Raw genomic sequence first — 72,089 nt, forward strand, 5'->3', positions numbered from 1 at the left:
ATTTGTATTTGTTAACAAGAATACATAAATTTTATATTGATAAGAAGAGTATTTTGTGAGCATAATTTTGTATTTCACACTGATATTGACAAGAAGAGTATTTTGTGAGTACAATTCTGTATATCGATGAATAACTTCTAAAGGTTAAGTTTTTAAGCTTTGGAAACTGAAGATGAATTTAGAAAGATATAAACTATGATAATAAAAGTTTAAATAAAAACAAGAAGAAGACAGATAGATACAAAATGTATATGGAATATTACGTTTGGATAGAATGTCGTTTTCCTTTGCTTGAATATAAATTTGTTGTGGCCTTCGTTTGGGCTATGTTTATCCACAGTTCAAAGAGATGAGAAATTTTGTTGGAGTCTATACTCTATTGTGATGACCACAAATGGTAATTAAGGAGGGGAAATGGCTTCCACGTTTTCTCTTTCCCTCCATTTCTCTTGTACTATCTATTTAATTTTCTATTTATTGAATATAAATATATGAGGTGGGAACCACATCAACAAAAAAATTCACTTAACTCATTTTTTCTTATTTAAATCAATCCAATATTAGTGAATGGACCCCACAAATACACTTGTCAAAAATAGAGAAGGCCTCACACAACTATTGTTGGGTGAGTCTTACCCAAAATAAAATTTCTTTGTCACAATATACTGTATATGGTCCTGAACCTGTGGGCAATACCAACACCGGCGCTGTAGTCAAATCTGTCTTGAGCTTCTGAAAGCTCGCCTCACACTCGTCCGACCACTTGAACAGGGCAACCTTCTGGGTCAACCTGGTCATCGGGGTTGCTATAGATGAGAACCTCTCCACAAATCGACGGTAATAACCCCCCAAGCCCAAGAAACTCCGGATCTCTGTAGCTGATATGGGTCTAGGCCAGTCCTTGACTGCCTCAATATTCTTAGGATCCACCTGAATACCCTCTACTGATACAACATGACCCAAGAATGCCACTGAACTCAACCAAAACTCACATTTCGAAAACTTAGCATATAACTGGCTATCTTTTAGAGTCTGAAGAACGACTCAAAGATGTTGCTCGTGCTTCTCTCGACTGCAGGAGTAGATCAAGATATCATCAATGAAAATAATCACAAAGGTATCCAGATATGGTTTGAACACCCGGTTCATCAAATCCATGAATGCTGCTGGGACATTTGTCAACCCAAATGATATCACTAGAAACTCATAATGCTCGTACCAAATGCGAGAAGCTATCTTAGGGACATCGGATGCCCTAATCCTCAATTGACGGTAGCTTGATCTCAAATCAATATTCGAAAACACTTGGCACCCTGAAGCTGATCAAATAAATAATCAATCCTCGGCAATGGATACTTGTTCTTGATGGTGACTTTGTTCAACTGCCGATAATCTATGCACATCCTCATCGATCCATCCTTTTTCTTAACAAACAACACTGGTGCACCCTAGGGCGAGACACTAGGTCTAATAAAGCCCTTATCAAGCAAGTCTTGGAACTATTCCTTCAATTCTTTAAACTCTGGCGGGGCCATATGATACGGCGGAATAGAAATGGGCCGAGTGCCTGAAGCCAAATGTCACACCTCCTTTTTCCGCCCCCGCGAGGGGCGCAGAGGGAGTTTTTCCAATTAAAGGACAATCAAAACGGGATTTGTTTATTTATTTCAGAGTCGCCACTTGGGAGATTTAGGGTGTCCCAAGTCACCATTTTAATCCCGAATCGAGGAAAAGAATGACTCTGATTTACAGTCCGCGAACCAGAAATCCGGATAAGGAATTCTGTTAACCCGGGAGAAGGTGTTAGGCATTCCCGAGTTCCGTGGTTCTAGCACGGTCGCTCAACTGTTATATTCAGCTTGATTATCTGATATAATACATATTATAGACTTATGTGCAAATTTTATCCTTTAGACGCTTTTATTATTTTTATTTATTGTTATTATTTTACAGAGAATTGCAACATTGTGAAAACGTATTTCAAACCACGTCACAATCAATGCACCCGTAGTTATTGGAACATTTCAACTCTGTTGAGATTTGGATTTGGGTCACATAAATGTGCACCCGAGTTTTAAGAAAATTGAATTATTAAAAGGCGCGCCTAAAGCGACTAGCGTATCATTTACTTTGGGTAGGGCCGTGAAATTTTTCTAAACGGTCCATCCCGAAGTCTAAGCAATTTTAAAGCAAATATTTACCGAGGGCCCCGCAATTTTGTATTTTTATTCGGCGAGGCTCATCTCATTCTTATTTTTAAAAGGAATTTGCAACGTCATGGACATGCATCTCGAACCACGTCACAATCAATGTACCCGTGATTAGAGACACATTTCGACTCCGTTGAGATTTGGATTTGGGTCACATAAATGTGCACCCGAGTTTAAGAATGTAATTTAATTAAATCGCGTCTAAAGAGTCTAACGCATTATTATCTTTGGGGGAAGGTAGTGAAATTCACTAAACAGTCCATCCCAAATTCTAAGTATTTATTATGACCAATTATTGAGGGCCCCGCAATTTGCATTTTTATTTGGCGAGGCTCGTCTCATTATTTTTTTTAAAAAAGGATAATCTTAGAACGACTACATTTTTTATTTTTCGTTTTTCTCTAAAATAAATGAAGAAAAGATCCTACTTTATTTACATACTTCGAGTTATTATAGTTAAGTTTCGAAAGTGAGTCGTTTAAAGAGTTTACATGGGCAGCGCATAGAATATTCTACATACAGACAGTAAAAGAAAGAAAAGACTACATTAAACTACAACTTCAAATCTTTCACATTTTTGCATTCATGCTTCGAGTGGCTTACAAGATGAACCGGTGTATCAGTTTGTGTACCTGGTATTTGGAAAGCAAGGAAAGAAGATGAAGATCAGTAGAAGAAGCAGTAGTGTAAATACACAGCAACAACAGCAACCCTAGCAGCAATTCGACCCAGGTTCAAGGACCAGAAAACTTTGAAGAAAACCGAACAACTCAATAGAACAAAACCAAAAGTATGTAAACAAACTAAACAACAACAGCCCACGCATGTATTAAACCCGAAACTTCTCACTTTGTTTTTGTTTTCTTTTTAAACTCTACCACACTCTCTTCGGATTTTCAGAATGTATTCCTCTCTCCCAAAATTCTCCCAAAAACCCTCTTTCTAAAAATTCTCCTCCTAAAATCTCTTAAAATTCATCCCAAAATCTCTCCCAAAATTCCCCTCCTTCTAAAAATTCTTCTCCCCCTCCTCTAATTCAATCCCCTCACCCCCCTTATATACAAAGCAAGACCCCCTTTTACCTCTTTCCCCTTTAACTTTTATTATTACCCACACTTTTACTTTAGTAAAAGTAGTCAACGTGGCCCCCCCGTGTTCCCTCTTTTGAAAAGTAGTCAAAGTGGGCCCCCGTGTTCCCTCTTTTTGAAAAGAAGACATTATTACCCACCTTTTCCTTTTTGCTTTTATCATTATGTCTTGTCCCCACCATAATTAAATAATCTGCAATTTGTTAATTCCCGTATTACCCCTAAAACTACTGTTACTGCCCTGATTCAAAATCTGTTATAATTTCAAAAATCTATCCAAATAACAATTATCGCACATTTAAATTGCAATTAACTATAAAAATCACACAATTTAGACGTTAAATGCTAAAAATGCAACGTACATTATTTTTATGATTTTGTAAAACAAACTTAAATAAATACTAAATGCAAATGCGACATATTTTTGTAATTTTTTTATTAATTTAACCAATAAACACGCACAAACAGAAATACAAATAATTATCAAAAATGCCACAAAAATTTTAAAATTGCACACAAAGGAAAATTGTTTTATTTTGGATTTTTTGGAAGTAATTCTCTCATAGGGCAAAAATCACGTGCTTACACCAAATCAATGCAAAAGTCAATATCCATGTCGGGTGGTATCCCCGGAAGGTCTGCAAAAAATACCTCTGGAAACTCACGAGCAACTAGTACAGAATCCATAGAAGGAACCTCAACACTAAAATCATGAACATAAGCTAAATAAGCCAAACACTCCTTCTTGACCATTTGTCGAGCCTTCATATAAGAGATAACCTGCTGGTAGAATGACCAGGAGTCCCTCTCCACTCCACTTGAGGAAACCCCGGCAAAGCTTAGGTCATGGTCTTGGCATGACAGTCCAATATAACATAATAAGGTGACAACCAATCCATCCCCAAAATAACATCGAAGTCAACAATATCTAGAAGTAGGAAGTCTACACTAGTCTCAAGACCCCCAATAACAACCATGCACGAACGATAGACATGATATACAACAATAGAATCACCCACTAGCATGGACACATATACGGGAGCACTCGAAGAATCATGAGGTACAACCAAATATGAAGCAAAATAAGAAGACACATATGAGTGTGTAGACCTTGGATCAAACAAAACTGAAGCATCTCTACTACAAACCAGAACAACACATGTGATAACTGCATCAGAGGACTCAACCTCAGGTCTGGCTGGGAAAGCATAACATCAAAGTTGGGCCCCAACACTCTGAAATACATCCCTGGGATGGCCTTATACTGGTTGGCCTCCACCTCTAGCGGCCTGACCTCCACCTCTAACACCTCAACCTCCACCTTTAGCTACCTGACCCCTACCTCTAGCTGCCTGAGCGGGCGTTGGAACACCCGGTGCCAAAACTATGACACGAGAACCTTGATACTGAGAACTGCTCGAGGCTCGAGGGCAAAATCTAGCAATGTGCCTCGGATCGTCACAAGTATAACATGACTTCGGCTGCTGAGACAGCAGACCCTAAAACTGACCCTTACGGCCGGAGTAACCACCTTAAAACTCTGGAGCGGAGGTGCACTGATAGGAGCTGATGGTGCACTGTAGGTTAGCTGATTAGAATACTGCATATAACTGCCACCTAGAGCACCGTGAGAAGTCTGAAGTGCTAAATGAAACGGCTTGGGAGAATGGCCTCTACCAAAGGAATCCCTACCTCCAGACGTGACACCACTAAACCTGCCAAAATGACGAGGCCTCTTGTCAGACCCCTGACCACTCTCCTGAGGTAAAACCATCTCAACTCGCCTGGCCACATTGGCTGCATCCTGAAAAGAAATCTCGCTCATGAACTCCTTAGCCATATGCAATATGATAGGCAGAGCGAGTCCCTCAATAAACCTCCTCACCCTCTCTCTCGGTGGGGAGTATAAGAAGAGCATGATGAGCCAAATCAATAAACCTAGTCTCATACTGGGTGACCGTCATAGAACCCTGCTGAAGATGCTCAAACCGCCTACGGTACTCCTCTCTCTGAGTGACGGGAAGGAACTTCTCGAGAAATAACTAAGAGAACTGGTCCCAAGTAAAATTAGGTGACCCAGATGGTCTGGCCAAAACAATAATCTCTCCACCATTTCTTGGCGGAACCTGACAGACGAAAAGTAGCAAAGTCGACCCCATTGGTCTCCAATATCCCCATGTTCCGTAGAACCTCGTGAAAACTGTCCAAATAATCTTGGGGATCCTCTGAAGATGTACCACCATAGGTAGTAGTGAAAAGCTTGGTGAACCTGTCCAATCTCCACAAAGCATCAGAAGACATAGCTGATCCATCATCGATCTGAGCTACCACACCCGGTTGAACTACCCAACTGGCTGGATTTCTGGAGTCTGAAACTGGGGAGCCACCTATTCCGGAGTGTGAGTAGCGGGAGTCTGTTCTCCTCCCCTAGCCCGACATATGGCTGGTGCTATAGGAAGTATACCGGCCTAAGTAACAGTCTCCTTAAGGCCCACCATACAGACCAAAGCATCCTGAAGTACTGGAGTAGCGATGAACCCCTCCGGAGCCTCATCGTCAAACTCTATCTGATTCTCCGCCGCTAGTGCTGCTGCTACGGACTGAGACCTACCCCTGCCTCGGCCTCTAGCACGGCCTCTGCCCCTCGTAGGAGCTGCCGCTGAGGGGCTCGAGCTGCTGATAGCTGATGAAGCAGTATGTGTTCTCACCTTCTATGAAAGAACAGAGTAGGAGTTCAATTAGCATTGAGAAATAAAATTGCACGATAGAGAAAAATAGATGTGAAGTTATTCCTAAACTTTGTAGCCTCTAGGGGATAAGCACAAATGTCTCTGTACCGATCCCTCAGACTCTACCTAGCTTGTTCATGAATTTTGAGACCTAGGCAACCTAGCTCATACCAACTTGTCACGACCCGGATTTTTCACCGTCGGGATTGTGATGGCGCCTATTCTTGAAAGCTAGGCATGCCAACAGATACATTTCTAACGCATTAATTATTAACCCAAATAATAATAAATAATAGCTAAAGCTAAGCACGTATAAAGTGCAGAAGTTTCATAACAGTTTAAAACTCTAAAACAAGGCTATCCCAATGATCTGATGTCACATTCACAAACGTCTAGGAATTTCTACAAATACTGGTTTAAAGGAAAAATACATTTGTTTCTCGAAATAAAAGAAAACAGAAACTAAGATAGAGGGAAGGGGACTCCAGGGTCTGCGAACGCCGGCAGATCTACCTTGGATCTCCTGTGGACTGAAGGCAGCAACCTCGAACTCTGATAAGTATGGTCCAGTAGCGGGATCTACATAGAAAGTGCAGAGTGCAGTATCAGTACAACCGACCCCATGTACTGGTAAGTGCTGAGCTTAACCTCGGCGAAAACATCACGAGGCAAGGACACAACAAACAATATAAACATGTGCAGTTAAACAATACACTAACAGAATAATAAGTATTAAAAATTGAACAGAAATGAATGGGAAGGGGCAACATGCTATGGGGGTTCCAACACAAAGAATCACAACAGTAAAGGAATCTTAAACAGCTAAAACACTTGAACTGATAACAACAAATAAATACAGCAAACAGAAAATGCACGGCATCACCTTACGTGTTTTTATTCTCAATCCTCATCATGCAATCAATAATAAAAATGTGCACGACATCACCCTTCGTGCTTTATCATTCTTCCTCACCATATGAATAATAGAAATGTGCACGGTATCACTCTTCGTGCTTTATGACTCTTCCTCACCATAAGCAACAACAAAAACAATAACAACCCGGCAAGGGCATCACAATCAAATAACTTCATTTCATCATTTAATTTCACAATAGAAATCTCAACTTGAATCAATACTCAACCAATATCCAAAACCAAGAAAACATAGTAAGACTTGTTTAACATTAGTAATAACTAGTTTCAGCAAGAGCAATACGTATAAAGGAACACAACGGTCACAAGTATAACACTCACTCGCATGCCATGATCCTACAACAACGTATAGATACTCGCCACCACACATATACGACGTACTTAACAACTAAACAAGTAGCAAATGTGAACACCTAATTTTTGCACTATTTAACACCTCCTAAAGTTATTAGTGTTTTGTTATTTTAATTATTTTTCTCAATTTTTGTGATTTTAATTGCATATTTCCTATCATAAAATACTAAACAAAATAGTTCTTTCTTCATTTGTGCATTTTAAGAATTAACTAGCTGTTCAGTTGGTGAATTAATCTAGTTAATTGATCATTAGAATAAGTTATTTAATCAATTTATCTGTGTAAAATTAGTTTTAAAAGTAGTATTAAGGAAGAAATTTGGCCAAATTTGAAAGAAAAAGTGTCCAAGAGTGCAAGATAAAGGGCTGCCATTGAAAGGTTCTGAAACTACGTAGTTTTCCCTCAAAACTACGTCGTTTCACTAAATAAAACAAGATCAAATCATACCCATCCATTCCATCTTGATCCAATGGATCTCATTCACTCTTGGCTTAGGTATTTAAAGCCTCAAAAATCTGAAAATTGTCCTCATTTTCACCAATAATTCTTTTCTCCTTCCTCTCTCTTCTCTCTCTCATCACTCTCTCTACGCCGCCCAGCTCCACCCACCGCCGGCAGCGGAACACCTCCAAACACCTCCAAATTCACACCATGTAATCTCCACAACTTCCTCCTTCCATATCTCCAAATCAAATCCTTCAAAAATCCTTCAAACTACTTGAATCTTAGATCTAGGAAACTTTCCCGTCACTTTTTTGCCCAAATTCTTGAAGCTCCAACCACTACCACCCCACAATACTTACATCAATGGATAGAGCTCCTCAAGACCTAGCTATTGATCCCAATTTCACCATGAAAATTCGGCGATCAAAATCCGGCCAAATTCCGGCCACCTCCCCGAACACCCTCTTTTGGCATACCACCATTTTTTCGGCCACTTGAATTATAAAATGGTAAAAATCCTATTATTTTTCGTGGTTGATTTTTTATTTTATTTTTATTTTTTCAGATCTTATTTTTATCTATTATTAATTATTTTAGCATTAGTTTTTTAAGTTTGAAATGTCAAATTTTCTGTTTTTGCACTTGTTGAAGTAGTAAAATAGTTTTGTGTTGATAAAAGTAAGCTAGTGAAAAATACTTAAGAGTATATGGTACTTGTTTGATTGTTTATTTACTACTTCAAGACTCTTAGAGTACAACACTCAAAAGTCAAATTGTTTGGTAAGAAATGTAGACCTTTGGACAGTGTTTGAATAAAAGTCTGTCTTTGAATAGTGGAGAGCAGATTTTGTTTGAAATACTTGACAAGATTGAACCAGAAAGTCTGGCATTTTGAATTTAAGAGCAGATTTTGTAGAAAAATCTGTCAAAAAGATTGATTTTTAATTTTTTTGAAATAGCTGATTGTTTTGATATAAAAGGAGGACATCCTATCTTACTGAGAGAACTCTAGACACACAAAAAAAAAGAAAAAAATCAGTAGCTATAATATCCCTTAGCAACTTTTATGAGTTGATTCTTAAGTGAAAAACTTGTTTAAGGAAAATAGAGTAGTCTTGAAAGATTTTTCTGGAGTTACATAATTATACTGTTTTGCTGGGGTATTTCTAGCTTATTTTCTTGGGCTTGAATCTGCCGGTTGTCGCTGTCTTTTGCTGTTGTTACTGCCCGTTTAATTGTTTTGCTGTTGATTTTGGAAAGAGTTGACTCTGCTGTATTTGTTCTTCTTTATGCTGTCCAGGTAATTTTCGGACCATGTAAACTCATAAAATCGAGTTAGAATGAAAGATAATGACGCTGGGAAATATTAGTAGCTTCATCCTTCTATTGTAATTTATTTTTATATGCTCTTGAATGTTTCATAATGTTATAACGATATGTTAGTTAAATAAATTGTGTTAAGCATCTTTAATTATTTTTATTTTTGCAAAGCATTAGATATAATTCCATTTGGCATTTGGTTGTCTGAAAGGAGCATATATATTAAAATTTGAACCCTTGTATCCATGTTTGTCCCTTTGTTGTCACCAAGCTAAGTTATTATTATTATTATTATTATTATTATTATTATTATTATTATTATTATTATTATTATTATTATTATTATTATTATATTTTAGAGTCCCAATAATCTTTTTTTATCTCTTAAAAAATACTTATTTAGTAAGGTAGTTAAGTTGTAGATTAGAAAGACAATCTGTAAACTTATTTTTGTAAATAGTTGGCTACGAATTGCAAATAGCAAGATAGGGCCAAATCTGTAACATAGCTTTAAAAGGCCATATCTGCAGATTTAAAGTCCAAAAGCATATGGGCTTTTGGATTTTGTCTTGGACATGAGTCCATTTGACTCCATCAACCCAATAGTGGGTTGCCTCATTCAATGTCAAGACAAGCCCACATCTTACTAGTTTTAAGTAATGTCAATTAATAATTTTCTCTCATTAGTCTCATCTTTTAAATTCGTACTCATAACAATAATTTTCTCTCATTAGTTAAGTTGTAGATTATTATTCAAATCTTTTCTTTAATTTTTTTAAATAAATAAAAGTGGAGATAAGAAAAGCATAAAAATCAAATTAATCACAGTTTATCCAAGTTTAATTCAAGTCAAGTGTAGTCAATAAAGCGACCGTGCTAGAACCACGGGACTCAGGGAATGCCTTACACCTTCTCCCCGGTCAACAGAATTCCTTATCCGGACTTTGTTTTTGCAGACCAATAATAATAGAGTCAAACCTTTCTTTGAATAGGGATTCAATAAAAGGTGACTTGGAACACCGGCTAAAATCAATTCCAAGTGGAGACTCTATAAATAAAATAATCCCTATTTAAAATTTGTCACTTTAATTGGAAAAGCTCTTTAACCCACAATACATAACATTTTGCACACATTATCTCTTGGAGGGTGAAAAGGGGTGTGACAGCTCTGGCGACTCTGCTGGGGAGGTACTCAAGAATTCGAGCTTGTACATTGACTTTATTTGGCTTTATTAATTTTTTGTATATAACTGTGATCTATTTGGGCATAATGTGCTACTTGCTTGCTCTTTACCTCTTTGATATTGTTGAATTGTTCTATAAATTGTCTTCTTGCGCACCCCCTTTGAGTCTTCTAAATACAACCTCGGGAATCGCGGATACGCGCCCCATTCTTTGTTGAGATAAAGCCGGTGGGCCTGGGCTCCCGGTGAAGGATTATTAGTCACCCATATTTAAGAACGGGGAGGTTCCAGTAGTTAAGCCGGAGAAGTATTGCTCCCGGTACGCTACCCCTTCCCAACTCGAGTTGTTCGCTCGTTTTATGGTCAGTCTAGATACGCCTCATCCCCTAGGACTTTTAAAATATAGAAGAACAAGCCACATGACTGGTTATCCCTAGTAGGATCGTTTTGTTGCATCATATGCACTTGACTTAGAAGCTCGGCACAGGGACCGAGTCCGTATAAGACAGGTATCCTTTTTGAGACCATCATGTTCACTTATGTGCTACTTGTTGCATCATTTGGAAGGCTTGCTTGCATTTGTCGACCGGCTTTAGAAAATTAATGTAGCAGAATTATTAAAAAAAAAGGTACCCAATTTTACCGAACTACGCGGGTCTGATTCACATCGGATGTGAGATACCTAGGCAAACCTCATCGGTTCCGACCCCCAATTTTCAAAAAATAAAAAATCAAATATATTTCCCTTTACTTCATTCTTTAGAAAATAATTTCTTAGAGAACCCAATTTTAAAAAAATCAAACAAAAAATTCCAAAATATTTTCTTCTTTTCCTTTTATAAGTATTCCTTCCACACAAAAAAATCAAAATCAGATTTTTTTCTTCAAAAATCACAAAAACATAAATAAATGAAAAAGAAAAAAAATCGAAAATTCCAAAAATAAATAAATTGTTGAATTCCAAAATATTTTTTTTCTGCTTCAGAAGTTTTTTCTTCAAAAATTGGAAAAAAAATATTTAAAATTCAAAAATATTTTATTTCTTCTTTAGAAGTGTTTATTTCAAAAAATTCCAAAAAAAAAAGAAACTTTAAAAATAAAAAAATCTTTATTTTAATTCTTTCTTTCAACAATTCCAAAAACAAAATGAAAAAAATCGAATTTCAAAAAAAAATCGCTCTTCTTTAGAAGTCTCACTTTCAACAATTCAATAAAAAAATTGAAATCTAAAAAGAAATTCTTTCTTCTTTTGAATCCTTTCTTTCTACCAAAAAAAAATCCAAAATTATTTTCCTTGTTAGGAGCTTTCGTGGAGTTATTTGTATATGAGTAAAAAACGAAAGTTAGTTTGTGTACTTTATTCCTAATTTTTTTCTGAACTACGTAATGATCTTATTCATGCGGCGTCATGATACGTAGACAATCCCCATCGGATTCGATCAAAACCATAGAATTAACTGAGGAAAAAATAAACTAAAAAAAAAGAGTGACAAAAAATAAAAGAGTTACCAAAAAAAAGAAGGAGAATGCCAAAAAAATAAAAAGCGACAGAGACGCAAAAAATCAAGAGTGATTAAATAGAGATAGAAATAAAAGAGGTACATACTTAAAGGGTTAGTTAAGACCGGGATAAAACATGTAACCGTTCAAATACATGGTAGAAATATTTAATTATTAGGTGCATTGCATCCCCAACGTGTGATTTCCTATGTATTAAATGTCTCAAAACCAACCAGGTTGTGGTGTGAGCAAATTAGTCAGGTTCTGTTCAGGTGGTTGGTTTGGTTGGTATGCAGTGATGAACGCGCAACCTTGCACGCGACCACAACATTATACACAAAACTGAGCTCCACCTCCCAGAAATGCACATCCTTACCCAGCTCCATATAATCCCCAACCAAATGATCTTCGATACAATTCTCTCCCAAGAGATCCTTTCAGAAAGAATTAGTTCACCCCTATTGGTGAATCGTATTCAAGCTTGTTCCAAAAGCTAATCAGGCTAGATCTATTGCAGCCAGTGGCCCCGAAATGGCCGAACCCCTAGTCCCCCTCGCACCGAGCTGACGCTAGGTATGAATACCACTCTGGAGCAGTGGGACACATTACAAAGGACAGTTGGACCCTCAAAAGGGCAGTTGAAGATTTGATTGAAGCTGAAAGAATCATTTTTCGGGATGAAGAAGCTCCTGATGTGATGAACAATTTGTTGCCTGCCCACAACATCAGGCCAATGGTCGGAATGATTTGTGAAACTGAGGAATTTGATCTGACACTGAAGGCCATTGTAGCCATTGCCGAGACAGAAGAAAAACTAAAAAATGGCCGCCAAGCATGAAAGTTCCCTATCAGACGGGAGTCTTAGTAGCCAGTTTTGCTATCCTTTCTGCATCCGAATTATCTCAAGGTGTAATACGGGTGTTTTACTTTATTGTTTTATTTTCTGATGTAAACTCTTCTATAAAAAAACCAAAAAAATCAAAAACTGAAAAAAATCAAAAAATCAAATGAAATTAATATTTCATTGTCTAGGATTGTCTCTTTTCTTAATCTTGTCATTTTCTTATTCTCTTTTTAGTTCTGTTAAATGCAGATTTCAATAACATGACATGCTTGCGGACTTCATGCCCAGATCCTGAAAGTTGTCAGGCCTCAAAATAATGAATCAAGGATTAGATCGAAATGAAGATAAAGTTTAAGGAAATAAAACAAAGAGTTGGAACAACTGAAGGAAAATTGGTTCCCGGATTGAAAAGGTTTGTACATTGCAACAAGAGTACTGCCAAAAGAGTGTGTTGCACTTGGGACACATCGAAAGAAATGTCCCTGAAATAACTGTCAATGCAAATGCAGTCAAAAGGTATTATGTTGGATCCTCCATATAGTACTAATATTCTCCAATTGGGATGACGAAAGCTTTCATTCTCGCTAACCAAACACTATCAACCCTTTGCAAACCCTTTGAGTCGGCTCTCTTTCTTTGATCACCATCTGTGGAACCTGAAAGTGTTATTGAAAAATGAAATGAAAAAGAAAGAAAAAAAAATGTACAAAAAAAAGAGGAAGAAAAGGCAAAGAAAAAGAAAAACAAAAGAGGAAAAGGAAAGAGAAAGAGCAAACAAAACAAAACAGAAAAACGAAAGGAAAAAAAAGTTCTCTGAACTACGTTCGACTTGATTCCGAAAGGATACGTAGGAAACCTCTCTCTGCGGTTCAGTCACACCAAAATAAAAATCCAAATTCCCCCAAAAGTGAAACTGGGGCAGATGTTGTAACGGTCCGGCGATAATCCCGCCTGAATGGTTCCAAAGTTGTAATTCGATCCAAATCATTTTTACCCAAACCCTTTCAAGTCCTTCCGATCAATCGGTGAGAATGTTCAAGGATCAGAGAATACAACTACTTGGATCCGATGCAATAAAAATGAGAGAAATAAAATGAGAGAGTCTTATTGGTGAAAACCCACACGGGCACCATGAGGCGATGGTAAGAAGAGAAATGAAAAATAAGAGAGTCTTGTTAGTGAAAACTCGTAAAGAGCACTATAAGGCGAGAAGAAAAATGAGAGAGATCAGCTCGTGAAAACCCGCAAAGGGCGCCCCTGATCGAAAAGAGGATCCTCATAGCCATCGACACCGACAGAGTTCTGGCAAGGTTTCTCGATTTTGAGGAAACAATTGTGATGAATTTCTGAGAGTCGGACGGTTTACACAGATCAGGCATCCAGTCCAAAAGGCATGTCATGTTCATTGAAGTCCGCATGTACTCCAGATAAGTCCTTCTGTCCTTTCCCTGAAATGGACACTTCTTGTTTTAAACTCATTCTCCATTCCATTGTTTGTTTTCTTTGAATCCCTTTCGGTCTAACATTGATCCGAAACTAAGACAAAGAAAGGATGGCAAGACTGATTTATAGGGTTCTCATTTGGCGCGAGCTAATGTGCAGAAAGGCACCCAGCCTCGTACGGGCATCAAGTCGACCCCAACTAGCCATGGCGGTCGATGCTTTAAAATCAAAACTCTTAGAAAGAGAAAATCAAATGGAGCGCCTATAAAGGCAAATGAAGTTGAAAAGGTTGAGTCCCACGTGGCTAACCGTCTCGGCAAAGAGTTGAAAAAAGCCAAGGCATCCCAAATGCTCTGAATTTGAAGTTGGTAGAAAGAATCCAGAAAAGAAAGGCCAACGAAGGCGAAATAAAATTGGAAAAGGTTAAGTCCCACGCGACTAGCCGTTGCAGCAAAGTTTGAGGAGCCGAAAGTTCCCCAATGCTCCGAAGAAAAGAAAAGAAAAAAATGATGAAAAAAAGAATATAAAAAAAAAAGAAAAAAAAAAGAGAAATCAGAAGGAAAAGTCCTACGAAGGCAAGATAAAGTCGAAAAGGTTGAGTTCCACCAACCAATCATCATGACAAAGTCTAGATAAGCTAGAGTTTCTCCAGAGTCAGAAAGGCAATCGGTATTCAGGAAGCAACCAGTTTCAGTTGAAAGGGCCGAGATCAAGTGATCAAAATAATCAAGGCTACAAAACCAACCACTACTTTGAAAACTCACAAATATTTCTTTGTTTGAAGCAGGAACACAGCATGCAGAATGGTGATTCTAAAAGAACGAATGTCACCAAACCTTAACCCAGGTAGAACATTTTCGCCTAGGGAATCTAGCTCATTGTTCCGGGTAGAAGTACTCTTCACTCAGGTTGTTTTACATTAGCTTAACCCAGGTAAAACCTTTTCGTCTAGGGGGATCCAGCTCATAGTTCTGGGTAGAAGTACTCTTTGCTCAGGTTATTTTTACGTAGCTTAACCCAGGTAGAACCTTTTCGCCTAGGGGGATCCAGCTCATATTTCCGGGTAGAAGTACTCTTCACTCAGGTTGTTTTACGTAGTTTAACCCAGGTAGAACCTTTTCGCCTAGGGGGATCCAGCTCATATTTTCGGGTAGAAGTACTCTTCGCTCAGGTTGTTTTACATTATCTTAACCCAGGTAGAACCTTTTCGCCTAGGGGGATCCAGCTCATAGTTCTGGGTAGAAGTACTCTTCGCTCAGGTTGTTTTTACATAGCTTAACCCAGGTAGAACCTTTTTGCCTAGGAGGATCCAGCTCATATTTCCGGGTAGAAGTACTCTTCACTCAGGTTGTTTTACGTAGCTTAACCCAGGTAGAACCGTTTCGCCTAGGTGGATCCAGCTCATAGTTTCCGGGTAGAAGTACTCTTTGCTCACGAAACGTAAGCTCCTTAAAATCTCCATTTTCTTTTACTTTCGGCATACATCACTCTTGTTCACACCTCCTATTTTTATGTAGCTTAACCCAGGTAGAACCGTTTCGCCTAGGGGGATCCAGCTCATAGTTTCCGGGTAGAAGTACTCTTCGCTCAGGGTGTTTTACGTAGCTTAACCCAGGTAGAACCGTTTCGCCTAGGGGGATCCAGCTCATAGTTTTTGGGTAGAAGTACTCTTCGCTCAGGGTATTTTATGTAGCTTAACCCAGGTAGAACCGTTTTTCCTAGGGGGATCCAGCTCCTAGTTTCCGAGTAGAAGTACTCTTCGCTTAGGGTGTTTTACGTAGCTTAACCTAGGTAGAATTGTTTCGCCTAGGGGGATCCAGTTCGTAGTTCTGAGTAGAAGTACTCTTCGCTCAGATTGTTTTATGTAGCTTAACTCGGGTAGAACCGTTTCGCCTAGGGGGATCCAGCTCCTACTTTCCTGGTAGAAGTACTCTTCGCTCAGGGTGTTTTACGTAGCTTAACCCAGGTAGAACCGTTTCGCTTAGGGGGATCCAGTTCGTAGTTACGGGTAGAAGTAATCTTCGCTCAGGGTGTTTTACGTAGCTTAACCCAGGTTGAACCGTTTCGTTTAGGGGGATCCAGCTCATAGTTTCCGGGTAGAAGTAATCTTCGCTCAGGTTGTTTAATAAAGTTTAACTCAGATCGAACCTTTTTTCACCTAGAAGGATTCAACACTTTATCAATAATACATGGTGCTAACACCTGATTCTATTTCCTTCCAGTAAGATAGGGTACTGGCCCCTGGTTACATTTCCTTTCAGTAGTACGGGATACCGATCCCTGGTTACACAATCATTCGTTACCAAATTTTATCTCTTTTAGCTAGTTTATACTACTATTTCTGTCTGCTTTTTCAATAAATTAAATAATTTACAGATTTCTCTAATAACTCACAAAATGTTTCTAGTGCCAGACTGGGGCAGAAAATTTTTTGTTCGTTTTTGTTTGTCTTTGATGGTTTTGCAGGCTCGGCCGTATAGCACAAGTGAAGATTAAAGCTTGCAGTTTTAGTTTCTCATCAGAAGAAAGAAGTCTTTCGATCACAGGATAGTTGGAGTTAACTTTGACAATGTGTCAGTAACCCAGCTTCTCAAGATTCATCTTCTCAATTTTAGATCAGGAAAACAAGCAACTGAAATTGAGTCATAATCGTTTCTTCAAAGAGTATCAAAATCCAATCTAAGGTCAACGCAAGCGAGCAGGTCAAAAATCAAGATTTAACTCCAGAAGACGCATAGATAGGAATTTTGTACTCTTAGTTTGCAGATATATATAGTACTCTTCTCTTTTTCTTTTTTGATGTAAGAAGCGAGTAACAGCAATAGCAACAGCGACAACAACAACAGAAACAGTCTTAACTCTAGTGTCTGGTAGTCCCAGCTACCAAAATTTTCCAGAACTACACTAACTTATTTCCTTTATAGCCAAGGATATGTAGGCAGCCTCGGAAGCAAGGTTCGGTCACCTTTTTTTCAAAAAAAAAATTGCTTCCATTGGAGTGACATGTGAGCAAAAATTAGCTAAGGCATTCAATTTTCTTTGCACAAAAACTCTTCATGTTCTCGAGCAAAGAGGGGCAGCTGTGAACACCTAATTTTTGCACTATTTAACACCTCCTAAAGTTATTAGTGTTTTGTTATTTTAATTATTTTTCTCAATTTTTGTGATTTTAATTGCATATTTCCTATCATAAAATACTAAAAAAAATAGTTCTTTCTTCATTTGTGCATTTTAAGAATTAACTAGCTATTCAGTTGGTGAATTAATCTAGTTAATTGATCATTAGAATAAGTTATTTAATTAAATTATTTGTGTAAAATTAGTTTTAAAAGTAGGATTAAGGAAGAAATTTGGCCAAATTTGAAAGAAAAAGTGTCCAAGAGTGCAAGATAAAGGGCTGCCATTGAAAGGGTCTGAAGCTACGTAGTTTGCCTCAAAACTACGTTATTTCACTAAATGAAACAAGATCAAATCATACCCATCCATTCCATCTTGATCCAATGGATCTCATTCACTCTTGACTTAGGTATTTAAAGCCTCAAAAATGTAAAAATTGTCCTCATTTTCACCCATAATTCTTTTCTCCTTCTTCTCTCTTCTCTCTCTCATCACTCTCTCTACGCCGCCCCAGCTCCACCCACCACCGGCGGCGGAACACCTCCAAATTCATACCATGTAATCTCCACAACTTCCTCCTTCCATATCTCCAAACCAAATCCTTCAAAAATCCCTCAAACTCCTTGAATCTTAGATCTAGGAAACTTTCCCGTCACTTTTTTGCCCAAATTCTTGAAGCTCCAACCACTACCACCCCCACAATACTTACAGCAATGGATATAGCTCCTCAAGACCTAGCTATTGATGCCAATTTCACCATGAAAATCCGGCGATCAAAATCCGGCCAAATTCCGGCAACCTCCCCGAACACCCTCTTTTGGCATACCACCATTTTTTCGGCCACTTGAATTATAAAATGGTAAAAATCCTATTATTTTTCGTGGCTGATTTTTTATTTTATTTTTATTTTTTCAGATCTTATTTTTGTCTATTATTAATTATTTTAGCATTAGTTTTTGAAGTTTGAAATGTCAAATTTTCTGTTTTTGCACTTGTTGAAGTAGTAAAATAGTTTTGTGTTGATAAAAGTGAGCTAGTGAAAAATACTTAAGAGTATATGGTATTTGTTTGATTGTTTATTTACTACTTCAAGACTCTTTGAGTACAACACTCAAAAGTCAAATTGTTTGGTAAGCAAATGTAGACCTTTGGACAATGTTTGAATAAAAGTCTGTCTTTGAATAATGGAAAGCAGATTTTGTTTGAAATACTTGACAAGATTGAACCAGAAAGTCTGGCATTTTGAATTTAAGAGCAGATTTTGTAGAAAAATCTGTCACAAAGATTGATTTTTAATTTTTTTGAAATAGCTGATTGTTTTGATATAAAAGGAGGACATCCCATCTTACTGAGAGAGCTCTAGACACACAAAAAAAGAGAAAAAATCAGTAGCTATAATATCCCTTAGCAGCTTTTATGTGTTGATTCTTAAGTGAAAAACTTGTTTAAGGAAAATAGAGTAGTCTTGAAAGATTTTTCTGGAGTTACATAATTGTACTGTTTTGCTGGGGTATTTCTAGTTTATTTTCTTGGGCTTAAATCTGCCAGTTGTCGCTGTCTTTTGTTGTTGTTGTTGCCCGTTTAATTGTTTTGCTGTTGATTTTGGAAAGAGCTGACTCTGCTATATTTGTTCTTCTTTCTGTTGTCCAGGTAATTTTCGGACCATGTAAACTCATAAAATCGAGTTTGAATGAAAGATAATGACGCTTGGAAATATTAGTAGCTTCATCCTTCTATTGTAATTAATTTTTATATGCTCTTGAATGTTTGATAATGTTATAACGATATGTTAGTTAATTAAATTGTGTTAAGCATCTTTAATTATTTTTATTTTTGCAAAGCATTAGATATAATTCCATTGACATTTGGTTGTCTGAAAGGAGCATATATTTTAAAATTTGAACCCTTGTAGCCATGTTTGTTCCTTTGTTGTCACCAATATTATTATTATTATTATTATTATTATTATTATTATTATTATTATTATTATTATTATTATTATTATTATTATTATTATATTTTAGAGTCCCAATAATCTTTTTTTTATCTCTTAAAAAATACTTATTTAGTAAGGTAGTTAAGTTGTAGATTAGAAAGACAACCTGTAAACTTATTTTTGTAAATAGTTGGCTACGGATTGCAAATAGCAAGATATGGACAAATCTGTAACATAGCTTTAAAAGGTCATATCTGCAGATTTAAAGTCCAAAAGCATATGGGCTTTTGGATTTTGTCTTGGAAATGAGCCCATTTGACTCCATCAACCCAATAATGGGTTGCCTCATTCAATGTCAAGACAAGCCCACATCTTACTAGTTTTAAGCAATGTCAATTAATAATTTTCTCTCATTAGTCTCATCTTTTAAATTAGTACTCATAACAATAATTTTCTCTCATTAGTTAAGTTATAGATTATTATTCAAATCTTTTCTTTAATTTTTTTTTAAAAATAAATAAAAACGGACATAAGAAAAGCATAAAAATCAAATAAATCACAGTTTATCCAAGTTTAATTCAAGCCAAGTGTAGTCAATAAAGCGACCGTGCTAGAACCACGGGACTCAGGGAATGCCTTACAACTTCTCCCCGGTCAACAGAATTCCTTACCCGGACTTTATTTTTGGAGACCAATAATAATAGAGTCAAACCTTCCTTTGAATAGGGATTCAAATAAAAGGTGACTTGGAACACCGGCAAAAATCAATTCCAAGTGGCGACTCTATAAATAAAATAATCCTTATTTAAAATTTGTCACTTTAATTGGAAAAGCTCTTTAACCCACAATCCATAACATTTTGCACACATTATCTCTTGGAGGGTGAAAAGGGGTGTGACAGCAAATAAGGCAAAAATACCTAATCCCTCAAGCTAAGGTTAGCCACAACACTTACCTCGATTTCACGACTACAATCAAACCTCAATTACCGCTTTACCTCTCGATTCCACCTCCAATATGTTTGTATCTAATCATAATTAACTTAATAATATCAATAAATGTTAAAGAACTTAATTCCAATTCTTAATTATAGGTTTCCCAACATTTTCCCCAAAAAGTCAAAAACCGACATCGGGCCCGCTTGGTCAAAACTCGAAGTTCGAACCAAAACCTGATTACCCATTCACCCCTGAGCCCGGATATACAATTAGTTTTGGAATCCGACCTCAATTTGAGATCTAAATCTCCAAATTTTAAAATTCTTAAATTCTACCCCAAACACCCAATTTCCCAATGAAAATTCCTAGATTTTGTGATGAAATCTTGTAAAAAGATGGAATAGATTGAAGGAAAATGAGTTAGAAATCGTTTACCTATGAGTTGGGGAAGGACTTTTCTTTGGAAAATCGCCTATGGGAGCTTAGGCTTTGAAAATTTGAGAGAACAAGTTGAAATACCATCTAAGTTGTGTTTTTATCAATTGCAGATGTCGCATTTGCGACCAGAAATGCGAGACAGGTATTGCAAATGCAAACCTGCTGCATGTCTGCTATTGTCACAATTGTGAACCTTTGGTCGCATTGCGATGGTTGTCCCTCCCTGATGACTTCGCAAATGCGAAGATACGTTCGCAAATGCAAACTATGCTCGCTCAGGTCATCATCGCAATTGCAATAAAACCCTCGCAATTGCCAAGCCTGTGAAGCTCGCAAATGCGAAGCCTGATCTCGCAATTGCGAGTTCAGAGGCCTGCAACAGATACCAGATGCAACAACAGATTTTCTAAGTCCAAACTCACTCTGTGGCCTATCCAAAACTCACCCGAGCCATCGGGGCTCCAAACCAAACATGCACACAAGTCTAAAAATATCATACGAACTTGCTCGTGCAATCAAATCGCCAAAATAACATCTTAAATAATGAATATAACACCAAAACTCAAGAAATCCTTAAGAATATTGAAATTTCTATTTTCACAGTCGGACGTTCGAATCACGTCAAATCAGTCTCGTTTCTTACCAAATTTCACAGACACGAATTAAATACTATATCAGACCTATACCGAGATCCGGAACCAAAATACGGGCCCAATACCAACGAGATCACACACTATTCCATTTCAAAAATTCTTATATTTTTTAGCAAACAATTTTCTTCAAAAATTTATTTCTCAGACTAGGGACCTTGGAATTTGATTCTGGACATACGCCCAAGTCCCATATTTTACTATAGACCCTACGGGACTGTCAAATTACGGGTCCGGATCCGTTTGCCAAAAATATTGACCGAAGTCAACTTTAATATATTTTAAAGGCAAAGTTCAATATTTTTCTTAAATTTCACATAAAGGCTTTCCGGAAACGCGCCCAAACTGCGCATATAAATCAAGGAGAATGAAAATGAGGTTTTTAAGGCCTTGGAACACGGAAACGGATTCTAAAACGAAAGATGACCCTTTGGGTCATAACAACAGCTAAACGTCCGACATTTTTATTTAAATTTAAAATCTGACAATCCCATATTTCTGACCTTTTAGCTAAAGTTTGTAAAAAAATTACCTTTTTCTATTTCTTACTCTCCCTTGCAGCTAGGGGTGTCAATGGTTCGTTACGGTCGGTTATTTTATAAAATTTGTACCATACCAATTTTTCGGTTATTCTATTATGTATAACCAAAATTAGACTTTTCGAAACCGTCCCAATCATGTCGGTTTCTCTTCGGTATCGGTACGGTTTGGTTAATTTTTGGTTTTTTTGTTAATATCATATAAAATTCACCAGTAGAAGTAGAATTGCAATAACATACGTTTTTTATAGGACTTAGCAAAACTCTCTAGACATTTTTACTATTAAAGGGTGATGAATTTGTGACGACCCGAAGGGTCATCACCGTAGTTCTTCCTTGTTCTGCACTTTCGAGGCCTTGAAAACCTCGCTTTTAGTTGCCTCGATTGGCATGCGCAGTTCGGGCGCGTAGCCGGAAAGTTTTTATGTTAGAATATGTGAATTATGTGAAACATTTGATGAATTTTGGTATTAATATGCATAATGTTGACTTCAGTCAACATTTTGGGTAAACGGACCCGGACCTGTGATTCGATGGTCCCGGAGGGTCCGTAGAAAAATATGGGACTTGGGCGTGTGCCCGGAATCAAATTCTGAGGTCCCAAGCCCGAGAAATGAATTTTTTTGAAAGAAATTATTTTTCTGAAATTTGATATGAAAATTTGAAATGAAAAAGGGGTTAGAAAATATAGGTATCGGGCTCGTATTTTAGTTCCGATGCTCGGTACAAGTCTTAAATATGTGTTAAGCACTATCTGTAAAGTTTGGCTAAAAATGGAGAATTTGAGTTATGAAAGTTGAAGAAAGAAAATCATGTGTTTGAGGCTTGATCCTATGTATATGATGTTATTTTGGCGATTTGATCGCACGAGTAAGTCCGTAAGATGTTTTTAAGGTTGTGCGCATGTTTGGTTTGGAGCCTCGAGGACTCGGGTGAGTTTTGAATGGGGCCCGGGAGGTCTTGGACTTAAGAAAATGCAGGTTCAGGTGTTGCAGACACCAGCGCGGCCGCGGTCATTTCCGCGCGGTCCGCGCTGGAGCCGCGCGGCCGCGATGCCTTTCTGTGCGGTCCGTGTGGCTGAGTCTGAGGGCTAGTGTTTCAGGTCAACCAGCGCGGCCGCGCACCAAAACAGTGCGGTCCGCGCTGGAAGGGTTCACAGAAGCCCCAATTTTTCTCCCACTCGACGCGGCCGCAACACATTTCTGTGCGGTCCGCGCCAGGTCCTCAGAAAGGTATACAAGTTCGGAAAATCTCAGTCATTTTTCACTTTTCAAAAACCCAAAACCTAAGAGGCGATTTTCCAAACAACTTTTTTACTCCAAAATGATTGGTAAGTGATTTCTAACTTAATTTCTTTATTCCTTAATATCTTTTAACATAATTTCAACTTCAAATCAAAGATTTTCATGGGGAAAATTGGGTGTTTTGGGTACAACCTAGGTTTTCTACAAATTGAGAAGTTGGGCCTCAATTTGGTCCGATTTAAAAAACAAATCATATATTGGGATTCATGGGGGAATGGGTAACCGAGTTTTTATCCGAACCTCGAGTTTCGACCACGTGGGTCCGGGGGTATTTTTGACCTTTTTGGGAAAAACCTTTAATAAAAATCTATTTTCATGCATTGGAGATGATTCATTTAGTAATTATTAATGTGATTAAGTAACTTATGACTAGATTCGAGCGGATTGGTGGTGAAATCAAGAGGTAAAACTATACTAGAAGCGTGAGTCGAGTTTGGAGCATTCGAGGTAAGTGTTTGTTCTAACTTTGGCTTGAGGGAGTAGGATTAGGATGATATTTGCTACTTGCTAATGTGGAATACGGTGTATAGGTATGGTGACGGTTATCTATGCACCGGAGTCTAGCATGACCGTGAGTCTTGATTGCTTTTAATTCGAATAATGTGACACAAACTCCTTGTTTATTTGATAAGTTTCATATAATGTGAACGGTTGAGGAAGAATGATTTAAAAGGAGAATGTGTTGTGAATACTCCCTTGCCGGGATGTGTAGACTGATATATATATTCTCCCTTGTCGGGATATTTTGGGCTGTTAGTTGTACCCTTGCCGGGTTAAAGGTATTGAGTTGTTATTCTCCCCTGAAGGGGTCTACTATATGAAGTCAGATATTACGATCTATATTATGGGATCGTGTGGCACGCCGTCCACTTATATATGATATTATGGGATCGTGTGGCACGCCGTCCACTTATATATAATATTATGGGATCGTGTGGCACGCCGTCCACTTATATATGATATTATGGGATCGTGTGGCACGCCGTCCACTTATATATGATATTATGGGATCGTGTGGCACACCGTCCACTATATATATATATATATATATATATATATATATATATATATATATATATATATATATATATATATATATATATATATATATATCTTCTGTTTATTTCCGATATTTCATTTTTATTTGTTACTCCCCGATAGCATGTCCCCTCCCAGTTTTACTTTGTATGATCTTGTTATTGTTTTCTTGCACTTGTTGTATATATATCTGTACAGGTTAATTGTGGTAGGTACTGTCTAGCCTCGTCACTACTTCGCCGGGGTTAGGCCAGGCACTTACCAGCACATAGGGTCGGTTGTGCTGATGCTACACTCTGTGCATTTTTGGTGCACAGATCAAGGAGCAGCTTACGGACCGCAGCAGTAGGACTTCTGGGAGCTATCTTCAGTCCAGGGACTCTCGAGGTAGCCTAGCTGGCGTTCGCAGGCCGAAGTCCCTTTCCATGTTTTTTTTTGTTTGTTTATCTTGTATCAGACAAACATGATGTATTTTCCCTTCAGACATTGATTGTAGTATTCTGTAGTAGTCCGTGAGCTAGTGACACCAGACTCTGGGTAGCATTTTGGTTCAAACTTCCGCACTTTTGGTTTTCAGTTGCTTTAGATTTAAAGTCTTCCGCTTAGATTTTGTCTCGTTTATTATATTGTTTGAAAGAAAGCAGGAAAAGTGTTTTAAATATTTGGCTTTCCTAGCTCCGATAGTAGGCGCCATCATGACACCCAATGGTAGAAAATCCGGGTCGTGACAGAATTAAAAAAAAGATGGCTAGAGTATAGATCCATCAACTATTCTACAACAGCGTAAAAGAAATCAAACAAAGGCAAAGAAAACATTAATTTTGATTTGTTTTATACTAACCAAATGATTGCAAAATTTAAAAAGTAACTTTTCTCTATTCCCTAAGTTTATTTAGTTTTTACAATACTTAATCCATATTTAAAATTAAGAGGTGCAAAGGGACTTGTTCGTAAAATTTATCAAAATTTAGCAATTCAAGAATATGAACAACCATCTCTCGAAGACTTCCAAGCTAACATATTGTCACACCTCCTTTTTCCGCCCCGCGAGAGTACATGACTTGGAAAACAGTCCATCCATCCATATCCATATTTCTTTGGTACTAGCACCACATTAGCCAACCAATCTGGATATCGAGTGACCCGAATAACCTTTGCTTGCAGCTGCTTGGTTACTTCTTTTTTAATCTTCACACTCATATCTGTCTTGAACTTCCTCAATTTCTACTTGACGGGAGGGCATGCCGGGTCAGTGGGCAATTTGTGAACCACTAGCTTGGTGCTTAAACCCGGCATGTCATCATACGACCATGCAAAAATATCTTTAAACTCAATGAGTGCTTTGATTAGTTCTTCCCTGATGCCAGGCTCAATGTGGATGCTGATTTTGGTTTCCCTGACATCGTCGACATCCCCTAAATTGACAGCTTCAATGTCATTCAAATTGGGCCTAGGTTTCTCTTCGAACTGGCTTAATTCTCTGTTTATCTCTTCAAAGGCATCATCCTCCTCGTATTCTGATTCATCATCATAATCGATATCTTGTGCAATTAATTCAGAATCAGATTGATTATTTAAACTGGGTTGAAGATCCGTTGTGCATGCCATATCATTAGTACCAGTGCAAAGAGAACTGTTCAGAAAGAAAAGAGAAGAAACAGAATTAAAACAAAACAAGAAAAGGAAACTTTCACTTTTTATTAAAATGCGGGATAACAGAGTTTCACACTTTTACTGAATAAAATCAAAACTGGATTACAACTCTAGAATAATCCAGGAAACAAGAAAGAAAATCCAAAGCCTACCACCAAGACTCCCTCCGGGTAGGAAGAGGAGTAGCTGTCCAATTGATGATCTTGGCCCTAGGCCACACAAATTGTATATCCGCCCTACTGGAACCTTCTCCAGCTTCTACCATGTTGACACCGGCGAACAACCTTTCAAAGCCCTCATCTAGATCTCCATCTGGCCCAATCATTGGTCCGAGAACTTTCGGGACCGACAACTTTCTGGTACCTGCTCTGACAAAGGATCTGGACAGGCACGAGATTGGCTTGGGAAGAACCCACACTTTCTTCTTCATCTTGCGGGCATGTCTGACAACTGCTGATGTGGGCTTGAATCCCAGCCCAAAGATCTCTAAATTCTTGGGCAAAGAGACAGGTTGAACAATACCTTGAAGCTCAGCCCCCAGACCTTTTCCTGGCACGAACCCATTACTCAGCATCTCTGAAACTACCATGACGGTGGCAGAAGCTATTCTGGGGTGTGGAATGATTTTACCCTCGGGGATCTTGTTTGCTGACACTGCATCAAAAATCTGGTAAACCTAGGGACCTTTGTCATCGTTGGTTTCTATGAATGGCACAATGGCACCTCCCATGGTGCGCGCAATGTCTTCCCCATGCAGCACGACATCTTGTCTGTCCCATTCAAACTTGACCATTTGATGCAATGTGGATGGTACTGCTTTGGCCGCGTGGATCCACGGTCGTCCCAACAAAAGGTTATAAGATACCGCGACATCCAATACTTGTAACTCCATAGTAAACTCGACCGGGCCGATGGTCACCTCGAGTATAATATCCCCCACGGTGTTTGTTCCACTTCCGTCAAATCCTCGGACGCAAACACTGTTCTTGTGAATTCTATCATGGTCAATCTTCAACTAGTTCAATGTGGATAATGGACAAATATTGGCACATGAACCGTTATCCACCAACGTGCAAGTAACCACCGAATCTTCACATTTGACAGTCAAGTAAAGAGTTTTATTATGTTCCGTGCCCTCCACTGGCAAGTCGTCATCAAAGAACGTTACCCTGTTTACCTCAAAAATTTTGTTGGCAATTGTTTCAAGGTGGTTCACTGAAATTTCATTGGGCACATGAGCTTCATTTAGTATCTTCATCAGGGCCCGGCGATGCTCGTTCGAATGGATCAATAGTGATAACAACGAGATCTGAGCCGGTGTTTTCTTCAATTGTTCGACAATGGAGTAATCCTGTACTTTCATCTTTTTCAGGAATTCCTATGCCTCTTCTTCTGACCCGGGTTTCTTTGTTACTGCTGGATTGGACCTTCTCAACTCCATGGGAGCAAAACACCGTCCCGATCGAGTTAGTCCCTGCGCCTCACAACTATCCTCCTCCACTTGCTTTCCCTTGTACATTACCACTGCCTTTTCATACTTCCAAGGCACGACCTTGCTATCAATCACTGGTAATTGGACTACTGGCTTTATGATGACCAGTTCCCTGCAGACCCCTTTCACAACAACCGCGGGTGCAGATGATGCTCCCGCTATTACCAATTTGGCTGGTTCTGGTTTCCTTGTAACAGTAGATGGATTCTTCCCTAATAGCACCAATGGCTTGACATCCTCCCCTTTCACCTGTACCCCTGCTTCCCCACCGGTCGATTCTTCTTTCGGAGTGGCACGGATCATCATCACTGTCTGCGTGGGTTTCTTTGGCTCCCCTCCTTTGTGCACAAGCTCAATCATGTGGGTGTTGTCACACCTCCTTTTTCCGCACCCGCGGGGCGCAGGGGGAGTTTTTCCCATTAAAGGACAATCGAAACGGGATTTGTTTATTTGTTTCAGAGTCGCCACTTGGGAGATTTAGGGTGTCCCAAGTCACCAATTTTAATCCCGAATCGAGGAAAATAATGACTCTATATTACAGTCTGCATACCAGAAATTCGGATAAGGAATTCTGTTAACCCGGGAGAAGGTGTTAGGCATTCCCGAGTTCCGTGGTTCTAGCACGGTCGCTCAACTGTTATATTCGGCTTGTTTATCTGATGTTTAATACAATTATGAACCATGTGCAAATTTTATCTTTTAACCCCTTTATTAATTATTATTATTAGGAATGTGAACGTCGCTTAAAACATGTCTTTGGACTGCGTCACATGAAATGCACCCACAATCCGGAACATATCTTATTTTGACGTTTTGGGATTTGGATTTGGGTCGCATGAAATGCACACCCCAAGTTTTAAGAAAGTAAATTATTAAACACGCGCCTAAAAGACTATCGCGTTATTATTTTGGGGAAGGCCACGAAATTCACTAAGCGGCCCTCCTGAATTCTAAGTAATTTAAAACAAGTATTTACTGAGGGCCCCGCAATTTGTATTTTTATTCGGCGAGGCTCATCTCATTCTTATTTTGAAAGGATATCCTATAGCAACTACGTTTCTTGTCGTGTTTGTCTCTATCAATCGAAAGCAGGAGATAGTCCTAATTAATTAATACTTGCAAGTTATTTTATAACAGAATTCGGAAATGCTAAAATCAGGAACAAGGCTGCGCGCACAGTCAGTCGAATAAATAATCATGGGCCCAAATCCAGCCCACGCGCGGTTGGCCAGACCTGGGCCACTGCTCGCTCGATGCGGGCCTGCCTGGTCTGTCTTCGACCTGGGCTCGACCTTCATGAGGTTGAGGCCCTGGATTTGTGTTCTTTATCTTGAAACATGGTTTTAAGAGTTATGTATGGCAATTCATTAGAAAGGAAAGAACTTAATTTACAGTGTACAAATTTCATGCTTGGACTACATTACAACATATATGGCAAAGTAAACTAAATCCGAGATGCAACCTAATTCATTGAGACCACTTTTATCTAACAGCATACATATACAACTATCATTCGATACCCTATATTGACATCAACTAGGCTTGTAAGCTAACTTCAGTATCCCAAAATATGAGCTATTAGTCATTATATGACATTCAACACAACAGTACATGTATATAAACAACATTTGCAGATCTTCTCTTTTACACTCATTGCTCAAACTTTCGAGTTACATTGGTAGTGTAATTGTGTACCTGGTATAGAGGACAAAGAAGGAAGGGATGATCAGCTGGGTAGTATGCAGTAAACACAGCAACAACAACCAAACAGTAACAACAGCAAACCAATAACCACAAATGCTTTCCACAGTCCAACAGACAAATAGCAACAATTTCCAGAGCAACAGAAACCACAGGTGGTCGAGGCCCAAACAAACAATCCCAGAAAAGAGTAATGAACCAGTAGAAAATCCAAGATACCAAATGTGACAGCAACAGAAACCCAATAACCACAAAGCTCAGCTAATACCCGATACAGTTCCAGCAATCAGGAAGACTAAGACTCGAACCACAGCACACAGAAAACTCAGTATAGTAACAATCGCAGCAGAAATACACAGCCTTTCTCTTAATGGAACAGTAATGATCCTAATTAGAATAACTGGCTTGGCTAGAATAGCCCAACCAATTTAGCTCCTCGTGCAGTTTTGGGCAGTGATTGGTTAAAGTGTTCTGAAAATTTCCCCTTTTGTTTTCTTTTTTTTCTGAAGACTAAAAGTCCAGCCCTTTTCTCTTTTCTGAAGACTAAAAAGTCCAGCCCTGTTTAAGTTATCAAATGGCCTATTTATAGGCCAAATGAACCAGTACAGCTGAGCTGCCTTTTTGCTGCAACTTGCAGCCTGCCCATACCCCTTTAAGCCCATGCCTAAGCATCTTTTGGTGTCCAGCCCCTTTGTTCCCCACGCCTGGTCTTTGTTTAATCAAGAGTTATGGGCTCGTTTTATTTATTCATTTTAAGCCCCATACTCTTATGTCTTGCTCCCCATTAGTATTAGTTTAATCTTAATTAGTACCCTACTTGCCAGCTTCATTTAAACTAACCTTTTCTGCCTTTTTCAAACCCCAGAATACCCCTGCTTGACCTTGATTATTACTGCCCTGCCTATTGCAGCATCAGGGCATTTTTGAACTGATGGAAGTTCAAATTCAAGACTGCCTGGACTGAACCTTTTCAGTCAGTTTCACAATGCAAACAAACCATTTCAAACAATGCTGGGGCATTCAGTCAATAGCAAGGTTCAATTAGTCATGCGACATTATTAGCTCATTCGACTCATTAGTTATAGAAAACTGATCGACGACATTTATCGAGTCGACTATACTAATCATAACAGGTAATAATCAGTCGTTCAAATAAACAACACATACAGGGACCTAAAGGGCATCAGACAGTTTTTGTTCAATTACTAGGGCTATATGAATTAATTCGCTTGACGACTATTCTAATCGAACATGTACATCACAGAATACATTCAAATCATACACAGAAAACAATTGACCAAATAAAAGGTCTTTACAGAGATGAAAGAAGTCCGACTGAAAAATAACAAAATAACAAACAAACACAAAGTAATATGCTGACAACTTATTTAGAAATAAAACAAAAGAAAGGAAAACTTACCAAAATGTTTACATCAAACAGACCCAAATCTGATTCAACTTCGAACTTCTGAGGCCGAACAAACTTTAATCAGGGTGTTCTCACATGAGAACACCTTGATTAAGGTCTATTAGACCTCAAACCCATGTCCAAACCGGTCGGATTCCCCAGGTGCATGTGTTCTAAAGTCTGGATTTCCAGATCTGATTTTTAGGGAGTTGTGGGTAGATTCGGACCAAACCAAGCTTGGTTTGGTCACGAGGAAGGTCAGGGGAGTGTCTGGTATGAAGATGGGATGGTTTGGCATAGATCCGGGTTCGACTCAAATCTTCAAATGAAGATTTGAGACGAACGAAAGTGATTCGAGGCTAGGGAGTAACAGATCCATGTTCAGGAGAGTGAGGGGGTCTTAGGGTGTTCGGGAGGTGGCCACCGGCGTTCGTGCCGCCGGCTTTTGGTGGAAGGGAAACTAGGGCGGCGTTAGGGTTTGGGGGTTTCAGGGTTCGGGGAAGGAGATGACTGAAGGGTGGGGTTGGTATAGGGGGCGTGGGGTGAAGGGCTGAGTTTATATATGGGGGGGTTGATTGGATCTGAGCCGTTGGATCATACGATCTCAACGGCTTGGATCTGAGGATGAGACATGAGACGGGGTCGTTTGGTAGTTAAACGGGGTCGTTTGGTTTAAGTGAGGGGTTGGGTCAGGCTGGTTATTTGGGTCAGGTTTGAACATGGGTCGCTGAAAGAGGTCCTGAACCGTTGGATCGGCTGGGACGGACGGCTCAGATTGATTTGCCTGAAACGACGTCGTTTCAGGAGGTGCCTGGGCAGCCGGTTTTGGACTGGACCTGATCGAATTGGTTTGGGCCTGTTTATGTCTTATTTTTTTGGGCCCAACCGATTTTCTTCCCCTTTTTTTGTTTTTTCTAGTTTCATTTTTTTCAAAAATAAAATAATAGACAATAAAATAATGAAATTAAAACTAAACAACAATGGAACATTTTAACACAATTAACACCAAATATTCAAGTAAGTTAACTAAAAGCCTAGAATGAAGGACGCACACATATATATATTATTTTTTTGAATTTTCTTTTACTGACACATATTTTTGTATTTTTGTTTGATGATGACTAGATGCAAAATGGACAGACCCACAAATGACCAACAACACATGTTACAGAAAGATCAAAAAATTGTACAGCGAAACCTTTTGCCACTATTTTTATTTTCTTTTGGAGCGATCGTCCGTGAGGCAAAAGTCACGTGCTTACAGCTGCCCCTCTTTGCACGAAGACACGAAGGGTTTTCGCGCAAAGATAAGCGAGCGATTTTTGCCCGTCCGAATACTCCGTGTGAAGCATTTTTTGAAAAAGATTTGACCGAACCTTTGCTTCAGAGGTTTCCTACATATCCTGGGCTGAAACAGGAATCAGGTCAATGTAGTTCGGGAAATTTTGGTAGCTGGGACTACCGTGTGACTGTAGTGTTTGCTGTTGTTGTGCGCTGTTGTATGCTGCTGTAGGATGCTACTGCTCAACCGATCTCCCTATTACATTGCTCTAAAAGGAAAACAAGAAGCTAAGTTAAACTGAGGATCCTGAAATTTCATCCATCTTCAACTTGTTCTTGTTGCCTTGCTTTCTTGTCGGCTAACGCTTTCCTCTGACGCCTTTATTTTGTGAACTTGGAGATGATGCTGGTCCTTCACCTCTTCTGAATGCCAGTTCTCATCACTTTGCTTGATTTGTTGGGGACACGGCTTTCTTCTTTAGATCTTCCAATGGTTTCTTCAGTGGTATGGCTTTTCATCAGAATTGTTATACTGGGCATGCTACAGCGCTCCCAAACTGCTTCTTTTGAGACGCATTCCCTTTTCCTTTTGAATCGCGCGCTTGCTTTGGCAGACTTCTGCTTCTTGGCGCTGGGGATTTTATTGTTTTTCCTGCTTGGGGCTCTCTGTTGTAATCTTCCGTCTTCAGGTGGGGCTACTGACTCCAAACTCTAGAGCTAAAAGTGTTCCCGCATTATACTGGTGGGCGACCTAGAACTTAAAAGTATTCCCCCATTATACTGGTGGGCGACCTAGAACTTAAATGTATTCCCGCATTATACTGGTGGGCGACCTAGAACTTAAACGTATTCCCGCATTATACTGGTGGGCGACCTAGAACTTAAAAGTATTCCCGCATTATACTGGTGGGCGACCTAGAACTTAAAAGTATTCCCGCATTATACTGGTGGGCGACCTAGAACTTAAAATGTATTCCCGCATTATACTGGTGGGCGACCTAGAACTTAAAATGTATTCCCGCATTATACTGGTGGGCGACCTAGAACTTAAAATGTATTCCCGCATTATACTGGCGGGCGACCTAGAACTTAAAAGTATTCCCGCATTATACTGGTGGGCGACCTAGAACTTAAAAGTATTCCCGCATTATACTGGTGGGCGACCTAGAACTTAAAAGTATTCCCGCATTATACTGGTGGGCGACCTAGAACTTAAAAGTATTCCCGCATTATACTGGTGGGCGACCTAGAACTTAAAAGTATTCCCGCATTATACTGGTGGGCGACCTAGAACTTAAAATGTATTCCCGCATTATACTGGTGGGCGACCTAGAACTTAAAATGTATTCCCGCATTATACTGGTGGGCGACCTAGAACTTAAAATGTATTCCCGCATTATACTGGTGGGCGACCTAGAACTTAAATATATTCCCGCATTATACTGGTGGGCGACCTAGAACTTAAATGTATTCCCGCATTATACTGGTGGGCGACCTAGAACTTAAATGTATTCCCGCATTATACTGGTGGGCGACCTAGAACTTAAATGTATTCCCGCATTATACTGGTGGGCGACCTAGAACTTAAATGTATTCCCGCATTATACTGGTGGGCGACCTAGAACTTAAAATGTATTCCCGCATTATACTGGTGGGCGACCTAGAACTGAAATGTATTCCCGCATTATACTGGTGGGCGACCTAGAACTGAAATGTATTCCCGCATTATACTGGTGGGCGACCTAGAACTTAAAATGTATTCCCGCATTATACTGGTGGGCGACCTAGAACTTAAAAGTATTCCCGCATTATACTGGTGGGCGACCTAAAACTTAAATGTATTCCCGCATTATACTGGTGGGCGACCTAGAACTTAAATGTATTCCCGCATTATACTGGTGGGCGACCTAGAACTTAAATGTATTCCCGCATTATACTGGTGGGCTACCTAGAACTTAAATGTATTCCCGCATTATACTGGTGGGCGACCTAGAACTTAAATGTATTGAAATTGTTTCCCCGTTCTTCCGAGAAAATTTTCGACAATCGGCAGAAAATTTTCTGCCCCGGTTCTTGGTGACTTCCATGGCGTTGCATCTTGCTGCCCTCATCAATCCTCTGTTCCCCTGCAACAGACAAAAGGATTTGGTCAGTTTTAATCGTGGTGGTAGAGGGTGCCTTTCTGGCGAGCAATTTTTCTCTCTTCCTCTTTTCTTGCTCTTTGTCCCCATAATTGGTTGGCGGGCAAAGTTGCCTGTTGGGGGTCTCTAGCCTGCTGGGGACTGGTTTTCAATTTATCCCCTTTTCTGCTTTCTTTTAAAACATATGATGTGGGAGTCTGCTTCTAACTCCCGAAACCACTCCCTTTTGGAGCTTACTTCTTCCAAAATTTCCGGGCACAATCACTGCATCGCCCGGGACCGGCCTTTAAGACTGTTTGTATTATCCTGCATTGGGATGAATTCCCCTTCGGTTTCTGGTAGTAAGCTTTGAAAAATCCTTTCAAGACACATTTTAGGAAAAGAAATAAAGATATGGAAAAGAGAAAAACTTTCTGAACCAATATTTTGTGGGAGGAGACAATCCAAAGAACTTATCTGGAGGACACAACTGGTCCCCGTGATCATGACGTGCACCATAGATTCCCGACCCAGTCTATTTGTATCAATCGATTTGTCCGACGGTCTGACTTGCTGGGGATGATAAATGGATGTTCATCTTGTTGCGAATGTGGTAGCTTTTGCTGCTTTATCTTGTCGCCTCATAGTGCCCTTCGAGGGGTTTTCACTAATGAGACTCTCTCTTTTCTCTCATCTCCCGGCGCCTTATGGTGCCTGTGAAGGTTTTCACCAATAAGACTCTCTCATTTCATATCCCTCATCTTACATCGCCTCTCGGTGCCTGCGAAGGTTTTCACCGATGAGACTCTCTCATTTTATTTCTTTCGATGAATCGGGGCGTTGTAGATACGACCCTCTCTTCTGGAGATTCCTTTGACTATCAATTCATTCTCAGTCTCACGATCCTCTTCTTTGCTGGGGATCAGTGTATTATTCTCGGTCTTATTTGCCGGATTTGGCATCTCTCGAACATTGATCGGGAGGTCTTTTGGATGTTGACGTTGGTTTTGGTGTGGGATTGAAGAAGGGCTATAAAAATGAAAACAACTTGAAGGGTGATGTGCTACAACTTTTGGAATCAGACCTTTGTTGGAATTTAAAACATAACCTCTGCCCCGGTTTTCTTGCTTGGGGAATTTATTTTTTACGCTTATGTTGAGTTACGTGCGTTACGCACATTGTGCTATATTGTGCACACTATGTACATTATGCATCCTATATTTGCTATGATGCATACTATGACCGAGCCGTGAGGCGCCTACGTATCCTCTTTGAGGAATCAGGTCAAACGTAGTTCCCACGATTTTATATTCCTTGATTTTTCTTTTCTTTCTTTTCATTTTCTTTTCCTTTTCTTTCTTTTTCTTTTCTTTTCCTTTCTTTTCTTTTTTTTCGTATCTTTCCCATTAGTGATTCCAAAAGAGGGGTATTGAAAGAATTTGCTTAAGGCTCAAAGGGGGAAGCGAGGGTTAAAAGTGTTTGGATAGAAGAAAGAATTGCCTCCGTCATCTCATTATTCAACAAATGCCAAATACAAACAAATAAACCAAAATTGCCATAATTTAAAGAAATTACGCATAATATCTCTTGACTGCATCTGAATTGATAGCCATGTCGACACATCTTCCCTCGACATCTGTCAAACACAAAGCACCATTGGCCAAGACTCTGGTCACGATATAAGGCCCTTGCCAATTTGGGGCGAATTTGCCTTTTGCCTCGACCTGATGTGGGAGGATCTTCTTCAATACCTGCTGCCCTACTTCAAACTTCCTGGGGCGCACCTTTTTATTATACGCTCTTGCCATTCTCTTCTGGTACAGCTGACCATGGCACACTGCTGCCAATCTTTTCTCATCTATCAGGCTCAACTGTTCCAAGCGAGCTTTGATCCATTCATCATCATCAATTCCGGCTTCAGCGACAATTCGGAGGGACGGAATTTCGACCTCCGCTGGTATCACGGCCTCAGTTCCATACACCAACAAATAAGGAGTTGTGCCTATGGAAGTCCGGACGGTAGTGCGGTAACCCAACAAAGCAAAGGGTAATTTCTCGTGCCACTGTCTGGACCCTTCCACCATTTTTCGCAGTATCTTCTTGATATTCTTATTGGCTGCTTCGACTGCTCCATTTGCCTTAGGACGATATGGGGTGGAATTGCGGTGTGTAATCTTGAATTGGTGGCATACCTCTCTCATCAAGCTGCTATTAAGATTCGCACCGTTATCCGTGATGATCACTTTTGGGATCCCAAATCTGCAGATGATATGGGAGTGAACAAAGTCCACCACTGCCTTCTTAGTTACTGATTTGAAGGTTTTAGCCTCAACCCATTTGGTGAAGTAATCAATGGTCACTAGAATGAACCTATGACCGTTGGACGCTGCTGGCTCGATGGGCCCAATGACATCCATGCCCCATGCTACAAACGGCCAGGGTGCTGACATCGTATGTAACTCTGTTGGCGGAGAATGAATCAAATCTCCATGTATCTGGCACTGATGGCATTTCCTTACGAAAGTGATACAGTCGTGTTCCATGGTTAGCCAATAACACCCTGTTCGAAGGATCTTTCTTGCCAATACATATCCGCTCATGTGCGGCCCACAAACTCCGGCATGTACTTCCGCCATAACCGTCGTTGCCTGCCCGGCATCTATGCATCTCAACAATCCCAAATCCGGGGTTCTTTTGTACAATACTCCTCCACTGAGGAAGAAACCATTCGACAAACGCCGAAGGGCTCTTTTTTGGTCCCCCGAGGCATGTTCTGGATATATCCCCATCCTGAGGTATTCCTTGATATCATGAAACCAGGGTTCGCCATCTGCTTCTTCTTCTACGGCATTGCAGTAGGCGTGCTGATCACGGACCTGGATGTGTAGAGGGTCAACATACATTTTGTCAGGGTGGTGCAGCATTGATGCTAAGGTGGCTAAGGCATCCGCAACCTCATTGTGAACTCTCGGGATGTGTTTGAACTTTACCGATCGAAATTGCTTGCTCAGATCATGCAAGCATTGTCGGTATGGTATGAGCTTTAGATCTCGTGTTTCCCATTCACCCTAAATTTGATGTACCAAGAGGTCCGAGTCTCCCAAGACCAAGACGTCTTGGACACCCATGTCAGCAGCCAAGCGCAGACCCAGAATGCAAGCCTCATATTCGGCCATATTGTTGGTGCAATAGAAGCGCAGTTGAGCCGTAACAGGATAATGCCGTCCTGTTTCAGAAATGAGTACTGCTCCTATTCCAACCCCTTTTGCGTTTGCAGCTCCATCGAAGAAAAGCTTCCAACCCGGTTCCTCGGGTAATTCCAACTCATTCGTATGCATCACCTCTTCGTCAGGAAAATACGTTCTTAAGGGCTCGTATTTTTCATCAACAGGATTCTCGGCCAAATGGTCTGCCAGCGCCTGGGCTTTCATGGCCGTCCTCGTCACATAGATGATATCAAACTCTGTGAGCAGAATTTGCCATTTTGCCAACCTTCCCGTGGGCATAGGTTTCTGAAAGATATACTTCAATGGGTCCAAGCGGGATATGAGATAAGTAGTATATGAAGACAGGTAGTGCTTCAACTTCTGAGCTACCCAAGTTAGGGCGCAGCACGTTTTCTCGAGTTGAGTGTACTTGACCTCATGCACTGTGAATTTCTTGCTAAGATAGTAGATGGCTTGCTCCTTCCTCCCTGTGTCATCATGTTGCCCCAGTACACAACCAAATGAATTTTCCAAGACCGTCAGGTAAAGGATTAGGGGTTTCCCGGGCTTAGGCGGGACCAATACGGGTGGATTAGACAGATACCCTTTGATTTGGTCGAAGGCCTCCTGACACTCTGCCGTCCAACCTACTGCAGCATCCTTTCTCAGTAGCCGAAATATGGGCTCACAAGTTGCTGTGAGTTGAGCGATGAACCTGCTGATGTAATTGAGTCTACCCAGCAAACTCATTACCTCTGTTTTGTTCCTCAGCGGTGGCAAATCTCGGATGGATTCAATTTTGTATGGGTCTAACTCAATCCCCCGTCGACTGACGATGAACCCTAGCAACTTTCCTGATGGAACCCCGAATGCGCATTTGGCCGGGTTAAGCTTGATATCATACCTCCGGAGTCTTTGGAAAAATCTCCTTAGGTCTGCTACATGGTCCTCCTGACGCCAAGATTTGATGATCACATCATCGACGTACACCTCTATTTCTTTGTGTATCATGTCATGAAACACAGCAGTCATTGCTCGCATGTACGTTGCCCCGGCGTTCTTTAACCCGAACGGCATTACCCGATAGCAGTAGGTTCCCCATGGCGTAATAAACGCTGTCTTCTCAGCATCCTCTTCGTCCATTAGGATCTGATGATAACCCGCATAGCAATCCACAAAGGATCCGATCTCGCGCCCAGCGCAATTGTCGATCAGGATATGAATGTTGGGCAGCGGGAAATTGTCCTTGGGACTTTCTTTGTTGAGGTTGCGGTAGTCAACGCACACCCTGATTTTTCCATCCTTCTTTGGGACTGGTACCACATTGGCCAACCACTCGGGATATCGAGTGACCCGAATGACCTTCGCTTGTAACTGCTTAATCACTTCTTCCTTGATCTTTACACTCATTTCTGTTTTAAATTTCCTTAGTTTTTGCTTGACCGGAGGGTATGCCGGGTCAGTGGGTAGTTTGTGAACCACTAAATTGGTGCTCAATCCAGGCATATCATCATATGACCATGCAAAAACATCTTTGAATTCCCTGAGAGTTTCGATCAATTCTGCTTTGACATTTGGCTCAATGTGGATGCTAATTTTGGTCTCTTGGACGTTATCAGTGTCTCCTAGATTCACAGCCTCAGTGTCATTTAGGTTAGGCTTGGGTTTCTCTTCAAATTGGCACAGTTCTCGGTTTATTTCTCCGAAGGCTTCCCCTTCGTCACATTCGGATTCATTATCACAAACGACCTCTTGCATCATTGAGTCAGATTCAGATTGATTTATTAGACCAGGTCGAAGATCCGCTGTGCATGCCATGTCATTAGGACCAGTAAAAAGAGAACTGTTCAGAAAGAAAAAGATCAAAACAAGAAATTAAAATGGGACAAAAGAAAAGAACTTTATTAAATTTGCAGGATAAAAAAGGTTCACACTTTTACAAAACGAAAGTAAAATTGGGATTACACCCTTGAATAATCCGATCAAACAAACAAACAAACAAAACATTAATCAAAGCCTACTACCAAGACTCCCCTCGGACAGGAAGAGGAGTAACCGTCCAATTGTTGGTCTTGGCCTCAGGCCCCACGAATTGTATCTCTGCTCTGCTGGAACCCTCTCCAGCTTCCACCATACTGACATTCGCGAATAGTCTCTCCGAACTCTTATTCAGGTCTTCACTTATGCCGATCAAAGGTCCTCGAATCTTTGGGATCGCTGACCCCTTGGCACCAGCTTTAACAAAAGACCTTGAGAGGCGTGGCACTGGTTTAGGCAGAGACCAGACCCTCTTCTTCATTTTTCGCGCTTGCTTTCTGTCTGCTGCGGTTGGTTTGAACCCCAACCCGAAAGTTTCCAGATTCTTAGGAAGGGAGACAGGTTGGACTATCCCTTGAAGTTCAACTCCCAGGCCTTTTCCCGGCACAAACCCATTACCCAGCATTTCTGATACCATCATGACTGTTGCGGCAGCCACCCTAGGGTGCGGGATGATTTCTCCTTCAGAAATTTTGTCGGCCGACCCTGTATCGAGAATCTGGTAGACCCAGGGACCCTTGTCATCAGTGGTCTCTATGAAAGGCACAATGGTTCCGCCCATGGTGCATGTTGTATCCTCGCCGTGCAACACGACCTCTTGTCTTTCCCACTCGAACTTCACTGTCTGATGTAGGGTGGAAGGCACCGCTTTAGCTGCATGAATCCAAGGTCGTCCTAACAGCAAGTTGTAAGATATAGTGGCGTCCAACACCTGGAATTCCATGGTAAATAGGACCGGACCAATGGTCAGTTCAAGTACAACATCCCCCACAGTGGCGGTTCCGTTTCCGTCAAACCCCCGGACACAGATGCTGTTCTCCCGGATTCTTCCACGGTCAATCTTTAACTGGTCCAGGGTGGATAATGGACAAATATTGGCGCTTGAGCCGTTATCCACCAATACTCGAGTTACCACCGAGTCTTCGCATTTGACAGCTAGGTATAGAGCTTTGTTATGCTCCGTACCTTCCACCGGCAGGTCATCATCTGAGAATGTCACTCTGTTCACCTCGAAAATCTTGCTGGCAATGGTTTCCAGGTGGTTTACAGAAATCTCACTGGGTACATGGGCCTCGTTCAATATCTTTAACAGGGCCCGACGATGTTCCTCGGAATGGAGGAGTAATGACAATAGTGAGATCTGGGCAGGTGTTTTTCTCAGCTGCTCAACCACAGAATAGTCTTGTACTTTCATCTTCCTCAGGAAGTCTTCAGCCTCTTCTTCTGACACTGGCTTCTTGGTTGCCACTGGGTTGGTTTTTCTTAACTCCACCGGAGCAAAACATCGACCTGATCGAGTCAGCCCTTGCGCTTCACAACTGACTTCTTCCACCTGTTTTCCTTGGTACGTCACCACTGCTTTTTCATATTTCCAGGGCACAGCCCTGCTGTCAATCATCGGCAGTTGGACCACCGCCTTTATGGTCACCCGTTCTCTACATACCTCTTTCAACATGACTGCCGGTGTGGGCAGGATCCCTGGTATTACCAACTTGCTTGACTCGGGTTTGCTTGCTATGACGGACGGGCTCTTCCCCAATATCACTACCGGCTTGACGCCTTCTCCCTGCGACCGTACACTCGTTGCTCCACTGGTTAAGACTTCTTTCGAGGCGGCTTGGATCATCATCACTGTTTGTGAGGGTTTTCTTAATTCTCCTCCCTCACACACAAACTCAATCATGTGAGCTTCGTGGTGCGCTGGCAGTGGGTTTTGGTTGATGTTAGGGGCCTCCGGTGTCTGGACCTCGATCTTATTGGTGTCAATAAGATCCTGTATGGCATGCCTTAACTTCCAGCACTTCTCGGTATCGTGCCCGAGCATCCCTGAACAGTATTCACAACTGATTGAACGATCCAAATTCTGAGGCGGGGGATTTGGTTCCCGAGTATGGACAGGACTAACCAAACCCAATTGCCGCAGCTTGTGGAACACAGCGGTGTAGGTTTCTCCCAGTTCGGTGAAGGTTCTTTGCTTCCGCAACCTGTCATTTCTGGCATCTGGATTTCCCCGGAAACCTGCTCCTGAAGGATTTCTATATGCCCTTGGTGGAGGGTAAGTGTTTTGTGGTGGTGCATATATGTTCTGGGGAGCCGGTGCGCGCCATTGTGGGCGAACCGGAGGCTGAGTGTATACCTGGGCTTGGTGTACGGAACAATGTGGTTCTCGAGGTGGATAGAAATTTTGTGGTGGGTTGTATGGGTAGTTTGACCTGTGAGGCCTGGGTTGGTTGTAGTGCGGCCTGCCAGCCCTGGACCAACTGCCTGCCTCGATCGTGGCAACCTCTTCTTTCTTTCTTCTTAGCGCACCTCCCGTGCCGCTTTGAATAGCCTGGGTTGTGGCCTTAAGTGCCGAATAGTTAAAGATCTTGTCCGACCTCAAACCTTCTTCTATCATGACCCCTATTTTGACCACCTCGTTGAAAGATTTTCCAACCGTTGTCACCAAGTGACCAAAGTAGGTTGGATCCAATGTCTGCAAAAAGTAGTCTACCATCTCTCCCTCTCTCATGGGAGGATCGACCCTAGCTGCTTGTTCTCTCCAGCGGAACCCGAATTCGCGAAAACTTTCCCCAGGTTTCTTCCCAGTTCTCAATAACGTGAGACGGTCAGGGACTATCTCCAGGTTGTACTGGAAATGACCTGTAAAAGCCTGCGCCAGATCATCCCACGTGTACCACCTGCTGAAATCTTGCCGGGTATACCATTCCAGTGCAGATCCACTCAGACTTTGGCCGAAATAAGCTATCAAAAGCTCATCCTTGCCTCCTGCCCCTCTCATTTTGCTACAGAATCCCCGCAAATGTTCCATGGGGTCACCGTGCCCTTCATATAAATCAAACTTGGGCATCTTGAACCCAGCCGGGAGTTGGACATCTGGGAAAGGGCACAGATCTTTATATGCCATGCTGACTTGATTGCCCAGCCCGTGCAAGTTCCTGAAGGATTGCTCCAGGCTTTTGAACTTTCTTAACACTTCATCCTGTTCAGGGGCCTTAACCGGCTTCTCAACCTCTGTCGGTACTTCCAAATGGGGATTGTAAGCCTGTGGTTCCGGTGCGTGGAATGTAGGCTCAGGGGGATAGTATTGTGTATCGTGAGCCTGAAACAATGGCTCACTGGTCGTTCGCTGCAAAGGGGCTGATGCAGGTCCCACAAAAATGGGAATATTGGGTGTTGGGAGAGGTTGATGGGGTGGTGGAGCTTGGGAATCATGAGGGCTTCTTTCTTGATGATAGAGGGGATTTGGGCGGCTTGTGGAAGGGCCAGAGTGAGGGTACTCCGGCACGTGTCCCAGTGTCTCAGGGCTCTTTTGCGTTTTGGCCAGGGCTAGCTGCATTGCATGCATCTCTAGTCCCATCCTTTTAATCTTTTCCATTGCCTCTTTTAGCAACTGGCTCATCGGCCTTTCTTCCTCATTACTATTCTCTGAAGTAGTCATGCTTGTTGCTACCGGTCCTTTGGATCTGGTTTGGTATGAATGTGTTGCCAGAATTCTTTAACAACTAACTGTCTGGTATCAGACAACAACAAACTTTGTTAGTGTTAGAGCTTAACAGATTTGATCAAACACATAGAGGATGCAATGCACCTAGGCAGTTAACCGTTTCTACATGCTTTGCTTCAAACCACATGCGTCATTCCGGCTCGTTCATTCGTCTCTTTAAAGTATTTTGCGAAACCCTGCGTTTTATTTTATTTACATTTTATTTTCTTTATTTATTAAAAGCGGTCGAATCTTATGGGGATTGCCTACGTATCACGTCCCCGCGCGAATCAGACCAGGCGTAGTTCTGCCTCAAAGCAAAGACACACAGTAATTCTTCTGGAGTCACTTAATTTCATTATCAAAATTTGCTATTACACAGTACTTAAAATAAAAATAGCAGAAGTACAGACTCCACGGTTTTAAACTTGGTTTGATGAAAAGAAAACAACATATGGAAAAACAACCAAAGCCAAATAAACAGGACTTGACCAAAACTAATTCTCCAATTTAAGGGCCCGCGAGGCATCATTCGGCCTTTCCGCGGCTCTAGGTGTAAGGTCTCTTTGCAGGTTCTTCAACTCGTTCATAATCCGGCGGACGCAGCCCATGATGGAAACAAGGAGGGTCTTCCGAGGTGTTCGCTCACATGCCAAGCATTTCATGTAGATGTAATGCCCTATTTCATCAATCCTTGCTCGGATGTCATCTCTTTCACTGAGCAACTGCCTGATTTGTTGGTTTTTTAACCCCAGTGCCTGAGCATCGGCAGCAAGTTGATCCTGAAACAACTCCATTTGTCTTTCCATGCAGTCCATTGCATCGTAGCACTGTCTTCTGTCGGCCTGGGCGTCTCGTGTTTGTTTGACGATCCGATCATGTAGAGTGGAGCTCGTCTCCCTTAATATTCTGACGCTCATTTCATAATCCCTTATGACCTGTTGCAAATGCTGCTTCCGGGCCATTGCGTACTTTGCCCCTCTGACCTTCATCCTTGTTATGCAAGCTCTCGATTGTTCTAATTCTTCTTGGCCTTGGATGACCTGATTTCTCAAACTTGCTATCAATCTTTCATCAGAGCGACGCTTCTGTCGGTCAACGTTACTCTTACTGGCTTGGCGAAGGCGGGCCTTCAAGGTTTGGTTTTCTTGGGCTAACTTGTTTCTTTCAGCCTGCTCCGAGGCGACTTGCACATTGTTCTCAAATACAAGCCTTTCAACTTGTTGCTTTAGCTTCCCGATTTCGACCCGGTAACCTTTCTCCCTTTTTAACCATCCCCATTGCTCTTGTGAATCATTGGTGAAGTGTTGGACGTGGGCCCTTTTAGCAGGTCTTTGCCGAGTCTGAAACCTTCTTTCGAACCAAGCATCGTACTTTGGGTCTACCTCACCTTTAGCTAGCTCTCGTACCATGGTTTTGGGCTCCAAGAATCTACATTCATGCCACAGTTTTCTAATCTTCCCCTCGGGGAATATGACTCCCGGGCTTAATTCCAAGGCATGCTTGCTCAGATTTTCATCATTAGGGACTACTTGAAACCTGCCCAGTTGTCGTAATACCCGATGAGGGGCATATGGCTGGATGCTGCGAAGCCCCATTAAGAGAACATGACATTCTTCAGCCGACATGTAGATAACCTCAGTATCAGTCAACCAACCAAATGCCCATTCAATTTGGTCAGATGTTGTTGACCTTAACCGTGTAACCCATTCTTCGACACCTTCAGGAAATCTGGCGCCTGTCATGCGCTTCTTGAATCCGCTGATACAATTCCTCTCGGTCAACCCGTGGTTCATGTATCCTACTCGGTGATGGAGGTGTTCCTGCATCCATAGCTGAAGTAACAGGTTGCAACCTTGGAAGAACGTACCTCCTTCTCGGCATATAGTCAGAGCCCGGTAGATTTCGGACAAAATCAAAGGAACCACAGTACTATTGGTTCTTTTGATTGCCACGTCGGCCATCCCTACCAGACCTATCTCTATCTTTTTGTCCTTCCTTGGGCAGACCATGACTCCCAAGAATGCTGTGATAAAAGCCAAAGTACGTCTTGATTCCCATTTGTTTCTGTTCCCTCCGTGAGTTAGCCCAAGGTTTGGTTCCTCGAAACCCTGCGGGGTTCCGTACCGCTGATACAAGAAATGGAGATCACAACACCCTCTCGATAAATCGTCATGTTGTACCTTCCGACTAATGCTTAGTAGATCCAGAAACGCATGCGGGGACACCGGCCTTGGCGAAAGCAAATATTGCCCTCTTAACTTCTCATTCAGTCCCGCATATCCGGCAACTTCCTCAAGTGTCGGTGAAAGTTCAAAATCAGCAAAACGGAATACATTGCAGGTGGGGTCCCAAAATGGTATTAGAGCTTCAAGAATATCTGTCCTCGGCTCAACACCCAACAAATTTACAAAACCTCCCAATATTCTTCCTATTACCCCTTTGCTATCGGCTTCCAAGTCATTCCACCACATGTGGAGTTGTAGAGGGACCTCGCTGAGGGCTGAGAATGGTTCATTTTGCTCTGTGTTCATCCTGCACATTTATTAGGGTGACCTTTTAGGTGAAAACAAAAACCTTTATTTTGACTCTAACCAAAAATCTTTGGACAAAACAAAAAAAATTTATTTATATACATGTGTATACATATATACATATATGCTTTATGGTATATCATTTTTGGTAAAAATGGAAAAAGAGTTGGACCCGATGAGGGTTGCCTACATATCTCACATCCGGTGAGAATCAAACCGACGTAGTTCGGGTGATAAACTAACTGGTCTGTTTATTTTTATTTTATTTTATATATATATATATAATTTTTTTGTAAAATTTTCCCAACATTCAAAACCGGTCATCATGCATGTTTGAAGCAAATAAATGCACAAGCAGTGAGTAGGATGCATCAGGATGGCCCTTTTCTATTTCAGGTTGCTATTCCTAGACGGACCCAACCCCTGTGTTGAGTCCCCTAAGTCAAATGCACGTGATGCAAATAAACGCTCCTACTAGGGATCCGGCATGTGGCTTTGTTATACTAGGTTCAGAACCTGGGTGTTTGTTCTAGACCTGGCTTACCCGAGCGGACAGCTCGAGCCGAGGGGGGGCAGCGTACCGGGAATACAGAAGCTTCACCGGCTTAGCAACTTATCTGAACCTCGTTCTAAATTGCGATTTGATACTATACAGAAAAGAAGTCATACGAAGTACGCCCTTCTTCATGATTTAGAAGACTCAAAGAGAAGATGGATTTCGGCACAATTTATATACAGTTCACATAATATCAAAGCGGTAAAAGCAACATTTAGCACATTAGGCTTAAAACATGTAAAAAAATCAGATAAAGCCAAATATAACAATTTATCTAAGCTCGAATTTCTAACCCTGAACCAGTGGTTCTGGGTTATGAGTCCCCAGCAGAGTCGCCAGAGCTGTCACACCTCCTTTTTCCGCACCCGCGGGGCGCAGGGGGAGTTTTTCCAATTAAAGGACAATCGAAACGGGATTTGTTTATTTGTTTCAGAGTCGCCACTTGGGAGATTTAGGGTGTCCCAAGTCACCAATTTTAATCCCGAATCGAGGAAAATAATGACTCTATATTACAGTCTGCATACCAGAAATCCGGATAAGGAATTCTGTTAACCCGGGAGAAGGTGTTAGGCATTCCCGAGTTCCGTGGTTCTAGCACGGTCGCTCAACTGTTATATTCGGCTTGTTTATCTGATGTTTAATACAATTATGAACCATGTGCAAATTTTATCTTTTAACCCCTTTATTAATTATTATTATTAGGAATGTGAACGTCGCTTAAAACATGTCTTTGGACTGCGTCACGTGAAATGCACCCACAATCCGGAACATATCTTATTTTGACGTTTTGGGATTTGGATTTGGGTCGCATGAAATGCACACCCCAAGTTTTAAGAAAGTAAATTATTAAACACGCGCCTAAAAGACTATCGCGTTATTATTTTGGGGAAGGCCACGAAATTCACTAAGCGGCCCTCCTGAATTCTAAGTAATTTAAAACAAGTATTTACTGAGGGCCCCGCAATTTGTATTTTTATTCGGCGAGGCTCATCTCATTCTTATTTTGAAAGGATATCCTATAGCAACTACGTTTCTTGTCGTGTTTGTCTCTATCAATCGAAAGCAGGAGATAGTCCTAATTAATTAATACTTGCAAGTTATTTTATAACAGAATTCGGAAATGCTAAAATCAGGAACAAGGCTGCGCGCACAGTCAGTCGAATAAATAATCATGGGCCCAAATCCAGCCCACGCGCGGTTGGCCAGACCTGGGCCACTGCTCGCTCGATGCGGGCCTGCCTGGTCTGTCTTCGACCTGGGCTCGACCTTCATGAGGTTGAGGCCCTGGATTTGTGTTCTTTATCTTGAAACATGGTTTTAAGAGTTATGTATGGCAATTCATTAGAAAGGAAAGAACTTAATTTACAGTGTACAAATTTCATGCTTGGACTACATTACAACATATATGGCAAAGTAAACTAAATCTGAGATGCAACCTAATTCATTGAGACCACTTTTATCTAACAGCATACATATACAACTATCATTCGATACCCTATATTGACATCAACTAGGCTTGTAAGCTAACTTCAGTATCCCAAAATATGAGCTATTAGTCATTATATGACATTCAACACAACAGTACATGTATATAAACAACATTTGCAGATCTTCTCTTTTACACTCATTGCTCAAACTTTCGAGTTACATTGGTAGTGTAATTGTGTACCTGGTATAGAGGACAAAGAAGGAAGGGATGATCAGCTGGGTAGTATGCAGTAAACACAGCAACAACAACCAAACAGTAACAACAGCAAACCAATAACCACAAATGCTTTCCACAGTCCAACAGACAAATAGCAACAATTTCCAGAGCAACAGAAACCACAGGTGGTCGAGGCCCAAACAAACAATCCCAGAAAAGAGTAATGAACCAGTAGAAAATCCAAGATACCAAATGTGACAGCAACAGAAACCCAATAACCACAAAGCTCAGCTAATACCCGATACAGTTCCAGCAATCAGGAAGACTAAGACTCGAACCACAGCACACAGAAAACTCAGTATAGTAACAATCGCAGCAGAAATACACAGCCTTTCTCTTAATGGAACAGTAATGATCCTAATTAGAATAACTGGCTTGGCTAGAATAGCCCAACCAATTTAGCTCCTCGTGCAGTTTTGGGCAGTGATTGGTTAAAGTGTTCTGAAAATTTCCCCTTTTGTTTTCTTTTTTTTCTGAAGACTAAAAGTCCAGCCCTTTTCTCTTTTCTGAAGACTAAAAAGTCCAGCCCTGTTTAAGTTATCAAATGGCCTATTTATAGGCCAAATGAACCAGTACAGCTGAGCTGCCTTTTTGCTGCAACTTGCAGCCTGCCCATACCCCTTTAAGCCCATGCCTAAGCATCTTTTGGTGTCCAGCCCCTTTGTTCCCCACGCCTAGTCTTTGTTTAATCAAGAGTTATGGGCTCGTTTTATTTATTCATTTTAAGCCCCATACTCTTATGTCTTGCTCCCCATTAGTATTAGTTTAATCTTAATTAGTACCCTACTTGCCAGCTTCATTTAAACTAACCTTTTCTGCCTTTTTCAAACCCCAGAATACCCCTGCTTGACCTTGATTATTACTGCCCTGCCTATTGCAGCATCAGGGCATTTTTGAAATGATGGAAGTTCAAATTCAAGACTGCCTGGACTGAACCTTTTCAGTCAGTTTCACAATGCAAACAAACCATTTCAAACAATGCTGGGGCATTCAGTCAATAGCAAGGTTCAATTAGTCATGCGACATTATTAGCTCATTCGACTCATTAGTTATAGAAAACTGATCGACGACATTTATCGAGTCGACTATACTAATCATAACAGGTAATAATCAGTCGTTCAAATAAACAACACATACAGGGACCTAAAGGGCATCAGACAGTTTTTGTTCAATTACTAGGGCTATATGAATTAATTCGCTTGACGACTATTCTAATCGAACATGTACATCACAGAATACATTCAAATCATACACAGAAAACAATTGACCAAATAAAAGGTCTTTACAGAGATGAAAGAAGTCCGACTGAAAAATAACAAAATAACAAACAAACACAAAGAAATATGCTGACAACTTATTTAGAAATAAAACAAAAGAAAGGAAAACTTACCAAAATGTTTAAATCAAACAGACCCAAATCTGATTCAACTTCGAACTTCTGAGGCCGAACAAACTTTAATCAGGGTGTTCTCACATGAGAACACCTTGATTAAGGTCTATTAGACCTCAAACCCATGTCCAAACCGGTCGGATTCCCCAGGTGCATGTGTTCTAAAGTCTGGATTTCCAGATCTGATTTTTAGGGAGTTGTGGGTAGATTCGGACCAAACCAAGCTTGGTTTGGTCACGAGGAAGGTCAGGGGAGTGTCTGGTATGAAGATGGGATGGTTTGGCATAGATCCGGGTTCGACTCAAATCTTCAAATGAAGATTCGAGACGAACGAAAGTGATTCGAGGCTAGGGAGTAACAGATCCATGTTCAGGAGAGTGAGGGGGTCTTAGGGTGTTCGGGAGGTGGCCACCGGCGTTCGTGCCGCCGGCTTTTGGTGGAAGGGAAACTAGGGCGGCGTTAGGGTTTGGGGGTTTCAGGGTTCGGGGAAGGAGATGACTGAAGGGTGGGGTTGGTATAGGGGGCGTGGGGTGAAGGGCTGAGTTTATATATGGGGGGGTTGATTGGATCTGAGCCGTTGGATCATACGATCTCAACGGCTTGGATCTGAGGATGAGACATGAGACGGGGTCGTTTGGTAGTTAAACGGGGTCGTTTGGTTTAAGTGAGGGGTTGGGTCAGGCTGGTTATTTGGGTCGGGTTTGAACATGGGTCGCTGAAAGAGGTCCTGAACCGTTGGATCGGCTGGGACGGACGGCTCAGATTGATTTTCCTGAAACGACGTCGTTTCAGGAGGTGCCTGGGCAGCCGGTTTTGGACTGGACCTGATCGAATTGGTTTGGGCCTGTTTTATGTCTTATTTTTTTGGGCCCAACCGATTTTCTTCCCCTTTTTTTGTTTTTTCTAGTTTCATTTTTTTCAAAAATAAAATAATAGACAATAAAATAATGAAATTAAAACTAAACAACAATGGAACATTTTAACACAATTAACACCAAATATTCAAGTAAGTTAACTAAAAGCCTAGAATGAAGGACGCACACATATATATATTATTTTTTTGAATTTTCTTTTACTGACACATATTTTTGTATTTTTGTTTGATGATGACTAGATGCAAAATGGACAGACCCACAAATGACCAACAACACATGTTACGGAAAGATCAAAAAATTGTACAGCGAAACCTTTTGCCACTATTTTTATTTTCTTTTGGAGCGATCGTCCGTGAGGCAAAAATCACGTGCTTACAGGTGTCGTGATGTGTCGGCAATGGATTCTGGTTAATATTGGGTGCCTCCAGTGCTTGTACCTCGATCTTGTTGGCATCAATAAGATCTTGTATTGCATGTTTCAGCCTCCAACATTTCTCGGTATCATGTCCAGGAGCTCCCGAACAATATTCACATCTTACCGAGTGATCCATATTTTGTGGTAAGGGATTGGGCAACCTAGACTCAATAGGATTCAATAAACCCAACTGCCTTATCTTGTGGAACACGGCAGTATAGGTTTCTCCCAACTCAGTAAAGGTTCTTTGCCTCTGCAGTCTTTCACTTTTGGAAACAGGATTTCCCCTGAAACCTATCCCTGGAGGGTTTCTGTAGGCTCTTGGTGGTGGATAGGTGTTTTGTGGTGGTAGGTAGGTATTATGTGGAGGTGGGTATGTATTGTGGGGAGCTGGCGTGCGCCATTGTGGGCGAACCGGAGGTTGGGTGTATGTCTGGGCTTGATGGACGGTGAAATGTTGTTCTTGTGGTGGGTAGTAGGGTTGTGGAGGGTAATTTGGAATGTGTGGGTAGTTTGGATTATGGGGTCTGGGTTGGTAATGAGGGGAAGGACCTCTAGATCTGGACCAATTGCCTGCCTCTATTGTTGTGACCTCTTCTCTCCTTTTCTTTCCGAGCGCACCTCTTGTGCCGCTCTGAATGGCCTGAGTCGTCGCCTTAATTGCCGAGTAACTTAGGATCTTATTAGACTTAAGTCCCTCTTCTATCATGCTTCCCATTTTCATCACTTCGTTGAAGGATTTGCCAACTGACGTCACCAATTGACCGAAGTAAGTTGGCTCTAGAGTTTGCAGAAAGTAATCTACCATTTGCCCCTCTCTCATCGGAGGATCAACTCTGGTTGCCTGTTCTCTCCATCGGAAACCAAATTTCCGGAAGCTCTTTCTGGATTTCTTTTCGAGCTTTAGCAATGTGAGACGGTCTGGGACTATCTCAAGGTTGTATTGGAAGTGTCCTGCGAAAGCCTGTGCCAAGTCATCCCAGGTGTACCACCTGCTCGGATCTTGTCTTGTATACCACTCCAGTGCCGACCCGCTCAAACTCTGGCCAAAGTAAGCTATCAGTAGCTCATCTTTTCCCCCTGCTCCCCTCATTTTGCTACAAAAGCCCCGTAGATGTGCCATAGGATCGCCATGCCCTTCGTACAAATCGAACTTGGGCATCTTGAACCCTGCTAGTAATTGGACGTCAGGGAAAGGGCATAGATCCTTGTAAGCCACGCTGACCTGGTTGCCTAACCCGTGCATGTTCCTGAAGGACTGCTCCAGGCTTTTAAATTTCCGCATCACCTCGTCCTGCTCTGGGCGCTTAGCCGGCTTTTAATACCCAAGATATAATGTTCTTCCATCCATTCTGCTGCCTCTTCTTCTTTTTCATCGCATCCTCGAGCTCCAAAGCCATCCCTGCTGCCATGGCCGTGTCCATGGTGCTGCTGCTCGACATTGCTACTCTCCTCCTTCACTGCTGCGTTGTTTCTTCATCTCCGTCGCCGCTGCCCATGACTGCTCTCCTTCATGCTCAGCAGTAGCAGTTGCTACTGCCTTCACCGCTGCTTCTTCTTCTTCACCTCACGTCGAGATCAGGAGGAGTCGTCATGGCTGCCGCTGCTCAAAGTTCGTTGTTTCTTCTACTTTCTGCCGCTGCTGCCCATTGATCTTCAGTTGGAGTCCGTTGTTGTTCGTCGCTTGTCGTTTTGAGTTCGTCAAGTTTAAAAAGGAAGGTGGGTTTGTCGTTGAAGTCAAGATTCGCTAGATCGTTGGCAGTCTTGGTTCGAGTTTTGTTTTCCTTCGAGTTCATCGTTGTTCTGATCCGGTTAGTGGGTTTGAGTTTTATTTTGTCCGTATTTTGTTTTGATATTCTCGGATCTAAAATCGGTGAATGTTTGATTCTTGTTTTGTTCGTGTTCATCGTTTAATTAATTAGTTTTTCAGTTTGTTCATGTGTTTTTATTAAAAGAAATCGTTAGTTTAATAATTGCATTTTCTTCAATTATTAAACTAACGATTTCTTTTAATAAAAACACATGAACAAACTGAAAACCTAATTAATTAAACGATGAACACGAACAAAACAAGAATCAAACATTCACCGATTTTAGATCCGAGAATATCAAAATAAAATACGGACAAAATAAAACTCAAACCTACTAACCGGATCGGAACAACGACGAACTCGAAGGAAAACAAAACTCGAACCAAGACTGCCAACGATCTAGCGGATCTTGACTTCAATGACAAACCCACCTTCCTTTTTAAACTTGATGAACTCAAAACGACAAGCGACGAACAACAACGGACTCCAACTGAAGATCGATGGGCAGTAGCGGCAGAAAGTAGAAGAAGCAACGAACTTTGAGCAGCGGCAGCCATGACGACTCCTCCTGAGCTCGACGTGAAGTGAAGAAGAAGCAGCAGCGGTGAAGGCAGTAGCAGCTGCTACTGCTGAGCATGAAGGAGAGCAGTCATGGGCAGCAGCGACGGAGATGAAGAAACAACGCAGCAGTGAAGGAGGAGAGCAGCAACGTCGAGCAGCAGCACCATGGACACGGCCATGGCAGCAGGGATGGCTATGGAGCTCGAGGGTGCGATGAAAAAGAAGAAGAGGTAGCAGCCATTAAAGCTCGAGCTCGAGCTCGAAGAAAATGGCGACGACGAACTCGACTGGGCAGCCATGGGCGAAAAGAAGTGTTGTCAGATGATGGTGGAGCTTGACATGGTTGTGTAGCTATGCGAAGAAGAAGAAGCAGCCATGGTTGTGTGTGTGTGTGTGTGGTCGTGAGGGGGAAGAAGAAGGTGAAGGTAAGGGGAGGTGGCGGATGGTATTTTCAACAGTGAAAGAGAAAAATACAATTTTATGGTTTTGTTTTTTGAAAGATAGGGAAATAGGGGTGTTGGGTTATGGACTGGGTCGATCCGGTTTGGAATGGACCGGGTCATAGAGGAAGGTTGGGTATATTTGGGCCTGTGGTTCAAAATTGAAGAAAAGGCATAATTTCGATTTTCTTTTATATTCTTGCTCTCTTTTCTTTTACTTCCTAATTAATAAAACTAAAATGCTAAATTAACTTATAAACTAAATTAACTTATAAAAAATACTAATTAATTCCAAATAACTATTATCGCACATTTAAATAGCAATTAACGATAAAATCGCACAATTTAGACGTTAAATGCTAAAAATACAACGTACATTATTTTTTTATGCTTTTCTCATTTTTGTAAAACAAACTTAAATAAATACTAAATAAAAATGCGACATATTTATATTTTTATTAATTTAAACGAATAAACATGCACAGACAAAAATACAAATAATTATACAAAAATACCACAAAAATAAAAACATTGCACACAAAGGAAAATTGTTTTATTTTGAATTTTTGGGAGTGATTCTCATATAGGGCAAAAATCACGTGCTCACATATATATTTTTATGTTAGAATCTAGATCAATGTTTGATAAATATAAATCTATAGAAACAACAAGTGGTGAAACTGCTCCTTCTACTTCTAAGTCTAGAGTAGAAATTCTTATGGGAAGATATTGATGATATAACATGTTTTGATTCATCTATTGATGATGAACTTGATTCTTAGCACCGGAGAATGCTTTTAGCGCAATAATATTTCAAATCGGAGATCATAGACATTCATTAGCAGAGGACAACCTAGAGATTTCTGTATTATTCAGAGATTGGATTAATGCAGAAAGAATAAATCTTGGTTTTGAAAAATTAAACACTAGGGAAGAAGAAAAATACAATGAGATACTTAGCACTGGGACCGATGACGACATGGAGCTCATAGAACATCAATCAACATTCAACACTGCCAATTCCAGAACAATGTCCGAGAGATATTATTGATAAGTTACAAAGAAGCTATATAGGAGCTTACAAATATTAGTATGATAATTTGTAATTGGCTACTAAGAGGCCTAGTTCAAACAGAACCCTTCCTAGATCACGTGCTCTTCAAAAGAATTATATTTGTGTTTGAGATTTGAAAGTTCTATTAATAAAATAAAAAGCTCTAAACATTAATTTTTTTTTATGAATTGTCTTAGTTACTTAATAGTTAATACTTTGAAATTATATTAAATAAATTATAACTCTATTATAAATTTACAATTACTAGAATATTTCATTACAAGTCTTTTGTTTTAATATTTTATAATTCTTTACTTAGTTTTATAATTTTCGTTTTAACATAGTAACATTTAAGTTTATTAAATAAGTCAAAAATCTTGCCGTTGCAAACTTTAAAAACATAGTAATTTTCAAAAAACTAGGTGTTTTTAAAAAAAAATACACTTAAGGCCCACGAACCTGTCCCGTCTCATCCCGTCCCATCTCGTCCCGTTAATTTCGTCTCGTCCCGTTGGACGGTCATATACCAAACTGAGACTCAAGAATAAAGTCTATAGAAGATTAAATATTCAAAAAGATAAATTTAAATTATATGAAAGGAAACATATTCAATACATTGTAGTTTGCTACTCATAATCGCTAGAAAACTTTATGTCTTGCTAATAAAGATACTTGAAATGACTTAGCTTAAGTAGAAGTAGCATAATAAGTTTTAGTAATTAATATTTTGGGTTTAATTACTTGTTGGCTTGTAATAGTTTTCATAATTTCAAGGCTCAAAGAAAATTTAATGCATTAGTATTATTTTTAAACTTACTAAATAAATATATTTTCTACATTACTTGTTGGCTTGTAATAGTTTTTATAATTCCAAGGCTCAAAGAAAATTTAATGCATTGTTATTTTTAAACTTACTAAATAAATATATTTTCTACATGTAAAATTTATTCGATACGATTCGGTATTTTTTCGGTTTATTTTTACAAAATAAAAAACCTACCCTAATTATTGGTGCGGTATAGATTTATATAAAACCTACGATTTCTTAAAAAGAAACCTAAAAATCGGTTCGATGCAGTACGGTTCGATCGATTTAGTCGATTTTCGAATATCCATTGACACACCTATTCTCCTGACTTGTCTAAGGCTTTTTGAGCCTTTTATTTTCCTTTAGTCTCCACATTAACTCATACGGGGAGTTAACGTTCTCTCAAGCAGGGACTTGAGCTTCCATTTTGTTTTCTTGCTATTCTCCTTTAAAAACATACCCATTTCATAGATCTGTGCATTACAGCCTCTTTTCTGGTGTGTATGTACTTCGAACCCATTTCAATTTTCATTAATCTTTTCTATTTTTTGCTGGTGATTTTTCTAGTTCTTGGATTTTTGTTTTCTGGGTATACTTTAAGATTCTTGAAGTTAATAACCCAAATATAGAAAATTAATACTTTCAAGTCAAAAGTTGTAATTTTGCTAGTTCTTGATCTTTTTTGTTCTGGTTGTAGTTTATCGTATTTGAATTTATTGGAACAAAAATAGAAACTTCTATTTTCAAGTCAACAGATTTGATTTTTTTTTCTGAATAGAATCTATTTTCAACTTCTATTTTCTATTTGATTTTTTTCTCTTCTACTGCGCTGCTGCCCAAAATTTGGGGATTTTCACTGTTTCAGTCCGTCACTAACCGGCAGTTGGCCACCACCGTTTGGTGTCCACTTTTCCATTTCACCTCACCTTGAAGCTGCACCACTGCTTTGTAATTTGACTGTAAATCTCTCTTATTCTCTTGCTTCTTTTTATTTTATTTTTATGTTGGGTTTCTCCGAAAATAAATTTATTGGTGGTAGAGTTAATATAGTTGAATTTTCAGCTGAGAAGGGCACTTGTTCTGTCTTGCTTCACGTCATCATTTTCTTCAATATTTTTTCTTCTCCTTTCTTGGTACATTCTATATTGTTGGGGCTATACTAGTGGTAGCGGTCATAGCTCCTTTCTGGTTTTTGGGTCATGGTATTTTTTGTGTTTTCAGGAATTCTCGGAGTATTGGAGGCAAGTTGGGCGCACGAGCACTGGCAAAAGAGAGCAACCTGGGCGAGTGTCAGCAAAGGGCAGTAGGAAGTGGTGCGTGAGCGCACAACTGCATCGAGTACAACAAATCAGCCAAAGGTTTTGTTATCAGGAATTGGTACCTCCTGTTTTACTGTTTCCCTTTTGGTGTTAGCTAAATTACTGTTACTTTACTTCGCAATAGTTAAACCTTTCAACTAGGATACTAGTTACCACTTGTTTCCTTCTTGTTTGATTTGCGTACGTTGTGCACTACCGAGTCTTCTCTAGATAGTTGTAGGTGTAGTGGCTGCAGTCTGGGATGATAGAATAAGGGCATGTCCTCAGGTGGGGCAGAGTGGGGGGCTGGGGTTAGGGGGTGGGTCGGGTAGCAGGGGAGGTAGAGGGGGCAAGGGAGCCTATAGGTTGAGAATCGGATCATGGAACATAGGTTCACTAACTAGTAAATCCATAGAGTTGGCGAAAATCCTGCAGAAGAGGAAGATTAATGTAGCGTGTGTCCAGGAGACTAGGTGGGTCGGATCGAGGGCGAAAAACGTGGATAGGTATAAGTTGTGGTACTCTGGTATCCTGAGGGGTAAGAATGGAGTGGGTATCCTGGTAGATAGTCATCTTAGAGAGTCCGTGGTAGAGGTCAGGCGGGTGAATGATAGACTAATGACTATTAAGTTGGTGGTAGGTGAGGGTACTTTAAATGTCGTTAGCGCATACGCACCGCAAGCAGGCTTAGATGAGGATATTAAGAGGTGCTTTTGGGAGGGTTGGATGAGATTGTTCGTAGTATACCACCTTCTGAGAGGTTATTCATAGGAGGAGATTTCAATGGTCATATTGGGTCATCTGCAGGTGGGTACACTGAGGTGCATGGCGGCTTTGGTTACGGAGAGCGGAACGGAGGGGGCATTGCGCTGTTGGACTTTACCAAGGCTTTCGATCTAGTCATTGCGAACTCGAGTTTTACGAAGCGGGATGAACATTTGGTTACTTACCAAAGTTCGGGGGCGAAGACTCAGATTGACTATCTCCTCCTCAGGAGATGCGACAGAAGGTTGTGCGAGGACTGCAAGGTTATCCCCGGTGAGACCCTCTCAACACAGCATAGGCTTTTGGTGATGGACATTTGTATTAGGATAAGGAGGAAGAAGAGGTCAGTACAAGGACGCTCTAGGATTAGGTGGGGCGCCTTAACTAAGGATAAAGCTAAGGAGTTGGAAGGAAGGTTATCGGCAATGGGAGCTTGGAGAAGTGGTGGGGACGCAAACACAATGTGGTCGACGACGGCGGACTGTATAAGAAAGGCGGCGAGAGAGGTGTTAGGGATATCTACGGGCCGCAATGGTGGTCATAAAGGAGATTGGTGGTGGAATGCAGCTGTCCAAGGTAAAGTGGAAGCGAAGAAGGCGGCTTACCTGCGGTTAGTAGGGAGCACTAACGAGGAGGAGAAGAGAGAGAACAGTCAGAGGTATAAGGTAGCTAGGAAGGAGGCAAAGATGGCAGTGACGGAGGCTAAGACGACAACTTTTGCTCGTCTGTATGAGGAACTAAGGAACAAAGGCGGGGAGAAGAAGTTATTCCGACTCGCTAAGGCGAGAGAGAGGATAACTCGAGATCTAGACCAGGTGAGGTGCATAAAAGATGACGACGGCAAAGTTTTGATGGGAGATGACCAGATTAAGAGAAGGTGGCAGACCTACTTTCATAAACTTCTAAGTGAAGAAGGAGATCAAGATATTAGACCTGGGGAATCGAGGAATGCCGACAGTCACCCTGAATTAAGTAATTGTAGGGACATTGAGATCGATAAAGTCAAGGAGGCAATGCGTAAGATGAGAGGGGGCAGAGCTACCGGGCCAGACGAAATCCCGGTTGAACTGTGGAGGTGTGTGGGTAGAGCAGGCTTGGAATGACTTACTGCATTGTTTAGTGTTATATTCAAGACTAATAGGATGCCTGAAGAGTGGAGGTGGAGTACAATGGTCCCGTTGTATAAGAACAAAGGTGATGTCCAGAGCTGTAACAACTATAGGGGCATCAAATTACTAAGTCATACCATGAAAGTTTGGGAGGGAGTGGTAGGAATGAGAGTGCGAAGGACGGTGTCTATTTCAGACAACCAGTTCGGGTTCATGCCGGGACGATCTACCACAGAAGCTATCCACCTTATTAGGAGGATGGTGGAACAGTACAGGGATAGGAAGAAGGATCTTCACATGGTGTTTATTGATTTGGAGAAAGCGTACGATAAGGTTCCTAGGGAGGTCTTATGGAGCTGCTTAGAGGATAAAGGGGTCCCGATTGACTATATTAGGGTGATTAAAGACATGTATGATGGAGCTAAGACTCGGGTTAGGACAGTAGGAGGCGACTCTGAACATTTTCCAGTTATTACGGGGTTGCACCAAGGGTCTGCGCTCAGCCCATTCCTATTTGCCCTGGTGATGGATGCACTGACTCATCATATTCAAGGGGAGGTGCCATGGTGCATGCTATTTGCTGATGACATTATTCTAATTGACGAGACACGAGGCGGCGTCAACGAGAGGCTAGAGATTTGGAGACATGCTCTTGAGTCTAAAGGTTTCAAGTTGAGCATGACGAAGATGGAATACCTCGAGTGCAAATTTGGAGTTGAGCCGACGGAAGTGGGAGTTGAGGTGAGGCTTGACTCTCAAGTCATTCCCAAAAGGGGTAGTTTCAAGTACCTTGGATCGGTTATTCAGGGGATCGGGGAGATTGACGAGGATGTCACACACCGTATAGGGGTGGGGTGGATGAAGTGGAGGTTAGCGTCGGGAGTCTTGTGTGATAAGAAAGTACCACCGTTACTAAAAGGTAAGTTTTATAGAGCAGTGGTTAGGCCTGCCATGTTATATGGAACTGAATGTTGGCCGGTAAAGAACTCACACATCCAGAAGATGAAAGTAGCGGAGATGAGGATGTTGAGGTGGATGTGCGGGCATACAAGAATGGATAAGATTAGGAATGAAGATATTCGAGAGAAGGTGGGCGTGGCCCCCATAGAAGGACAAGATGCGGGAAGCAAGACTAAGATGGTTTGGGCACATTCAGAGGAGGAGCACTGATGCACCGGTGAGGAGGTGTGAGCGACTGGCTGTAGTGGACACGCAGAGAGGTAGAGGACGACCTAAGAAGTATTGGGGAGAGGTGATCAGACAGGACATGGCGCGACTTCGGATTACTGAGGACATGGCCCTTAACAGGGAATTATGGAGGTCGAGTATTAAGGTTGTAGGTTAGGGGAGAGTTGTGAATATTTCTACATCACAATAGAGTGAGACTAGCCAGTTAGGAGTTAGACTAAGAATGTCATTGGTCATCTATTGATGCAAGGCTTTACCTGCTAGTCTTACTATACCAGTCATCTTTTTCGTATGTCGTATTCTGTATTTCATATCTATTGTATTGCTATTATTGTATTGCTGTTATTTTATTATGCATTTTTATGGTACTAATATATCGGCTTCTGTTGCTTTATGAGTCGAGGGTCTCCTGGAAACAGCCTCTCTACCCTTCGGGGTAGGGGTAAGGTCTGCGTACATATTACCCTCCCCAGACCCCACGTGTGGGATTATACTGGGTTGTTGTTGTTGTTGTTGTTGTTGCATTGACACACCTACTTGCAGCTTTTTCTTTGCTTCTTCCTCTTCATATAAAACTATCTCCCTGCCGGTACTCTGGACTCTCCTTTCAAATATTTTTTTTAACTAACCTTTCAAATGTTGAAATTATTTTTTATCCTCCAAATATAAGAAGAAGAAGAAGAACCTCTATGGTTGTACGTTGGGTCGTCTTCTACTAATCAAAGATAAATACCATAGTTTTAAAATAATATATTTTAAAGGAAGAAAAAGCATTCAATTAATCCATCAAGAATAACTAGATACAATATTTCCCACACACATGATACGCTCCATTGGGATTAGGGGAAGTAGAGAAGACTTTTGCTTGAAGTTTGCCAACAGTGGCTACCAGTTAAATTTTTTTGAAAACACTGGATATAGCTTAAATGGCAAGGTAAAAAACTGGCTATGAATGCAATTATTTCAAATGCAAAGCATAAACAAAATGAGCTATTTAGGGATTAGCCAGTACTTATTTTATTTTGAAATTTAAATTAAAAATCTTAATTTCAGGACTTTATGTCCTGAAAATTTGAACTGAAAAATTGAAATTTATGACACATTGGCTAATTCCTAAATAGTAGCCCTCTAGAATGGCTAGCTGATAGATTTTTCGTTGCCCTATTTGCGTCATTTTTGTCTTTCAAAAGTTAAGATGAATTCTCTATATATTTTTATTTCTTCACACTCACTCTTTTATCCAATTTGTGAGCAGGAAAAAAATTGTGGTTGGAAATTGTCTAATTTGGCTTTTATCTAATCTGGTTGCTTGTTAACCAAAGTTTCTTTTTTAAAAAATGAGTTAGAACGTAATTGATATTGCGAAATTCTATTACAACCATTAAAAAGCTTCGAAACTTTGAATTCAAAAATTAAATTTTGAAAAATTATTATTTGTTTGGATTTGGTGTTACTGCGAATGATTGGAAATATCCTTTGGAGCTTATATCTCAATTTTGAGAAAATTTGGTGAAGATTCGAGGTGGTTTTGGTTGGAATTTCAAATTGAAACTCGAAAAAGAAGACATAACAATTGTATATATTTTGTATGTCGGATGTATAAATGACAAACAAAATATATACAACTATATAAGTTGTATATAAGGTGAGGTTTTGACCGTATTCTATACAAAAAGTTTGTGTTTAAGTTATAGATAAATTGTAGATATATAGTAGATTTTGACCGAATTTGTATATATTTTATAGAAAACTTTAATTACTTTCCGTAAATAAAAAAAAACTTAGACAAAACCGAGTAAATAAATTTAAAATCTCGTATATATACGAAAAAGCCCCAAATAAATATGAGTATTGAATTGGGCTTCGAGGCAAAATTCGGCCCATTCGTTTTGCCCAATAAAACGGCTTCACTCTTCCATTTTATCCATGTTTTTGAAAGAAGAAAAATAGGGACCTTTACACAAACAGCCGGCCATATTTACTGTTTACTTTTTCTAGCCATATATATAGATTATATATTATTTACACACAATTATACGCATATAATATATAAATTATGCATATATTATACCTCCACCAGTTATTTTTACTTTAAGCGGTTAGATAGGATGCTATTCAAATTAATAAAGTAAGTCATTAATTCATTCCATTTTAATTAACATTCATATTTTAACTTAGCGCATCTCTAAATGGACATTTTAGCAAATTTAATTTGAGAATTTGTTATAATTAAGTTATTTTAAATGAACTGTTAATTTACGACTCTCTATTAATATAGCCACATCATCTTTTCGGTAAAAAATTGCGTCTTTTGGCCACTTCTATATTTTGGTTAGTTAAGCTTAAGAAATATGATTTTTGTGTTAAAAAAGATGACTTTTGTGTTATAAGGCTTAACTTAAATGATCATCCGTGAAATTTATCTGCACACCCTTTTATGATGTTAAAGAACTAAGTTTCTGTTTTGTTTTTCGCTCGGTGTTGTATACATGTATCGAGATACGACTAATTCAAATTTACGCTAAAAATCGAAAAACGCTTCCTACCAAAAACGACGTCATTTTCAAAACTCAACTCAAAAATCTCTCATACCTCACAATCAATTACTCCTAATAAGTTAAATCTATTCTCACGAAACCAAAACTACCTTACCCTATTTCTATATTATCAAACCATAAGTCGAATCAAAAACCATTCTTGAAATGATATCTTTACCCTAAACACGTCTTGAAATATTTTATTTATTATTTTTTCTTATCACTAAAAAATGATCTGTCAGATCAAGACTTATTGTACTTTTGGGACCCAATGTTATAACATCAACTTGCATCATTTTTTACACATGTTTGGTAAAGCATCAATTTTGCTACGACGGCTTATGTTGTTTGGTTAACATTAGACGTGTAAGAACAAAAATTGACACCTAAACAATGTGTGACATTGAATAGAGACAATTGGATAATATTTCCTCCGTTTTAATTTATATGGCATAGTTTAACTAAACAAAAAAAAAAAGAATAATTCGATGTACAAAGTATTCCGTATTCATGCAGGGTTTGGAGAAATACCACACCTCAAGAGAATGTCATGTGGACAGCTTATTCTAATACAAGAATCAGTAGTTGATTCCATGACTCGGTCACAGATCACACGGATACAACTTTACCATTGCTCCAAAGTTACCCTTCAAAATGTAATAATAAAAAGAATACTTTTGAAAAACATAATCTTAAATTTTGATATTAAATTTGTTCTTTTTTATAACTACTACTATAATATTTTCTCTAATCATTAGTGATTTGTTATAAGAGTCAATTAATATTCTTTAAATAATGTCACATAAAATAAAACGAAAACTGTCACACCTCCTTTTTCCGCGCCCGAGGGGGCGCAGGGGAGTTTTTCCAATTAAAGGACAATCGAAACGGGATTTATTTATTTATTTCAGAGTCGCCACTTGGGAGATTTAGGGTGTCCCAAGTCACCAATTTTAATCCCGAATCGAGGAAAATAATGACTCTATATTATAGTCTGCGTACCAGAAATCCGGATAAGGAATTCTGTTAACCCGGGAGAAGGTGTTAGGCATTCCCGAGTTCCGTGGTTCTAGCACGGCCGCTCAATTGTTATATTCGACTTATTTATCTGATTTTATACAAGCGTGAACTTATGTGCAAAATTTAACTTTTAACCGCTTTTATCATTTAACTGTTTTATCAAGAATTTGCAACGTTGTGAAAATGTATCTTGAACCACGTTACAATCAATGTACCCGTGGTCGTCGACATACTTTGACTCCGTTGAGATTTGGACTTGGGTCACATCAGTGCGCACCCGAGTTTAAGGAAATTGAATTATTAATGGCGTGCCTAACGCGACTAGCGTATTGTCATTTTGGGGAGGGCCGTGAAATTTGTTAAACTGCCCATCCCGGAATCTAAGTATTTAATAAATATATTTTGTGAGGGCCCCGCCATTTGTCCCTTTTATTCGGCGAGGCTCGTCTCATTTTATTCTTTATTATTATTATTATTATTATTTATTTATTTATTTATTTTTTATTTTTTAAAAGGATGCCATTTTTATGTCTTTAACAATACTAAAACTTACGGCCTCTTTACAACTAAAATCCCATGACTTGTTAGAAGTTTAATAAAGGGAGTTTAGTGAATGAGTGTTTCGGTAGTAGTAACAGCATGCACTAATACTATTTTTTTCGAATGACCTAACCGAAGGAAAGGACGAACAGATTAACGTCAAACTTGTGTCATAGAACGACTAGTCCAACTTAATTAAACGACATCAAGTAAACGATAATAACATAACACAAAAATGAACTAAAATGCATACGGTGAAACATAAGCAGAAAATTATCATATCAATCGATACATTGCAACTTCGAACATTGAACGTAAAATTTCTTTACCCAATACATCGAGGCTTACTAACCTGAATAAACAGAAACGCATAGAGCCATGGACCAAAAACTCTACAGCAAAACTCAACAAACAACCTCGGACAACAACCTCGACGTACCGGACCTCGACGAACCAAAGACGACCTCGATGAAATAGAAAGCTTGGGCAAAAACTGTTGTTGCTGCTGGATTTTTCGAGAGGTTAGCTGCTGCTGGATTTTTCGACGCAGCAGGTGGGCTCGAGAAATGCAACGGAAAGGGGTCGTTTGGACGCGAAGAAGGAGGAGCTATGGAAGGTCGTCCGGGTAGTGGTCGATGAGGCTGGAAGGGGGCAAAGCAGGAGGCGGAAGCAGCTGCGTCGAGCAAGCTGCCGGACTAGTGAACGAGCTGATGGAAGGGTTGTTCGATGGTGGTTCCGGCGTTGGGTGAGTGGGGTTGTTTGGTTCAGACGGTGGTCGAGCTGTTTGGGTAGTGACGTTTGGTGGCGGTGTTGAGCTGGTTTTTGGACGTGAGAGGGCTGGTGGTTATGGCGGAGAGGGAGCTGGGGAAGGTGACGGGGTGGTCTTTGGGTTTTTGGACGCTGGGGGAAGTCGGGATTCCGATCCGTAGGGTTTGCTCTTTCTTCTTCTTTTGAAGAAGAAAGAGGAACAGTGGTAGGGTCTTGTTTGGCGCTGCTGGAGGGTCGTTTGGGTGGTTTAACGGAGGGGTCATGACGGGGAGTGTGAGCGTGGGGAGGGAGGTCCGGTGGTCGAAGGCCTCCTTTTAGGTTTCTGCTTCTTCTTTTTTGTTAAGAAGGAAGAAGAACAGTAGTATTTCCCATTTTTCAAATTCCCATTTTTCAAAAAGTCCCCTCTCCCATGTGTTTGTCCGTGTTTTTGTAATACAATGCCCATGAAAATGAGCCCCACGCGTGGTGGGGTTCGAGGCATATGTCCCCCACGCGTGGTGGGGTTCCCCACGTGTCCTGGACACGGTTTATTATGGGCTAGGTCCGAAAATTAGGCCTAAAACCGGGTAGTTTAAACCCGAATATTATTCTTTTGCCCGGACCCGAGAAATAGGAACACGTTGCTTAACTAGTCCTATGTAAGCAAAATAACTACCAAAAATAAGACTAGTATTTAAACAAAACTATATCTTTTAAATATTTTTCAAGGTTTAAAATAGCTACAAAAATATTAATAAAACTATTTTTTTGTAATTTTCGTTTTTAAATATTAAGATAAAATATGAGGTAATATTTTTTGTATTTTTTCAAAGTTAAAAATGACTATAAAACCTTAATAGAACTATATTTTTTATAATTTTCGAAATTATATAAAGTACAAAAATAAAGTGCAATTTTTGTATTTTTCAAGTTTATGAGAGATACATAAACTAAAATCTATATATATATTTTTTTGAAATTTTTCTTTTTGCAACGAAATAAAGTAAAAATAGTTAAAATAGCTATTCTAGACCCAGTTTCACATATTCACGCTAAAAATGTGAAAATTCTCTGGGAGGGTCAAAAATCACGTGCTTACAGCTGCCCCTCTTTGACTGGAAACACGAAGAGTTTTCCGACAAAGAATGACTAGACGTGTTTTTGACCCGACCATTACTTGAACGGACTACACTTAAGGAAAGGGAGGGATTGTGACCGAGCCCTGGTATCTGAGCTGCCTACATATCCTTGGTTATACAGGAATCAGGCCACGTGTAGTTCGGGAATGAGAGAGATAGTGAAGTGTACCGAGGTGACGAGCCGATCGAGGTGCCGTTCCGTTGAGGTTCTGGTCCGCGGTCCTGTCATTACATCAAAAATGATAACTGAAAAAGACTAACTGAACCTATCAGCTGCTAGTTACAAGAATTCCTATCTCTAAGTCTTCTGAAACTTGATCTTGAGTCTTGAATGGTGCTTCATACAGACTTTTGGATTTGAACCTTGATACTTTCTAGTTGTAGGCGCTAGTTCTTGAGCAGACAACATCTGTTCTCCACATCCGTGCTTCGGATTCATTCATTTTTTTTTCTTTTTTTTTTTTTTTTTTTTGTGACTAGCTTTTGTTGACCCTCTCAGACTGTTGACTCGCATTCTTGGGGCGAGCTTCTTGCTGCTTCTATCTTGGATTGAGTGCTGGGGACTTCTACCGTAGCCTTCTGCCTTCCATTTTCTCCGGTGCCTCGGGACATCTTTTTCCTTTTTCTTCTTAGATTCCGAACTGGGATTCATCTCGTGGGTCGTTTCGATCCATGTGGCTCGAGGTTAGACCTGCGGGAGAAAACAAACGAACGAAATTTTTTGCCCCAGTTTTACTAGGAAAATTTCGTTAATTATTCGCCAGGATTTTCATAAAATTGATGAAAGAGGATATGCATGCTCAGTTCAGGGTTGGAGCCCTAATACCGACTAGCTGGGGAAAGGTTCAGTTTAGGGTTTAAAACCCCAACGCCGAACAAAGGAAAAATTCAGTTTAGGGTGTAAAACCCTAATGCTGACTAAAGAAAGATTCAGTTTAGGGTTTAAAACCCTAATGCTGATTAAAAAGGAAAACTCAGTTTAGGGTTTAAAACCCTAATGCTGATCACATGGGAAAGCTCAGTTTAGGGTTTAAAACCCTAATGCTGGCTGAAAGGAAAAGTTCAGTTTAGGGTTTAAAACCCTAATGCTGACTAAAAGGAAAATTCAGTTTAGGGTTTAAAACCCTAATGCTGATTGCATGGAAAAGCTCAGTTTATGGTTTAAATCCCTAATGCTGGCTGAAAGTAAAAGTTCAGTTTAGGGTTTAAAACCCTAATGCTGACTAAAAGGAAAATTCAGTTTAGGGTTTAAAACCCTAATGCTGATTGCATGGAAAAGCTCAGTTTAGGGTTTAAAACTCTAATGCTGGCTGAAAGGAAAAGTTCAGTTTAGGGTTTAAAACCCTAATGCTGACTAAAAGGAAAATTCAGTTTAGGGTTTAAAACCCTAATGCTGATTGCATGGAAAAGCTCAGTTTAGGGTTTAAAACCCTAATGCTGGCTGAAAGGAAAAGTTCAGTTTAGGGTTTAAAACCCTAATGCTGACTAAAAGGAAAATTCAGTTTAGGGTTTAAAACCCTAATGCTGATTGCATGAAAAAGCTCAGTTTAGAGTTTAAAACTCTAATGCTGGCTGAAAGGAAAAGTTCAGTTTAGGGTTTAAAACCCTAATGCTGATCACATGGGAAAGCTCAGTTTAGGGTTTAAAACCCTAATGCTGGCTGAAAGGAAAAAGTTCAGTTTAGGGTTTAAAACCCTAATGCTGACTAAAAGGAAAATTCAGTTTAGGGTTTAAAACTCTAATGCTGATTGCATGGAAAAGCTCAGTTTAGGGTTTAAAACCCTAATGCTAGCTGAAAGGAAAAGTTCAGTTTAGGGTTTAAAACCCTAATGCTGACTAAAAGGAAAATTCAGTTTAGGGTTTAAAACCCTAATGCTGATTGCATGGAAAAGCTCAGTTTAGGGTTTAAAACCCTAATGCTGGCTGAAAGGAAAAGTTCAGTTTAGGGTTTAAAACCCTAATGCTGACTAAAAGGAAAATTCAGTTTAGGGTTTAAAACCCTAATGCTGATTGCATGAAAAAGCTCAGTTTAGGGTTTAAAACCCTAATGCTGATTAAAAGGAAAATTCAGTTTAGGGTTTAAAACCCTAATGCTGATCACATGGGAAAGCTCAGTTTAGGGTTTAAAACCCTAATGCTGGCTGAAAGGAAAAAGTTCAGTTTAGGGTTTAAAACCCTAATGCTGACTAAAAGGAAAATTCAGTTTAGGGTTTAAAACCCTAATGCTGATTGCATGGAAAAACTCAGTTTAGGGTTTAAAACCCTAATGCTGGCTGAAAGGAAAAGTTCAGTTTAGGGTTTAAAACCCTAATGCTGACTAAAAGGAAAATTCAGTTTAGGGTTTAAAACTCTAATGCTGATTGCATGGAAAAGCTCAGTTTAGGGTTTAAAACCCTAATGCTGGCTGAAAGGAAAAGTTCAGTTTAGGGTTTAAAACCCTAATGGTGACTAAAAGGAAAATTCAGTTTAGGGTTTAAAACCCTAATGCTGATTGCATGAAAAAGCTCAGTTTAGAGTTTAAAACTCTAATTCTGGCTGAAAGGAAAAAGTTCAGTTTAGGGTTTAAAACCCTAATGCTGACTAAAGGAAAAATTCAGTTCAGGGTTTAAAACCCTAACGCTGATAGCATGGAAAAGCTCAGTTTAGAGTTTAAAACCCTAATGCTGGCTAAAAGGAAAAAGTTCAGTTTAGGGTTTAAACCCTAATGCTGACTAAAAGGAAAATTCAGTTTAGGGTTTAAAACCCTAACGCTGATAGCATGGAAAAGCTCACTTTAGAGTTTAAAACCCTAATGCTGGCTGAAAGGAAAAAGTTCAGTTTAGGGTTTAAAACCCTAATGCTGACTAAAGGAAAAATTCAGTTTAGGGTTTAAAACCCTAATGCTGACTGGCTGGGGACAAAGTTCGAGAATACTAAACGATCTCTTTTTTTTTTTGAATTTTCTTGTTTTAGTAGAAGATAAAAGGGAGTTTCGTGGAAACTTACCTTTCGAGTGAATTCATCATTGCCAAAGTATTTCTTGTACCCATGTACCTTCTTCTTTGGGTGACACCTGCTTCTTGCACGGTTGTCTTGGATTATACATGTTTCAACTTTTCAGACAAAGAACAATTGTTAGTTCAGAAATGACGGTCGGTTTGGTGACCTTGATCGTTCATGTTGCTTTGTTGCGTCCTTATTTCTGTCGCGAAGTCCTGTCGTTGATTGGATTCAAATGGCGAAACTCTTTTGACTGCTCAGGCTTTGTATTTCCAGATTTTGTGATGATTTGCCTCGCAGGGCTCTCTTTTCTTTTTTTAATTTTTTTTTTTTGGGTCCCTTCTTGCTTGGAGATTCTCAACGGGGATTTTATTGGGGATACTCTGTGGGGATTTGTACAAAAGGAAGCTCTGTGGGGGGAATATTCACAAAGTGGATTCTTTGTGTGGATTTTTGTACAACGGGGCATGCTGGGGATTTGTTTCAAAGCGGTTTTCTAGGATTTGTTGGGGTAAGATCTTTGGGGAATTTTTACAAAGGGACTCGCTGGGGATGTGCTGGGGAGATTCCATTTTTTTTTAATATTGGGGAGACTCTGTGGGGGATTGCACAAGGGGAGACTCTGTGGGGATTTGTACAGAACGGACTTGCTGGGGATTTGTTGGGGCAAGCTTGCTGGAGAATTTTTACAAGGGGACTCGCTGGCATCTTAGGAGAAAGATTCATCAGACTAAGATTTTGATCCTAGGAGAAGGTTCATCAGACTAGGTCTCTATCTTAGGAGAAAAATTCGTCGGACTAAGATTTTGATCCTAGGAGAAGGTTCGTCAGACTAGGTCTTGTTTTTTGGTATCCTAGGAGAAAGATTCGTCAGACTAAGATTTGTATCCTAGGAGAAGGTTCATCAGACTAGGTCTCTATCTTAGGAGAAAAATTCATCAGACTAAGATTTTGATCCTAGGAGAAGGTTCATCAGACTAGGTCTTTTCTTTTTTGGTATCTTAGGAGAAAGATTCATCAGACTAAGATTTTGATCCTAGGAGAAGGTTCGTCAGACTAGGTCTCTATCTTAGGAGAAAAATTCGTCAGACTAAGATTTTGATCCTAGGAGAAGGTTCGTCAGACTAGGTCATTTTATGTTTTTTTGGTATCTTAGGAGAAAGATTCATCAGACTAAGATTGTGATCCTAGGAGAAGGTTCATCAGACTAGGTCTCTATCTTAGGAGAAAGATTCGTCGGACTAAGATTTTGATCCTAGGAGAAGGTTCATCAGACTAGGTCTTTTCTTTTTTGGTATCTTAGGAGAAATGTTCATCGGACTAAGATTTTGATCCTAGGAGAAGGTTCGTCAGACTAGGTCTCTACCTTAGGAGAAAAATTCGTCAGACTAAGATTTTGATCCTAGGAGAAGGTTCATCGGACTAGGTCTTGTTTTTTTTTATTCTTTTTATTCTTCTTTTTTGATTTTATTCTTTTTTTTTGCATAGCTTCTTCCTTCGAAGACTACCTCCCTTGAGAGTCGTTTTGCCTTTCCCCGAAAGGAACCGCTGAGGATACCGACTTTCCAACCTTGTGTTGGACTCCTCGCAACTGCTAGGGATAATACTGTTGGGGAATTATTTACTTACATGTTGGGGGTACCTGACTTCCAGAAAATTTTCTAAATGGAAGGAAAATTTTCTGCCCCAGTTTGATAATATCCCTGTGCATGCATTTCTGGTATCAATGCCATTTCTCTTACCTGTTTCAAATCAGACAAAATTTGTTAGTTTAAAACATGGTGGTTGGTTGTGATACTCCCACTGGGATGGTTCTCCCTTTCTCCTTCCTTGCTCTACGCTCCACAGCTTGTTGGGGATGATATTATGTGCTGGGGATAATCCCTTTCTGCTGGGGATATTCCTCTTCTTTTGCGACATAGCTCGGAAACTGGCATTTTCCCGACCTTTTAGTCTAGTATGAATTTACCAAATCATGCTCACTGCTCTCCCTGCTCTGTTCATGGGTCTTGGCCTTGAGGTTTATAACTTTTGATAAAGGCAATGGTATCCCTCTTGACACTTGTCAACCCTTCTGTCAATTCCCTTTTTGCTAGGGATATCTTTTTGACACTAGCCTCGCGTTTGTTCCCTGTTGACTATACCACTTGGATGTACTAGTCAGATCTCATTTTGGAAAGCTGATGGCCTATTTTGAAGTCAATTCACACTTGTTCTGACCAAACAGACTCTATTGGGGATTTTCTTTTTTTTATGAAAGAAAAAAAAGATAAAAGGGAACAGAATAAAAGGACAAAAGGAAAAAAATGACTCTTTAACAAAAGAAACTATAAATGAAAACCTATCAAATGCAGATACCGACTCTAATGGCCATGACATGCGTATGTGGCCTATCCTCTACCATCAATCATCTTTCAAGATCTTCAATTAGCGATTCCCCATCTGATTCTCAATCTTATTCGACTTGTAGTGCCCGAAGGGTTTTCACTATCAGGTCTCTCTCATTTTTGGTTCTTCTCTCAGCTTTCATCGCCTTATGGTGTCCGTGAAGATTTTCACCGATAAGACTCTCTCATTTGTATCACTTTCCAGCTGGGGATTTGGAGTGTTGCCGGTATGACTCTTTCTATTGGAGATTAGAGTCCTTTCTGCTGTGGAACAGAATGTTATGTGCGCCGGTAAGACTCTTCATTTGTCTGAGTTGGCATCTTTTGAAGACTGATCAGAAAGTCTTTCTTTGGACCGTAGTGTGGGTTTTGGATAGGCTAGAAAGAAAGGGTATAAAAGGCTCAAAAAATACATTAATTTTGGGTTATTAGTTACAGCCTTCGGAATTAGATTTATTTACAACAAACGCAACCTTTGCCCCAGTTTCTTGCTTGGGGATATTTTAATTGATTTATCTTTTTTTTTTCATTTTTCAAAACTATGACCGAGCCGTGAAGCGCCTACGTATCCTCTTTGAGGAATCAGGTCAAACGTAGTTCCCAATTCCTCTTTTTCATTTAATTTTCTTTTTTTTTCCTTTGTTATCAATTTTCTTTTCTTTTCTTTTCTTTTTTTTTCTCTTTTTTTTCGTTGTTGTTTTCTTTCTTTCTCTTTTTTTTTCGTTGTTACTGATTCCGAACGAGGGGTATGAAAGAAAAATAAATAAGGCTCAAAAGGGGTAACGAAGGATAAAGTATTTAGGTAGCAGAACAAAATGCCTTCGTCATTCCAGTCTTCAAAACATGCCAAGTGCAAACAACACAATTTAAATTTGTAGTCTCTTCTGATGGTGCTGGACTTGACAATTATATTCAACATTTGCTTTTTCATTGGTCTTTTCTAAAGCACCGTTGGGCGATACTCTCATTATCATGAACGCCCCTCATGCCAATTTGGCGAATCTTGCTTTTAACGGTTTTTCTTCATATTTTACTTGCCCAGTTCCACATGACTCGGGCTCCAAATAATCTCAAACCGTTCTTATTTCCTTTAAATGCTTTGATCACCTTCCCGGGGTTTTATGATTAACTTTTAAGACTAGGCCCAAACTGGGTGCGCATGTCATGTCCCTAGAATCGGCATTGAACAAAAATGATAAAATGACTAAACAAAAAGATGACTGGGAATAATCAAAGACCGGATTTTGCATTAGACTACCGGCGAAATGGTTTGAATAAAAAAACAAACAAAACAACCAGAATAAAATCCTAACACAAACTGGACAAAATTTAAACAAACTGCTATGACAAAATGGAAAGATAAGAAGGTTTGACACAGGACAAAATCCAAATTACAACCTTAATAATCCGGACAACAGAAATGACAACAAAATAAGCCACTACAAGCTTCTCTCTTGCTAACCAAGGAACGGAGCGTCCTCCCACTTTATCAAACTTGGCATCTTAGCCACTGAGCTTTGCATTAGTATTGTCAAGACCATTGCCAACTTCAATATCATTACCCTTAGTCAACAAGTTCCCAATAGGACTGGAATGCTTCTATCATCAGGCCTGATCCCCGCAGAGTGTGCATCATGAGGTGCAAGTAAAGGATTCCGGGTGTCATTGTCCGGCTTACCACAAGCCAACCACCTTAACTTATTTGCAAAACAAACAGGTTAGAATGGACTCAGTAAAGTCGGTCCTCATTATTGACAACATCTTTTTTCTTTTCTTTTTTTTTCTTTTCTTTTTTCGATTGACAACATCTTTTTTCTTTTTCTTTTTCGATGTTTT

This window comes from Nicotiana tabacum, chromosome 9 (genome assembly GCF_000715075.1).
Source record: "Nicotiana tabacum cultivar K326 chromosome 9, ASM71507v2, whole genome shotgun sequence".
Classification (NCBI taxonomy): Eukaryota; Viridiplantae; Streptophyta; class Magnoliopsida; order Solanales; family Solanaceae; genus Nicotiana; species Nicotiana tabacum.